This window comes from Muscardinus avellanarius, assembly GCF_963383645.1.
Source record: "Muscardinus avellanarius genome assembly, chromosome: 4".
Classification (NCBI taxonomy): domain Eukaryota; kingdom Metazoa; phylum Chordata; class Mammalia; order Rodentia; family Gliridae; genus Muscardinus; species Muscardinus avellanarius.
This window is the reverse complement of record NC_137789.1, coordinates 53452305-53521307: the sequence shown is the minus strand read 5'-3', so window position 1 is coordinate 53521307 and position 69003 is coordinate 53452305. Positions and strand designations below refer to the sequence as shown.

Sequence of the window (69003 nt, the reverse complement as noted above, 5' to 3'; positions counted from 1 at the left end):
ATTAGATTATTTTTACAAGACCAGAGTTATTCACAAGTATTGAAGCTAATAAGACAGATATAATTATGGTTTCTTGAGTGTGACATTATTAATATATATGCAGAAGACAAAGAAATAGATATAAAGGGATGACATTACAGTGTTAAACACTGTGGAATCTAGCTTTATTTTAAAATGGTGAAATAAAGATACATAGATCAAGGAAATAACATGGTTATTCAGACTATAGCAGAGGCAGTAGATCGAGTGAGGAGGCATGGTTTCTGTTTTACCTCTCCTACCAATCAACCCTATGACCTTGGAAAAGTTACCTCATTTCAGTGCCTCCTTTTCACATGTAGATAACCATTGAACTCACATCAAGGGACACTAACCATCTGCTCAGCATCCTTTGCGGCTGGCTAACCACTCTTCTCAAGTCTGGGTTGGACTAATAATTACAACCCTCTTAGGATTTTCCAACTAGAGCTAGTGGGATATTGTCTCTTGTATTTGGTGGTGGTGGGCCAGGATACAGGAGATGAGGTTGCCTGTGGCCATCTGCTCCAGCAGCCCTGAGGAGGCCTATCTACCGTGGGAGAAAAAAAGATCAACAGAAAACACATCTGAACAACAGAACAGAGGACTCTGATGATATCATGTGAGTCTTTGGTTTCAGCCATTGATGGAAGAAAGATCCCTCCCTCCATTTCTCAATTACCTGAGCTGAAATGTTACTTTTGAGAGAAAGCGGTTAAACTACCATGGGCTATTTAAAAAATCTGTCTTGAACCTGAAAGAGTCTTGACTTTATCCCCGTCCTACTTACTTCACAGGATTATTGTGCAAAGTTAATTAAATACAAAACAGGAATCAAGGTGTGGTGGCACACACCCTTAATCCCAATACTTGGGAGGCTGAGTCAAGAGGATCCCAGTTTAGAGTGCCCTAACTTAGTGAGACCCCTGTTTCAAAATAAAACGAATATAAGTAAGTAAAATAAAGTTGGGTTATAGCTCAGAGGCAGAATGCCCCTTGGTTCAATTTCCAGTACTGTAATACATATGCATACATACATACATGCATACATAGAAGCATAAGGTATTACTAAGATACAAGGAGCATGTTAACTTTTGAGAACCTTATTTTCTATGAACCAAATGAACCATACTTTTAGAAAGAAACAGTTTCTTAAAGGATTTTGTTTTAAAAAGCAGTCTTTACATGTAAAGATAATATTTCAATTTTGCTAACAATCTTAAAAATGAATAAAATCATTGAACAAAAAGTCTTTCAAAAGCACTAGTTTTCCTGCTGAAACTCAGCAACGCAGAGCTCTTTATACAGACTTGGTCCTAAAAGAACTGCCTTGGAAGCAATCCCAGATTTAACAAAGGTAATTAGGGAGAAGAAAATGAGAGTACTCATAAATAATTACAAACTACCTAGAACAAAACTCACAGTCCTCTGCCCAAACCAAGCAGCCTTGTATAGATGATACTGCATACCAAGCTTGTTTAATCTATTCAGTCTTATTCTCCCCACTACCCAGTTTCATTCAATCAAAATAATTTGAGCACATAGGCTCCGTGGGAGCTGAAAGGAAGCAAATGACACATTTCTTATTCTTAAAGGGCTCAATCGCCTGGATTGTGAATGCTTTCAAAATGATGATTCTTTGCAGAAAGGGGTAGGTAAGGGCCATGATCACTGCAAAACCATATGCTATTAATGGAAGAAAATAATTCTGAATTCTAGAAACATTCCTGTTACAGTTCTTGTCTAATTATTTTCAAGCAGAAATCAGCCCACTCCAGCCCAAACACCAGATCTGGCCCACTGCTTATTTTTATCCAGCCCACAAACTAAAAACAATGTTACATTTTTATATGGGGGGGGGTAAAAATAAAGCCAATATGTTGTGGGCACAGGAGCATTCTCTTAAATTTATATTTTAATATCCATAAATAAAATTTAATTGTTGCATAGACCTGCCTGTTGTCTATGTAATACCATGCCAACCTTCATGCTACAACATTAGAATTGAGTAGCTGTGACAGAAACCACATAGCGCCTACAAAGCTTTAGCTACTTACTTCTTGGCTCTATACCAACTTTAAAACTTTTATAAACTTTATTGACCCTTAGAGAATGAGCAGCATGGTGGAATTATTGGTTAAAATATTGGTTTTTTTTTAATACTCAAAGCAACAGAAGGTTTAAAAGAATAAAAATAATTTCCCCCTCACCCCCTAGCAATCCCAGAAAGTAGATAAACCTCTACATCACAAGTTTGGGTTCTTTTACTTCCGATGCTTATCAGTGATGCTCATGATTCTGGGCTGAAAGCAAAAGATTTCAGAAATGCAGACAGTACTCTGATCTGAATTTTTCTTAGGGAGTTGAAAAGGGAAGTAACTCAAAACCAGTGGAGAAGGTGAGCTTCCTGGCAGGCAGAGGAAATGTTTTGGGAAAGAGTGTGGCTAGGACTCTCTGTAAGTGCTTGAGATGTACGTCTCTGTGGCCCACACCACTGCTGCCTGAGGAGCATAGCATAGTACCTCTGCACCAACCAGTGTCACAGAGGGATGGTACGTTCTGCCTTCAGATGCACCTGAACTTTGCATTAATTGCTATGATATCAAATTGTCATTTTTTATTTCCATTGCCCATCATCCTTGTGCAGTCAACAGTTGACATTCCATTACAAATAAAAGCTTTCTTCCCTATCTGCTCATTTATTTTTCATTTACTTATTTATAGCAGTATGGGCTCATGGGTTGCTGTCTTACAACCCATAACTTGTTTTGATATTTACATTGCTCAATTTGGGCCAATAAGTTCTGCTTCAAGGACTTGCCTGTCCCTTTGATTTTGACCTATTCTTGCCATCCTTTGACCAATTTTTACTTATTTGCATGACCAAACATTCCAGGCTCGTCTTGGACCTATACTTACCCAGTCCTACAGTCCTGGCTTCTTTTAGTGAAGAATAATACTTAGAAACCAAGATCCAGGAATATTGATGCTTCCAGATCTTAGTGAACAGAGCTAGGTAACATACGTATGCATGTATATACCATTTGTCTCTACTTATCTGTAAGTCTTCACAGTCCTCACCAACTGTATTTATTCTATAGATATAAACCATGAGTTCATGCTAATATCTTCAATTCCAATGAAATATCATAGGGTTTATTTTAGTTTTCTAACCATCTTATTTGTAATTTCCTTTCCCAGACATGAGAAACCTGACTTCTTTTTGTTGTTGTTGTTGTTGTTGTTGTTGTTGTTGTGTGTGTGTGTGTGTGTGTGTGTGTGTGTGTGTGTGTGCAGGCATGTGTGTGGTGCTGGGGATTAAACAAGGGCGCATTCTACCTTTGAGCTACACCTCCAACCCTTTTTATTTTTGTGTGTTGAAACAAGGTCTCGCTAGGTTACTGAGAGTCTCTCTACATTGCTGAGGCTGTCTTTGAAATTTTGATCCTCCTGTCTGAGCCTCCTATATACTGAGATTACAGGTATATGCCACCACACCCCCACTTCTCCATTATTCTAATATACTCATGAGGTTTGTCTTCCTTCACTGCTGCCACCTACCTCCCCACCCCACCCAATGGAGGTTCCCTCTTCTCCTCCGCTGGGCTCCCACCAGCCACCTGGGCAGCTGCCACCCACATAGCTGCCCCTTGCAGAGATGGTTTTCCCATGCTATTCAGGCTCTGCCATCTTTCTTCTCATTCTGAGATCTAATGTTTTCAAACTGAATTAGAAAGAAAAGAAGAAAGAAAGGGGAGGAAAGAAAGAAAAAGAAACCAGAATTTGAGCTCCTATTATATAGACAGTGAAGAACTTCTCCCCACTACACCCAAGTACCACATGTATACACATGCATGAGATGCTAGCTGTGGGGAATAATTCTGGTGACCACACACAAGTAGCTTAGAGGATGGACTGGTTGCAGACAAGAAGGCAGTGGCTCAGGAAATGACTGATGCTGCCCAGGGGTGGCGTGGCAAGGCTTGGATGCCTGCACTTACTGTGGCTGCTTTAAGTATCCTGAATATACACCAGTCAATACAAATTATATGCATTCCACATTCCGGTCTAGTTTTTTTTTTTTTTTTTTTTTTTTTGTAGACCAAATACATCATAAAGCGATTCTTCCTCGAAATCTGCATTTTTTGTGAGAAGTCAATTATATTCTACAATTTTCATGGCTGATTGTGGAAATGGGAAGTCCTTTTTGTCATATTAAGATTGAACCCAGGGGCTTTCTACCTCTCAGATACACCGCTAATCCTATTTTATGTTATTTTTGCAGTACTGAGGATGGTACCCAGGAGTGTTCTACCTCTGAGCTACACTCCCAGTCCTAATTTTTATTCTTTATTTTGAAACAGGGTCTCACTGAGTTGCAGAGGGCTTCACTAAGGCTGTTCGTGAAGCGTGATCCTCCTGTCTCAGCCTCCCAAATGCTGAGATTACAAGCGTGCAGTACCACACCTGGCCCCTATTTTATTTTTTATCTGGAAACAGGATCTCACAAAATTGCTGAGGCTAACCTCAAACCTGCAACACTCCTGTCTCAGTCTCCAAGTACTGGGATTACAGGCATAAACCTGTAGACTCCATGCCTGGCTAGGAGTCTATTTTTTAACCTCTCTGTGACAGAAGCATTTATTTGTAGATTATGAATGAACATTTAGAACATAGTTTATATAAGAAAATATAGCAGAACAAACAGAATCCTTCACCTTTCTATCTAGGTCAAGTTCCAGAAATATCAGGAGGCTAAGAACTAGTTAATGAAAAAATACAGTGAAGCTGGGTGTGGTGGCACTACTCACTGTAATCCCAGAATTTGGGAGGCTGAGACCAAAGGATTGCAGGTTTGCTGCCAATTGAGCAAGGCCTTTCGCAACTTAGAGCGTTTCAAAATAAAATAAAATAAAATAAAATAAAATAAAATAAAATAAGATTGGAATGTAGCTCAGAGGTAGAATGCCCCTGAGTTCAATTCCCAGTAAAACACACACACACACACACACACACACACACACACACACACACACACACACACACACTAACACACACATGTGCATGCACATGCACACACACACATACATGAAAGAAATAGAAAAAAATGAATTCTTTTTAGTGAGGAAAAGAAGAAAAAAACTACTTGCTTGGGCAGGTTTGTTTGAAGCTGTAGGAAGTCACAGGCTTTTGCTTTTCCCTGTGTCTTTTCTATAATCATATTACTTGTGTGCAGGCTTGTCTCTCATGTACTCTTCAGAACCTAGGTCCATGACACAATCACCTTTGGATTTCCACCCAGAATTATATATTTCCCTCACATGGGGATATGGCATAAGCATTTGTGAATGAAATAAAATTTCCCAAAGTCTAAAAATCAAAAGAGATTAGAGCCAGTGCATTATTAAATGTTTTAATGCACTATCATCAGCATGACTAAGATTAGCATAACACTGTAATAGGTGCTCTACAAATATGTTTTTAATTTAATTATACAAATTTTATCTAGAACAATCTCTTGGCCAAATGCCTAGAAATCTTGAACCTGAACTAATTGCAGTCTCAAAGAAGGACTTGCCTATTTGAAGGTTAAGAATGGCCAAATAGAAATCACAAAGACTATAAAAATATCCAAAGGGTACATGAAGTCCTTTTACATTTTTATGATGCTTGATTAAAACGAAAGCAATGGTTAAAAATTAGAAGAATTGCGAAATATTTATCAGGTCTATGCTTCAAATGGAAAACTGGCAAAAGCAAATAAGGCAGTGTGCTGTTATGTTTGACGTGCTGAATTTTAGCAACATTGGAAAACCAAGGGAAAAAAGGAAGAAATAGAAAAAGAATGTAATTATGAAGTTCAGTCCATATTGTAAACTCTCAAGCTATCTAAAACTCAATAATGATTTTGTTTTTCATTGAAAAAATTGTTATTTTTTTTCAGAGCACACACAGACTAAAGCATACTTTGCATGTATGTTTGTGACGGGGGGGGGGTGTCCTGGGGATTGAACCAGGGACATTCTACCTCTGAGCTTCACTCCAGGCCCCCCCCCCCCTTTTTTTTTTTTTGAAATAGGATCTCATTAGGTTGCTGAGAGCTGGTCTTAAACCTTCCATCTTCTTGTCTCAGTCTCCCAGGTACCAGTATTACAAGCATGTGCCACCACTGTGCCTGGCCTTGCAGCCAGTTTTTGACTGTTTTGTATCGCTGAGGTGCTACTACAAGTGACCGGAACATCTAATGTATGATAAAACAAAAACATTTTTGAGGTCAATAAAGTATTTTACAAACATTTGATTCTTGAAATTTTATTTTTTCCTTTTTTTTTTTTTGGGTGGTACTAGGAGTGGAACCCAGAGGCTTTCTACCTCCGGGCTATACTCCCAGACCTTTTTATATATATATTATTTGGAAACAGGGTCTCACTAAGTTGCTGAAAGCCTCACTAAGTAGCTGAGGCTGGCTTTGAACCCATGTGATCCTCCTGCCTCAGCCTCCCAAGCGCGGGGATTACAAGCGTGTGTCACCACACCCGGCTTATTTTTTTCCTTTTGAATTAGAAAAGTCATGAAGAATCACTGTAGAAACTGGGAAAATTCAGAAAAAGATGAACAGCCAGTGATTAGCACATTCTTTTTTTTTTTTTTTTGGTAGTACTGGGGTTCCTGGAAGCCCTTTTACCTCCGGGATACACTCCCAGACCTATTTTTCTACTTTTATTTGGAAACAGGGTCTCTTAAGCCAGCGTGGCTGGCTTTGAACCTGCGCCATCCTCCTGTCTCCGCCTCCCAAGCATGGGGATTACAAGCCTGCGCCACCACGCCCGGCACGATAGCACATTCTGATTTAACTTCCTATCATCTGTCTCTCATTTGGACTCTTGCAATCACTTTCTAACTTGTCCCTGGCTTTAATCTCTACCCAACCTAGCAGCCACTGCTAAAATGATAATTAGATCAAGTCATTTCTTATCTCAAAACCCTCAGATGTTCTCTCATCACTAAGAATAAGAGCAAGATATTAACAATGTCCAGAGATGCTCTCTGTGACTTGACCTTGGTCACTTCCTCATTGGTCTGCAGCCACCCCAGGTGTGCCCTTGCTCTCTGACCTTCTTGCCTGGAGATCTCTCCCCTTCAATAGCTTACTCCCCACTTCTTTTGGGTATTCTCTCAAGTGTTATCTTTCTAGTGAGGACTTTCCTAACTGCTTCTAAAATTGCAACTCCATTAACATCCCATGCTCCTCTCTACTGTCTCATTATCACTTTATATAGTTAGTTTCTATCTAGCTCCTTCTGCTAGAATATAAGCCCCACAACCCAGGTCTTTTTAACTGGTTTTCTTTGTTGGTAGCTATGTTTCTTTTCTTTTTTCTTTCTTTCCTTTTTTTTTTTTGTTTTTTTTTTGGTGATACTGGGGGTTGAACCCAGGAACATTCCACTCTGAGCCACATCCCCAGCCCTATTTTATTTTTTTATTTGAAAAAGGGTCTCATTACGTTGCTGAGGGCCTTGTTAAATTGTTGAGGCTGGCTTTGAACCTGTGATTCTCCTGTCTCAGCCTTCCAAGTACTGAGATTACAGGTGCATACTACCAGGCCCGGCTTGTATTAGCTTTCTATTGTTGCAAAAAAAAAAAAAAAAAAAGACTGGTCTCAAAACAAAGTGGCCATGACAACAATCCTCATTTGTTATGCCATGATTTCAGTGGCCTGGGCTGGATGGTTCTAGCTTAGGGTTTTCTATGAAGTTTCAGGCATATGACCTCAGCTGGGGCCACAGTCAGCACCGGGCTTGTTCAGGGTGAAGTAGCTGCTTCCAAAGCAGCTATAGAACTATGATAGCATTCTCGTGACAGGGACATAAGCTTTTCTTCCTTCTTATCATTAGCATTTCTGTTGTTTCTTGATTTTTTTTTTCTGTTATAAATACCTTGTGATAGCCAGGTGTGGTGGTGCACGCTTGTAACCTTAGCATTTGGGAGGCTGAGACTGGAGGATCACACTTCGCAGGCAGCCTCAGCTACTTAGCAATGTCCTTTGCAACTTAGTGAGACCCTGTTTCAAAAATTAAAAAAAGCTATAATATAAGGCTGGTTGTGTAGCTCGGAGGTGCAGTGCCCCCAAGTTCCATCCTCAGTACTGGAAAAAAAAAAAAACCCGTGATGAACATCCTTGTACATACAACTTTGACAGACTCTCTTAGCATTTTCTTGGGAAGCATGATTAGGAATAGGATTAACAGTTATAGACATTTTAAAAAAAATTTTGTGGTACTTGCTATTTTTCCTAAGTTTTGAATGAAAATACCTCCAACAGCTTTCCTAGATTTCAAACCTCCAACTTGCTTCCATAATGAGGTGAGCCAATTTCCTAAAATTGTTTTCTTTCTTTTTTCTTTCTTTCTTTCTTTCTTTCTTTCTTTCTTTCTTTCTTTCTTGCTTTCTTGCTTTCTTGCTTTCTTGCTTTCTTGCTTTCTTGCTTTCTTGCTTTCTTGCTTTCTTGCTTTCTTTCTATCAATCTGCCATCTAATTTCTCTGGAGAACCCTAATAAAATTGTACAATGGAATAAAGAAGGAAGAACCTGGGAAGCATATGAGAGATGTATGTTCAGAGAGATTTCCCATGTGTAGAGAAAACCATTTAGAACATGTTAACATGTGGATGGCAGTGATGAGGACTAGGGATGCAGCTGGCAGTACAGGCTATGTGAGGAGTGACCGCATGCTTGGTAGGAATGGGAGTTTCTCTGGATGTGTAGGGCTGGCATGGCCAGCCTTCAATGATGGGATGGTAGGATCCAGATGGGAGGTTTCTTGGAGTGAGGGCAAATCTGGCCTTTCTTGAGGTGAGATGGGGTTAAGGGCATTGCTTTTGATAGAGTTCCCTGTCCTTTCCTACAGGACAGAAAGGGATGGATAGGCTCATATGAGTTGATGACAGAATGCCTGCAGCACTCTCAATTCTCCTTGTTGAAATATTTCCAGGAGTTGATAGCAACAGAGTGACCCTGCCTTATTCAATCCGAGTCAAGACAATCTTAACTAAATTTTGACAAATGAATTATTTGGGCTAAATTATCTAGACTTTTCAAATTTGATCCGACACATAAAAATTTCTTTTGACAAGCTTTGCTTTCTTTTTTTCTCATTCATTCTGTACCTACTTTTGTAACATGCTTAAATAAGATATGAAACATTACCAAGTAAGATATGGATATGTTTCTGTTAGAACACTATGTAAGATTTAAACAAATGCAGAATGTAGGGTATTAGTGTGTTTTTATCTGGCAATATAGGACAAAAGGGATGGTTGGCTCTCACTTCTGAAAGCTATAATCTGAGAAGAGACTTGAGAGTGATTCCTTGAAGTTACCCTTTCAGTTTTGTTCTGCGAATCCTCATCTTGGCGTGAAATCTAGGTCACTTGGGCAAGTCTTTTAAGTTTTTTGGGACACAGATTCTTCCTCGGAAAATTGCATTATGCAATTACAAACATTTAATGAGTAGGGCATTTAAGAAATCAAAATTCTGTATAATGTCAACACCATAGAGTCAACACTTGTCAGGATAATGAAAGTCATTTCTATAGTTAGTAAGGCCCAGCTGCACAAATCACAGGATTGATATAAGTCAAGGACACAGCACACAAACTGAGGAGCACCTTGGGCTTGGGACTAGGCAGACTGGGGCTATGTCTTTAACGGCGCAGCTTGGTTCTCTAGGTGACTGGGGAATCTTGTTCCTATTTGGTACAAGTCAGAAAAATAATAGCAATTAAGTTCACGTTTGAGGTTTCTAAAAAGAATACCCAGAAAAAATGTGCATCTCAAAGAAAACCTGTTACTTGTCGTAAAGACAATTTTAACTCAAAATTTGGTATTTCCTTCCTATGTGACTATAGAAGGAACAGATGAATGGGCAATGGAGCCTTCCGGGTAGGGCCGGACCCGGTCCTCTTCGGAAGAACCCTCCTGCCCCTATTAGCTGTGGGGACCAGGGCGGGTTACTTAGCATCTGCTAAGCTTCATTTGCTTGTGTCCTAATTAGAGGGCACGGATAGTATCTTCTCAAGGGGATGCCCAAAGAATCTCATGGAAAAACAAAAAATATACGAGTAACCTTCTTAGCTAAGCTCCTGCCCTCTGCTAAGCCCTTAATAAACAGTAGTTGTTATTTTTAAGCGGTAGCTATTACCATGGTCATTACTGTTTGGTGTGTACTTGTAATCACCACCGCCACCCATCGCCGCCGACCTCTTCCCATTTCCACCAGCATCCCCGCCTCCCAGCCCAGCAGCTCGGGCTGGTAACTCATTTCCAGGCAACTTTCCAGGGTGACTGCCTCCTTCCCAGAAGAAAGGAAATCCCCTCTGGTGAGTGAGTGAGTGAGTGAGTGAGTGAGTGAGTGTGTGTGTGTGTGTGTGTGTGTGTGTGTGTGTGTCGCTCTCTAACCATCTTCTATCCTTGAGTCCAAGCTGAGGCTCGCGCCCAGCGCTCTGCTCCGCTCCGCTCCGCTCCTCCGGCCCGCGCTCGCCACCGCCCCCTGGAGGCCGCCGGCGGGAGCGGCTGGCCCGGCCGGGTCCCTCCTCTGCCCTCCCGCCCGCGCGGTCCTTCCCTCCTCTGGCTGCCCCGCCACATCCTCCCGCCGTCACCCGAGGGACCATGTCGAGGCTCAGCTGGGGATACGGAGAGCACAACGGTGAGCGCCTGCTGCCGATCGAGGGGGGCTCCGCGCGGGACGGCGAGGCGCTGGCCCCGACCCCGGGCTGCTGAGCTCGCACTTGCAGGAAACTTCTGGGTTCCTCTTTAAACCGAGCGGCACTCCCTCTAGGCGCCTGCTCGGGCTTCCTGCAGTGTAGACCCGGGAAGCGCCTCCGGCAGGCAGAGGGGGGTGGGCTGAGCTGGACGCGTGAGCTCGTCTGGGGTCCCCGGATCCCGGATCTCCCTAGGTGGTCCTCCACCTCCACTTGAGAAGCCCGGGACTTTTCTTACTAACCACCACTTACGGACTAAAGGCTCGGAGGTTAGGAGTCAGATGACACCCTTTCAGGAAACAGGACCGGTCCGCGCGCGGTCCTTCATGCTCACGGTTCACTTGGGAGAAACAACTCGTGAACAATCTTTGACACGCTGTTTAAGAAATCTTAATAATTTGCATATTGACGCCGAAGATTAAGTTAGCTCCCTGGCAGCCAAAATACTGAAAGTTTCTTCATCGCTGTTCCTATAGAATATCCCCACAGCAATTTGCACTTGTTTTTACTGGTACTTTGGGCTTTGGTAATAAGGCTTTAGGTTCTTCCTGGAAATGGAGGTATATGTTGGGCTGCTTCCTCAACCTTCCTCTCCTTCCACACTCATCTCTGCAGAGCCTGAGGATCAGCAAAGGAGTTTTGAAATTATAAGACAGCGATAAAAATCTACTTGATGCTTATTGATAATCAGACATGTGCTTTCCTTCTTGTATGCCCTAAATTATCAGAAGGGAAGCATTTTTTCTTGTAAATATGTTACATTGAACTGATTGTTTCAAGTAATGATAATTCATCATAATTACAAAATGGCACTAAGAAAGCCTTCCAGTGGAGGAATGTCAAGATGACTGTAAATAATACAAATAATAATACATTTTGATCTGCATGTACATTATGGAACAGTGCTGTATAGCAAAAGTTTATATAAAGTTGACTTTCACAAAGAGACAAGTTTCATTTCCAATCATAGCTCTTTGAGGTTATGAATATTAACATGTTAGCTCAAAAATGGCAACAGGCAAGATTTAGATTAGATTTTTTTTTGGGGGGGTAGTACTGGGGTTCCTGGAAGCTCTTCTACCTCCGGGCTACACTCCCAGACCTATTTTATACTTTTTTTTTTATTTTTGGAAACAGGGTTTCTTAAGCCAGAACAGCTGGCTTCGAACCTGTGCGATCCTCCCGTCTCCGCCTCCCAAGCGCAGGGATTACAAGCGTGTGCCACCACGCCCGGCTAGATTAGAATTTTAATAGTGAAAACTAGCTGGCTGTGGTGGTGCATGCTTGTAATCCCAGCATTCGGGAGGCTGAGACAAGAGGATTTTGGTGTGGACAGCCTCAACTACTTAGTGACACCCTCAGCAAATTAGTAAGACCCTGTTTCAAAATAAAATATAAAAAATAGGGCAGGGGGTGTAGCTCGGAAGTCGAATGCCCCCGGGTTCCATCCCAGACCAGCAAAAAAAAAAAAAAAAAAAAAAAAAAAAAAGTTAAAGATATAATTTAGGTGGATTTCTTTTAGGAGGAGGCTACAACTGCGTTTTTACATTTTGCTAATTTCTAATTTATGTTTTGGAAAAATTCAGCTCATAAAAATTACTTTCCATCTTGTTCTCTGCAGGAATCAGCATCATTATTAGGAATAGGTTCTAAGTTCCAAAAATGACCTCACTGTGGTTAGGGAGAAGAAGGGTTATTTTAATCAATGGCTATACTTTACTAGGTTAGAAAATATTGGCCCCAATGGTTATACTTTACCAGGTTAGAAAATATTGGCCCCAATAAAACTCATCTCCAGAAAAAAAAAATCCCCTTGGAAAAGGTATTAACAAGGATTCTGTATTTTAGCTAGGAATTGTGGGGCCATTCCCATCTTTCGGATGCAATAGGTTTTTTTTTTTTTTTTTTTTTTTTTTTTTTTTTTGGCACTGGGGATTGAGCCCAAGGAGGATTCTACCTCTGAGCTATACCCCAGCCCTGTTTTTTAATTCTTTTATTTTGAAACAGGGTCTCACTAAGTTGTGGAGGGCCTCACTAAGAGCTGAGATTGGCCGCGAACCACGATCTCAGCGGCCAGGTACTGGAGGTCCTCTCAGCCTCCCACGTACTGGGATTAGGAGCATGCGCTACCACGCTCAGCCGCAGATGCAATAATTTTTTGAAGTTCACACCTTTAAGTAGATTAATGTTGGCAAGACCCTATGGGAAATGTTTCGTACCCTGAAGAGGCAAGTTTTGTTGCTTTTCATTTCATTTCATTTTTTAAAATTTCTATTTAAACATTGTCAAAACCAGTGACTGAGCAGATTAAAGGGTACTGAGACCAGAGATAGTAGTACTGACTTCAGCTTACCTAAGAAGACCTGATTTGGGAACCTGATGCAAACTTTTGACGGTTTGAATAGAGGATCAGGATGACAGTTGTCTCTGTGTTGGAATTCAAATACAGTATTGGCAATTAACTGCTGAGAGACCTCTGGAAGGCGGGTGGAGAGAGAGAAAGAGAGAGAGAGTGGTAGTTTACTTGTAGCCTGAAGTGTCAGCGTTCGTGACATGGTGCGACCATTTTAGTGGGATTTTCCTATGTTAAAGATTTGTGTATGTTCTTGGTATGCCGACTGCACATCACATGTAACTGAGCTGAGGCTTTTGTGATTTCAGAAGATGCCAGTGTGTGGTAAACAAGAAGAAAGGGATTGGGAGACAGGACCTCGAGGACACCCTTTCTTGGCTATTTAGTTTTCTGGGTTCCTTTGGCTCTTTCGACCCTGTACACTCTTGGGCCTTTGTAGAAATCAGAGCATGTTCTTGGATCTGAGACTGAATCCCTTTGTTTTCAAGTATGAATTGTACTGTTGTTTTCAGTTTGGTAAATGGGTACCTTTGGAAAGTGCTTTATAACATTTATACGCTCATAGCTAGGCACATGCCTGTAATCCTGTTACTTGGGGATCTGAAACAGGAGGATTCAGGTTCTAGGCTAGCCTCAGCAATGTACGGAGAGCCTGTTCAAAGATAAAAAGGGCTGGGGTGTAGCTCAACCCTCAGTACCAAAAAAAAAAAAAAAAGTTTTACAAACTCTTTTGTTTATAAGGATTATTTTGGCTCTGAAAAATGACTTTAGGAAAACCAGACATTTTCTTTAACCATAATAAAGTCATTTAATCTTGTTTTAAAAAATGTTAGATGCTAAGATCCTGAGAATGAGGATCTTGGTAACCATTCAGTCTTAGAAACAGTGCTTAACTTAGTCCTTCTCTTTTGCCCTATTTACTTAAGGTCCTATTCATTGGAATGAGTTGTTTCCAATCGCCAATGGTGATCAGCAATCTCCAATAGAGATTAAAACCAAAGAAGTGAAATACGACTCCTCACTCCGACCTCTCAGTATCAAGTATGACCCCAGCTCAGCTAAAATCATCAGCAATAGCGGCCATTCCTTCAATGTTGACTTTGACGACACGGAAGACAAATCAGGTTGGCATATATATTTTTTGGGTGGTGGGTGAAGGATATAAACAATTTTAGGCTCTTATCTTTCATGTTTTGTTTAGACCTGGAATTTACCAAAATGAAACACATTTTGTTTCTTTATGGGAATTGAGATGTCCTATTGATTAAATGATACAGAGGATTGTGTAGAAAAGGTTGTGCTGAATGATACTTTAAAACTGATCATAGCTCTCGATGTCTTCACTCAGCATTTATTACTAAAAAATATGGAAGTTTAGCTAGGCACGTTAGTGCATGCCTGTAATCCCAGTACTTAGGAGAATGAGACAGGAGGACAGCCTTGGCAATCAGCAATTTAGTGAGGGTTTATTAAAAAATAAGAAGGGCTGTGGATGTAGCTCAGAAGTAGAATGCCCCTCACTAACCCGCCCCAATTCTTAATTTATTATTGGAAAGTTTTTAGTCATAAATATTTTAATGATTATTTAAAAAACCCATATTGCTAGTTAGACATGGCTTAATAGGAAAAGGTTTGTTTTTAAATAAAATATATCTTATTTTAATTGTAAGAATAAGATATACTTGCAGTAAATAAACAATACAGAATTGTCTTTTTCCACATTCTTTCCCCACCTAATCTTTCATAATATTTAAATTTGTTGCTGCATATACAGATATGTATATCATATGGTTTTGCATTTTCTTTTTAAGAATAAATTTGGACTAATACTATATAACTCTGTGAAGTTTTTTCCTTGTTGGAAATACAGACATGGACAACTTTCCAAGTTAGAATAAATATATCAAATACATTTATTTACAAAGATGAATTGTAGCCAGTCATGGTGATGCATATCTGTAATCCCAGTACTTGGGAGGCTGAGACAGGAGGATTGCTGGTTTGAGGCCAGCTTCAGCATCTTAGTGAGATCCTTAGCATCTTAACAAGATCCTGTTTAAAAATAAAATGATAATTATAATGATAAATAAAGATCTTTGGGTATAGCTGTGAGGTTAGAATGCCATTCTCATTCAAAATTAACTCTGAATCCTATCAGTCAACAAACCTGGGTCATGAAATCTTCCTCATCGTCTTTGGAGGGTTGGAAGATTTGCTGGGCAGGCTTAGCCTCAGACAACCACCCTTTAAAAGGGGGACAGGTAGATATGAAATTATTTAGGAATAATTCCTACTGGATATAGAGCACTATAGTCTGGTGAAGAAATAGTGATCTGATGAGAAAAGATGAGGCTATTCTTGTCCTGCTACTGGTCTATCTAGACTCGGGATCTCTCCTCTCTGGGAACTTCACCCAACTGGCCTTGCCACTCCTGTGTGGCTCCTGGGGCTTCCTGGGCTCGTCCAACCACAGAACTTTTCCACACCATGTGACCACTGTCAGGTTGGCTTCTCTGTCTTTCCACGGAGCCAAAGGCTCCCTGTGGGTAATAGGTAATCTGGATTTCTTATGGCATTTAACATTGGTTTCTTAATCTCTATAGATCTCATATGAGTGTATTACTCGCAGTAGACTTAAACAATTCTAATTGAAAGAGTAAATGGGCCATATATGCAAGTGGAACTTTTGAGAATTTTTTTGAGAGATTATTTAATTTTAAGCATAAAATGGAGACAATAGTATTTATTTAGTTATCAGATTGGAAGGTAGGCTGAGTAATTACCACTTGAAAACACGAAATCATTCTTACTAAAATAATCTTTCTAGCCATTATTAATTTTGTACCATAGTTTAGCTGTTTCATCAGAGACCACCTCAAACTCAGTATTCAATAAACCCTGATATTTTGTCTCCCTTTTTTCTTCTCTGTGTTTCTTTGGAAGAGCACTGCTCTGAGTGAACAGTCTTCTACACAATCAGGCATTTGCTAATCACAATCCCAGGTTGGATAGTTAATCGAAACACGCAAATGTGGAGTGTAAATATGTAACATGCAAGGCAATCTTTGTTGCTTAAAAAAAGCAGCTCTGTGTTAATCTGATTTTAAGTCCTGGACTCAGAACAGGCTTTCCAGAGATCAACCATTATTCTTGGATGTCTCCCGCACAGCCTGTGTTTTTGTATCACTTTCTGGCTCCGGAGCCAGCTTGCTTGCATCTTCTCCCAAAGTCAATTCCACCTTGATTATTCAAGCTCTCTAATCTGCTTTTTATCTGTGAAGGAATGATTTTATCAGTCAGCTCAGGTTTTCTTACGCAACAGCAAGGGAAAAAATGAACAATAGAGCTGTTGATTTTTTTCTTCTTTCTTTCTCTTTTTTCTTTTTTTGGTATTGAAGGTGGAACTCAGGGGCATTCTACCTCTGAGCTACACCCCAGCCGTAATTTTTTGTTCTTTATTTTGAAACAGGGTCTCAGTAAGTTGCAGAGAGCCTCACTATGTAGCTGAGGCTGACCACAAACCTGGCAACCCTCCTGTGTCAGCCTCCCAAGTACTGAGATTACAAGTTGCTCCACCACGCCTGGCTTGATTTTTTTTCCCCCCCTTTGGAATGTCATTCCATTCTCAATCAATATAGACTACGTAGACAGACTAAGGAATTTCCCAGGGAAATGTGCACTTCGAATTAACTTTGCAAATCACATCGAAACTGTTGAAAGATAAATCAAACATCTTATTTATTCATTCATCAGGTATTAATTGTGCATTTTTTTCTGTGACAGCTACTCTGCCAGGTGACAGGATTAGCAGGGAATCAGACAGTGATGTGAAGAGCATTGCCCAGTGGGAGAAGAAACAATAAAATTACTCTGTTTTTGATGGAGGAACAGAAAAGTGAGCCCTTAAATCTGATCTAACTGGCTATCTCTTTTTCATTTTTCAGAGTACTTTGAACATACACACCCTTATGTATTGTGTACAAACATGGATCCATATGCTTTTTATGTAAGATGGCTCATTCTTGAGAAATTTTGTGACAGCATGTACACAGCCTCCCTGGAGAGGAGGGTAATTTAAATCAACCTATTGTTGGGACCGCACCTCACCATCTAACAGTTCTACTGGGTGTTGATGGAGGTTTAGTGCTGTGGATGGTGTACTGAGCACACACAGTACTCCCTTTCCTAACACTTGCTTTAAGCATGCCTGGTGAAGATTAGAACAAAACAAATACATGAAACAAATATAGGAAAGCTTTTTAAGACAGGCTTCTATTGTCACAGTTTTAGAGATAATATTTGTGAGGGGAAATTACTAAAATGTGCTTTTCCAGAGTGACAGAAACATAATGGATTTTTTTTAAAAAAAAAAGAGTTAATTTTATCCTGTATTTTCCATTTCCCCAAGAACCTAGAATTTAAGTATAGAGGATGCCATTTTTTGTAATAGTAATAACAATCATAAGATAGTAATACAAGGTAACACAACCACCATGCTGAATGCACCAGGCAAGGGTAAATTCCTGGACTCAATTCTTCATGACAGTGTTGGAGTTTTTACTATTTTCAGTTATTAGATGTGGAAGGTGAAGCTTGGAAGTTAGAGCGTGTGTAAGATCATTTGATTAGTACACAGAGCGTGTGCCTTGGCCTTTTAACTGCTGATGCTGAGCCCTCCTCATCAAGCTGCACTGCTCTACCTAGCTCCAGCTGGATCTTCTTGCATCTCAGATCTGGATTCAAAAAGGCTGGCTTAGTCGGGCGTGGTGGCACATGCTTGTAATCCCAGCATTCGGGAGGCTGAGACAGGAGGATCGGGTTTGCGGCCAGCCTCAGCTACTTAGTGAGGCCCTTTGCAACTCAGTGGGACCCTGTTTCAAAATAAGGAATAAAAAATAGGACTGGAGGTCTCACTTGAAGGTAGAACGCCCCTGGATTCCATTCCCAGTAATGAAAGAAAAAAATATAAAAAAGGCTGGCTTGCCTTTGCCTAATTCAGTCATTTTTCATTTTTCTTATCTTTCAGAATTCCTTATCTCCTCTACTTTCTAACTAGTATGTCTGCTGTGATTTCCTATGTGTCCCATAAAAATTCTGCATCATGTTTTCACTCCACATACACCTCAATTTGTATTCCCATCAGCAAACCGAGTGTCACATTTGTAAAACATTCATTGAGAACTTGAACATCTTTAGTAATTTAGGGAGCTGTGGTGTTGTGTGTGGGATGTGGGAATATTGTTCTCTTGCTAACTATTTAAACTGTGTTGGTGTTTAGTTCTGCATGGGGGTCCTCTCACTGGAAACTACAGGCTGCGACAGTTCCACCTGCACTGGGGGTCCGCGGATGACCATGGCTCTGAGCACATGGTGGACGGGGTGAGGTACGCCGCAGAGGTAAGCCAGCACACACGCCTTGGAGATGTGTGGTTTTCCTAAGTGGTGCAATTGGAGGGACACCGGGGATAATTCTCTTGACCTGAAATATATCCTGAGACAATTAGGCATCTCAGTGTTTGAAATTGCTTTATTTACTCAAAATAAGAGTTTGTTGATAGGACAGCTTCCATTGTAGCCCTTCTAAGCTTTAAACCGACCCTGAGAATTTTCCCATTTTACAAATAAGTAACCTGGAGACTTGCAGAAATTAAGTGACTTACCCAGCTGGGAAGCAGAAAGATGACTTTAAAGCCAGGCCTGTTTGATATTAAATTACAAATTATTTTATATGTTATATTTTTTGCAAGGTCAGTGAGAATCAAGAGAAAGAAATATTTTTTCTTAGGTCCCAATGTGTACCTATTTGATTCAAGCACAAATATATACAAATATGTTAAGCCCACATTATACAGGTGATAGTAAATGGCAAAAATCCTCTTAGAAAAAAATATAGAGGACTGCGCGTAGCACGCCAGACCCCTGGAGAAACCGGGCCCAGTAAGACGCTGGGTTCCGGGCGGGGGTGGCGCGGGGCACGCCAGCTGGGGCCCGGGCCAGAACACGCATAGCACGCCAGACCCCTGGAGAAACCGGGCCCAGTACCCTGGGCCCCGGGCGGGGGTCAGGCGGGGCACGCCAGCCAGGGCCCGGGTCACAAGACTCTGGGCCCCGGGCTGAACTGCGCGTAACACGCCAGACCCCTGGAGAAACCGGACTCAGTACCCTGGGTTCCGGGCAGGGGTTGCGCGGAGCACGCCAGCCGGCGCCCGGGTCGTGGGACCCTGGGCCCCAGGTGGAGTAGTGTGGATCACTCTGGACCCATGGGGAAACTAACCGGGTTACAGTGCTACTGAGTGAGTGCCTGATTCCACTACCTCCTCAAACACATATACTGTCTTCTCTTATTTAAAAAAAAAAAAAAAAGGAACAGAAAAAGAAAAAGAAAAATATCGGAGAGAAGGTAAGAAAGCCGTTATGGATGCCAGGACACTGGAGATGCAGACAAAACTTATCTAAATGCACTGGAACTTATGGAAAAATGCCCCGTGAAGGAGGACTGCTATTTCTCTATATTGTTAAGAATCTTGGACATCACCTGTAAGGAGAGAGTTTAGCGGAGACCAAGGAGAAAGGCGGTGTTGAAAGAGGTCTCCGCGATGGTGGTGGAGACTTGTATTCAGGAGAACCAGAAACCAGATCCTACCAACCTTATTTTTTTTTGGAGAAATTACACCAAATGTCAAATGCTACCATCACGCATGCTTAGGAGCACTGGACAACATTCAGAGTGGAAAAAGAGCCTGGGAAGGATTTGAAATGGTGGAGGCAGTGGCAATGGCAGTGGCCAATATTCGGGGGAGGCAGAGATCTGATACATTACAACTGGAACCTTTGAAATAATAACCACAGAGACAGTGATCGGAACCTGCTGAGGGGTTAGGCGAGAGCCAGGGCCAATGGCCGACATCGGAGCTTACTGTGAGGAAAGGTCACTACTGAGGCCTCCATGGCTGGGATTGGAGCCTGCCGAGGGGTAAGACTGATGCTGGGGCCAGCAAGGCCGGCATCGGAGCCTGCCATGAGGCAAGGCCAGTACTGGGGCCTCCGAGGCCAGGATAAGAGCCTGCCGAGGGGTTAGGCCGGTGCTGGGGTCAGCGAGGCAGGCATCGGAGCCTGCCGTGAGGCATGGCCGGTGCTGGGGCCTCTGAGGCCAGGATCGGAGCCTGCTGAGGGGTTAGGCCGGTGCTGGGGCCAGCGAGGCCGGCATCAGAGCCTGCCATGAGGCATGGCCAGTGCTGGGGCCTCCGAGGCCGGGATCGGAGCCTGCCGAGGGTTTAGGCCAGTGCTGGGGCCAGCGAGGCCGGCATCGGAGCCTGCTGTGAGGCAAGGCCGGTACTGGGGCCTCCAAGGCCAGGATAAGAGCTTGCCGAGGGGTTAGGCTGGTGCTGGGGCCAGCGAGGCCGGCACCGGAGCCTGCCTTGAGGCAAGGCCGGTACCTGGGCCTCCGAGGCCGGGATTGGAGCCTGCCGAGGGGTTAGGCCAGAGCTGGGGCCAGTGAAGCCAGCATCGGAGCCTGCCGTGAGGCAAGGCTGGTGCTGAGGCCTCTGAGGCCGGGATCGGAGCCTACCTTGAGGCAAGGCCGGTACTGGGGCCTCCGAGGTCAGGATAAGAGCCTGCCGAGGGGTTAGGCCGGTGCTGGGGCCAGCGAGGCCGTCATCGGAGCCTGCTGTGAGGCAAGTCCGGTACTGGGGCCTCCGAGGCCAGGATAAGAGCTTGCCGAGGGGTTAGGCCGGTGCTGGGGCCAGCGAGGCCGCCACCGGAGCCTGCCGTGAGGCATGGCCGGTGCTGGGGCCTCCGAGGCCAGGAAAAGAGCCTGCCGAGGGGTTAGGCCGGTGCTGGGGTCAGCGAGGCTGGCATCGGAGCCTGCCGTGAGGCATGGCCGGTGCTGGGGCCTCCGAGGCCAGGATCGGAGCCTGCTGAGGGGTTAGGCCGGTGCTGGGGCCAGCGAGGCCGGCACCGGAGCCTGCCTTGAGGCAAGGCTGGTACCTGGGCCTCCGAGGCTGGGATTGGAGCCTGCCGAGGGGTTAGGCCGGAGCTGTGGCCAGTGAAGTCAGCATCGGAGCCTGCCATGAGGCAAGGCCGGTGCTGAGGCCTTTGAGGCTGGGATCGGAGCCTACCTTGAGGCAAAGCCAGTACTGGGGCCTCCGAGGCCAGGATAAGAGCCTGCCGAGGGGTTAGGCCAGTGCTGGGGCCAGCGAGGCCGGCATCGGAGCCTGCCGTGAGGCAAGGCCGGTACTGGGACCTCCGAGGCTGGGATAAGAGCCTGCCGAGGGGTTAGGCCGGTGCTGGGGCCAGCGAGGCTGACATCAGATTCCGCCGTGAGGCTAGGCTGGTGCTGGGGCCTCCGAGGCTGGGATTGGAATCCTGCCAAGGGGTTAGGCCGGTGCAGGGGCTAATGGCCAGCATCGGAGCCTGCCGTGAGGCAAGGCCACTCCTGCAGCCTCCAAGGCTGGGACCGAAGCCAGCTGAGGGGTTAGGCCGGTGTAGGGGCCAGCGAGACCAGAACCGGGGCCTCCCATGAGGCAAGGCTGCTGCTTGAGCCAGCGAGGTCTGGATCAGTCCACTGAGTAGCCAGGCTACTACTGGGGCCATCAAGAGTGGGATCGGTACTTGCAACGCAGCATGCACAGGGAAATATCGCAGAAAATATAAATCAGATGCTTCTCTTCAGCAGCAATAACTAGGAGGAAAGTGGCCACAGGAAGAGGTTGAGCTATACAAAGGGCCCTATAGTGAAGCAACTAATGTGACCAATCAGAGGGTATGTAATAGTGGAGGACAGAGCCTCTTTAAAACGCAGGAGGTACATAAACAAATGTATCAAAGTTAATCACCAAAGAAGCGTGAAATGGAGGAAGGGGGAGGGAATGGGATGGGGGCTGGAGGAGGGCTAATTGGATGATGTGTGCTTGTATATCCTCTCAAGTCTTGCACTCCAATGTGATTGATATATGACTACAGTGCACCAATTTAAAAAATAAATAAATTAATAAAAAAATCTGGAGAATAAAAACGAAAAAAAAGAAAAAATATAGAGGTGTAAACTTAATCCTCTTAGAAAAAAAAATAGAGGCGTCAACCTTCTGAAACTCTAAATTACCTCTAAATTTACAGTTATAAAATGGAGTCCCTAGTATTCAGGTCATTGGTAAAGCATAACACAAAATAAAACATCCAGAGACTTGTTTCTTTTTTACTGGCAAGTTACTTCTTTGTGTTATAATAATATTCATTAACAATACTCTACTTAATCCTCTGGTTAAAAGAGAGGGTATTATGTCTCTAGTTTTAATCCGATCAAATATTGCTAACACCTACCTTTACCATGAGATGAAAGTGAATTATTGCATGACTCAACCAGAACTATTCAGGTAAAACTAATTTGGCTAGTGATTCATCCAGGCAAGACAGAACAGTGTTAGCAGGCAAGTACAGATTTTCTATATATTTTCATGGTTTCTGAACCATGGAGCTTAGACTCCCTTCTCTAGCCCTGCTGTTTAGAAAAATCCATCAGACAAGAACTTCTTTCCAGTTTCATTCTTCCATTAGCATGTATTCCTGCCTTTTGAGGCTGTCGTCCAACAAGTCCATTTTGCTACCTTTTGTTTGAGGTGAAGTACCTGCTCTGTCCTCAGGGCAAAGGAATCAAGTGTGCGCAGGGAGTATTCTATAATAGTGACGGAAAGATGGCATGAACGTAGAGAGTGGGACTCCTGAATCTGTCTGGTGTCTCAGTTTAGACCATTTACTTAGTAATTTTTAATGTTTGCTTTTGTAAGCTTTGTGTTCTAAACTTAGTTGTTGTTCCAAGTCTCAAAAGCTCTGAGGAGATGAAGAGCTATTGCTTCGGGTCACTGGTCTCCAACTTCACATAGCATCTTAGGATAATTGGTCACATTGCTTATAGTTATGTCTTGTACTTTCATGAACTCAAAAGTATATTCACAGAGAGATTCTATCTCTGCCAGATAGCAAAGAGATTTCAAAAAAAAAAAAAAAGACTTTATGGCCTGAAAGTTGTTAGATGCAGGAATCCTGACCTGTACTTTATTTTATAGACTAAGCTTTGTAGATAAAACTTTGACTAGCATTTCATAGTGCTCCTTTTATTTTATTTTTTTACAATTTGGTATTGGAGATTGAACCCAGAAGCATCCTACCTTTTAGTTACAGCCTCAGACCTATTTTTTATTTTGAAACAGGGACTCACTAAGCTGTGGAGAGCCTCACTAAGTACACACCTGTCTCAACCTCCCAAGTACTGGGTAGAAACATGCCACCACACCCGGCTCTTTAACATATGCTTAAGCTATTTCTTATTTCATTTGCTCATTCATTCATTCATTAATTCACTGCTCCATTCTTTATTCACTCTATAAAATTCACTGAAAACCAACACATCCTCAGTCTTTACATAACTTACTTGCACTTGTTCCCAGGGGAGTGTGCAAAGATGTAGGAGTGTCACAAACCTCCTAACTATGCAGCCAGACTTGTGGGTAAGAGGATTTTTCACTGTGGAGGAGGCATTTGAACCCGAAACCGGGAAGATGTACAGGAGTGAGCAAGGAAAGAGGGAGAGACCGCAGTGGCCCTGCATAGAATCGTGTGTGAAGACTGGGGTGGGAAGGAACATCACACACCTGAAGTACACAACGGGCCCTGTGGTCAGAGCAGGCGGGATTTGGGGAGAAATGTCAGAGGCAGGCTGGAGAGCCCAGGACGGGCCTGATCTTGAGTCTTGGTGAGGATTATGAGCCTACTCTGTGCAATGGGAACCTGAATGGCTTTGAATTAGGAAACAATCATATTTACATTTCAAAAATATCACTCAAGCTACATCTGTGTCTTAGACTGAAGCAGGAACAGCTAAGAGGGGCCTTGAGGAGGCTTCTGGAGAAGTTGCAAGTCACAGACGATAGTGCAGGTGGAAGGCTGGCTGGCTGGCTGGCTGGAAGCAAGTAGCAGCTCTCATGGGGTTTGTTGATTGGCTGGGTTTCAGGGTGAGGGAGTGGGGAGCCCATGTTTCCGGTTTTAGATAGAAATTACAGAGAAAGAGGAAATCTGGGCAAGGCCTCTGGATTGGTGGGTGGCAGAGGTAGACAAGAAGCAAGCAAACCAGTGATGTGTGGTAAATTCTTAGGCAGCCACCATACCATGGGATCTGATAGAAGACTGGAAGGTTAGGAGAGGCCTCTGAGATAATGTGTGACTTGAGACTGAATGATAAGAAGGAAGGACTATGAGAAAACCTAGAAAGCTTTCCAGAAAGTAGGACTTAGCACGGGCAAGTGCTCTAAGGAGGAAAGGAGGTTGGTATGTTCAGGAAGAGACAAATATTGACCTCTAGGATTAGAATCAGTAAGAGAGGGAAAGATATAGGTCATGCCCAAAGAGACAGACAGGCAGAGGCCACCTCAGGTAGGTGCTGTGCTGCATGGTGAGCATTGTGGAGTTTATCCTTCATATAGGAAGGAGAAGAAAATGGAAGGCTTTGAACAGGGCAGTGGTGTGTTCTGCTTTATATTTCACAAAATGTCGCTGACTGCCATGGGGAGAAGTGGTTGTTGTGGGGTCAATGTTGGAGCAAGGAGACCAATTAGAAGGCTGTGTAAGTAGTTCAACTGGGTAATGATGGTAATTCGGACTACAGGGTGATGGAGATGAGAGCGGGACAGATCCATGACGTGTGGGGCTTGCCCCTGAAGAGGACTATAGGAAGGGAAATAAAGGAGTCTAGAAATATTCCTGGGGTTTTGGCTTGAGCAGCCTGGAGGATGTTTGCGCCATTTCCAGAGATGGTTGATTCCAGGGAGGAGCAGATTACATGGAGGAGTTAATTGTCTCTTTTGGACATGATAAGTTTGAGATACCTATTAGGTATTCTAGACTCATATTTAAGTAGGCTGTAGTTACCAACCTGAAGTTTAAAGAAGAGGTCAGGGCAGTAAATGGTGGAATTAGAAGTCATTTGCATTTGGTTTGAGGTTCAAAAGAATCCCTTTGTGCTGGGTGTGGTGGTGGATGCCTGTAATCCCAGCACTTTGGAAGCTGAGACATGAGTATCTGGGTTTGTGGCCAGCCTCAGGTACTTAGTGAGGCCCTCTGGAACTTAGTGAGACCCTGTTTTAAAGAATAAAAAATCAGGCTGTGAGTGTAGCTTGGAGGTAGAATGTCCCTGATTTTATGCCCCAGCACCACAAAAAAAAAAAAAAAGAGAAAGAAAAAAAATTTCTTTGTGCACAGCTCTAGTAATGATTCCAAGGTTTTACCAGGCACTTTTACTTAATTTTGTGATTATCATCAAATTATTTCTCCATGCAAAAATAAGAGAAATGAGAAATGAAAGGAAGAGAAGAACCATTTAAAGTTGCAATACATTAAAGAGTCAATTTGGGACCTAATATGATTTTTGACATCATAGTATGAGAGTAAAATCACCTAAATCATTAAAAACCTTATTCTGAGAGATGTATCTATGAAAATGAGGCTAATAGTCCACTCTAAGTTTAGAAATTTATCTGATTACAGTTTATCCATAATTGCTATAGTTTGGATTTTTTTTTTTTTTGTACTGGGAATTGAAACCAAGGTCATTCTACCTCTGAGCTATATACCTCCATCCCTATTTTATTTTTTATTTTGAACTAAAGTCTCACTAAGTTGCAGAGGGCCTCACTAAGTTGCAGGGGCTGGCCTTGAACCTGCAATCCTACTGTGTGAGCCTCTCAAGTACTGGGATTACAAGTATGCACCACCACATCTGACTTAGTTTGGATTTTGAATGTCTCCAAGGCCCAGGTGTTAAAGGCCTGGCCTCAGGCTGGTGCTGTTGGGAGGGTGTGGTGCCTTTGAGAGGTGGGACCTTGCAGAAGGTATTTAGGTCACTGGGAGTGTGCACTTGAAGGGATGAGTGGGCTCCTCTTCCTCTTCCTTCCTGGCCAATGAGGTGACTAGTTTTGGTCCATCTCCTGCATTCGCTATTTTGAGCTGTCTCTCCATAGACCCCAAAGCAAGGGGGACTGGAACTTCCAAAACAGTAAACTGAAAAAAACCTTTTTGCTGTATAAGTTGATTATCTCAGGTCAGATGGAATTCCAATTAACACAATAATATATAATAAGTATATTTAGTATGTAAATCATGGTGAAACTATGGTTCACATATCTAAGGCAGATTTTTGCAAAGGAGTGTCAGAGCATTTCACATATTTCTAATAGGCAGCTTTAAAAAATAAAGTTGAATATTATCATTTAGAAATTATTTTCCATAGGAAGAATCCGATTTCCCTTTTTGCAGTGGTTGCAACACTTTCTTGTCATGCAGCAAAATCACTGCTACTGTCACTGTAAAACAGGAAGTATGAGTTTGCTCTTTGATTGTTTTGAGTTTTAGTTCAAATAAAAATGTAATAAAAGTGATGTCAGTTTCTCTGTGACATGATTGCTGCTAGTTAAGCAAGGTGTGTGGGAGCAAGAAGGACTTGTTTTATTTATTTTTAAAATATATTATTGGTGCATTGTAGTCATACATCTTAATGGGATAACAGATGATAGAGACATACATGCACACATCATCCAATTAGGCTTTATCCAATTCCCGACCCATTCCCTCCCCCTCCCTCCTCCCCATGGTTGGCTTAGTGATTGACTTTGATATGTTTGTTTAAATATACCATGTGCTTTAAAGAGTTTCCGTCTTCCCTCCTCCCATCCCCTCAGTTAGGTAGCCTTATTTGCTCATTTATAGAATCTCCTTCTTCATCTAGAGTTCCTCCTCTTACCCATTTCTCCCTAGCTTTTGCATATTAGGGAAAGCATCCAATTTCTTATTTTTTTGTGACTGACTAATCTCACTTAGCATAATATCCTCCAGTTCCATCCATTTCCCTGTAAATGATGTAATTGTGTTCTTCTTTATGGCTGAGTAAAATTCCACTGTGTACATATCCCATAGTTTTGTAATCCATTCATCTGTTGATGGACATCTTGGCTGGTTCTATAGTTTGGCAATGGTGAATTGTGCAGCTTTGAACATAGATACGCAGGCATTATTTGGTAGTTTGGTTTTATTTTTTAAAGATAGTCTTGTTCTGTTTTCCGAGTCACATATCAGATACACATTAATTTTCTCTCTCTCTCTCTCTCTCTCTCTCTCTCTCTCTCTCTCTCTCTCTCTCTCTCTCTCTCTCCCCCTCCCTCCCTCCCTCCCTCCCTTCCTCCTCCTTCTCTCCCTTTCTTTCTCTCTTCTTTCTTTCTTTCTTTCTTTCTTTCTTTCTTTCTTTCTTTCTTTCTTTCTTTCTTTCTTTCTTTCTTTCTTTTTGGTGGTATTGGGGTTCCTGGAAGCCCTTCTACCTCCGGCTATACTCCCAAACCTATTTTATATTTTTATTTGGAAACAGGGTCTCTTAAGCCAGCACAGCTGGCTTCGAAACAGCACGATCCTCCCAAGCGTGGGGATTACAGGAGTGCGTCACCACGCCCAGCAGACATACTAATTTTCTAATCAGTTCTAGTTGTGTCCCTTTGGTGTCATTTCTTACTAAATGAGCTGATGTGTTGGTAGGAAGCCAGTTGAAACAACATGGTGCCCTTGTCGGCCCCTCCCCGATGATGCTCCTTCTCTGTCACCCGAGCTGTCAGCACTTGGTTTCATCCTACAGTGTTGTTGAAGTTTCTTTCCTCCCCGACCTGTCTCACACCAACTTGGAACATGGTGTGACAGAAATCCAATTTTATATTTTCTGTCTGGAAATCTCACATTCACCTTTGATTTGAGTGTATAATTTTATAGTTGACTGTTTATGATAATTCTTATCTACCCACAAATCCCTTTGTATTAGTTGCAGATAAGATGTAGAGTTATAGTTGAAGGGGATTAAAAAGATATATTTGTACTAAAACAGTCAGCCAAAGGGCAGTTTGGGTGTGAAAGCTCACACAAGCCTTTCCTCCCAGAGGTGAAGGACCCATTATGAGTTCTTATCTGAAGGCAGCTCCTCATATCTGGTCCGTGGATGGCAAGGCCTGGCCTTTGGCATTTATGACTCCAGTTAAATCTTTTGGGTGTGTCTTATTACCCTTTGGCCTCTTTCTCAATTTGTCCTTCTTTTAACTAGAACTGATGACTTCTAAAAATAGTTTTCTGCTTTATTGTTATTCTGCCGTCTTTCACACTTGGGATATTGCATTGCTTGCACATAGTAAAACATTATGTCTCTTTTGGATTTTGAATAAGCGTGAGAGTAGAATTGTGAGGTAGGGAAAATCTGCTTTCTAGAGCTCCAGGTCTCCTGAGTTTCTTCTCTTTTTGCTCCTTCCCACCACCCATTATACCAGTTGCCTCTCATCTTCCATACCTTTTGTTCTTAGACTCAAAGCCTCTTTTTTCCTATTAAAATTTGTTCTCAGCAAAGAATCTCAACATATTTATATAAGACAGCAAATGCATAAGAATAAATAAATGAGGTAGTGTTTATGTCAGTTACCTCGATTTAGTCATTGGTATCTACATTGTATACTGACATCAAAACATTGTGTTATGCCCTGTAAATATATGTAATTATTATTTATCCATTACAATAATCTAAAAATAAAATACATGACTACTTCTTAAAATAGGTTCACATAAGGAGAATTTGTATCTTCCAGCCCTCAAACGTGTTAAATTACAGTGATAAAAATCTGAAAGGTGGTGTCAGGAGCAACCTTGCCTCCTTGACAGCAGGACTGAAGGAAGTTAACTTCTCTACCTGCCTGTGTAGCCCTGGCTTCCTCAGTGGACTCTGCTGGCAGCTAGAATCTGATCTAAGGCTGCCCCATTTCTGTCCCATCAGTGGAAGGCACAGAGGCACTCCAAATACCTTGAGAGCAATGGCTGAAATTTGCTAGGGCTAGAGAGACCGGACAGGAGCTCAGGCCATTGTAAATAGATAGTAAACCATGTACAAGGTGAGGTGCCACACACTTGTAATCTCAGCTACGCTGGAAGATGCAGCAGGAGGATCCATCTTAAGTTCAAGGCCAGTCTGAGCAGCTGAGTGACACCTTGTCTTAAATAAATAAATGAGCCCAGGAATAAAGTTCACTAGAAAATTGCTTGCTTAGCATGTGCAGCACCCTGGGTTCAATCTTCAGTATCTCAGATAAATAAATTTTAATTTTTTTTTGTGATACTGAGGGTGGAACCCAGAGGCTTTCTACCTCCAGGCTATACTCCCAGTCCTAGTTTATATTTTATTTGGAAACAGGGTCTCACTAAGTTACTGAGAGCCTCACTAAGTAGCTGAGGCTGGCTTCGAACCTGAACAATCCTCCTGTCTCAGCCTCCCAAGCACAGGGGTTACAAATGTGTGCTACCACACCCAGCAATAAAGACATTTTAAAAAGAACTGGGCATGTAGCTTAATATGTTTAAGGCTCTGAATTCAATAATTCCCAGTACTGAGGGGGGGAAAAAAGGTATGCCACAAACTACCTAAGTGATCATGGTCTTCACTGCTTGACTTCAAGTTTTTGGATAAAAGTAAAAAAGAATTATATATCGAAGTCAACCTAAGCCAAGCATGGGAAGGAGGGATGGGAGGGAATGGGGTGGGAATTGGGTAGGGGCCAAATGGGCGATGTGTACAAGTATGTCCACACAAGGTTTTTGCCCCATTATGATGTATGAATACAATGCACCAATAAAAACAATTAAAAAAATAAAATTTCATCCAAGATGTGCATGAAGAATATATTATACACACGAGTACGTAGTGCCGGAGCATCTATGCCGATGTTCATTTCATTTGTATTTTTCAGGATGTTTAAGGTAGTGTTTGAACTATGTTGCATACCTCCCTTTCAGCTCCATGTTGTTCATTGGAATTCAGACAAATACCCCAGCTTTGTTGAAGCAGCTCATGAGCCAGATGGACTGGCTGTCCTGGGAGTGTTTTTACAGGTGAGAATTCATTCATTTCCTTTTAAAAAATCAGCCATGTTGGAGAAAAGAGGTTTAGTAGTAGAGTATACATTCAGCTACTTTTTAATAGTAAACTAGTTCTGGGTTTAAAAAATTTTGAAGTGAACATTTTAAGAAATACAAGTTAATGTTAGGAGCATTGTTTTATAATTCCTCTAATTCATTGATAATTTTTGCACAAATAGCAACAAAAGCATTCACGGGAAGAATAGCAGCAAAGATAATGACTGAGACCCTGAGCAGAAAACATTTATTTCAGGCTCAGACAGAGAAAAGTTCAGGCTCATGACTCTTGAAGCGCTTGTTTGACACAATGGCATGTTGTCTCAAACATACTGACCAGTGTTTTAAAAGGTGGTGTTGTATTTCCTGTTGTCTAATATTTACAGGTGGACAGACAGGCATTGTCATCATACCTGGGGGTGGGTTGGGCCTCCCGTTGCCACCACATCCTGTGTGGCCTGCAGTGGTGCCAGGCCACGCTGTCTGTGCGTGATGTCGCAACTCTTGCAACTGGGGCTGGGTGGGGCACAGGGCAGAGGCGGGAGTGCCAGGGAGAGCAGCAGGCCCTTATCTTTTGGTCACCAAGACTGGGTGTTGGCAGCAGAATCCAGGTGGGGAAAGATAATACACTTCAATTCTGGAAGGGTTTAAAACCCTTCTGTAGATACATATCACCTCTAAAGATCACACACACACACACACACACACACACACACACACACACACATTTACATTATAGATAATGTGATGTATTTGCTCGAGGGAATATTCCCTAGACTTGGGACTTCAGATAATTTTAGGCTACAAGTGGAAGATGTTTTCATTTAATATTTTGATACCATCATAGTTCATTTGGATCTAGGGCCTGAAGTCACATCTGGCTTAATAGTGTTGATATTTAAAGAGTTTTCTAAGCAAGATTTTGCTCAAGTTAACCTCTATGGTAAAAATTGATGAGGATAAAAAAAAAAAAAGATACAGGCCATGCGTGGTGGTGCATGCTTGTAATCCCCGCACTTGGGAGGCTGAGACAGGAGGATCGTGCAGGTTCGAAGCCAGCCTCAGATACTTAGTGAGGTTCTCAGCTACTTAGTGAGACCCTGTTTCCAAATAAAATATAAAATGGGTCTGAGAGTATAGCCTGGAGGTAGAAAGCCTCTGGGTTCCACCCCCAGTACCACCAAAAGAAAAAAAAAAAAAAGATACAAAGCTGTTACTTCCAGTTTGGAAACCAAAATGAAAGTTCAGCATAGGCATCTCCTGTAGAATAATCTTGTTGTTCTAATTCTTCTGGTATGATAAGCTGTCAGGTAGAACAGAACCTTTGTTCTGACAACAATCAGTGTATGTCTTGTGCCGGCATACAGTGATTGTTTAAAAAAAATTTACAAGCCAGGCAACCCTGTTTCCAAATAAAATTATAAAATAGGTCTGGGAGTGTAGCCTGGAGGTAGAAGGGTTTCCAGGAACCCCAGTACAAAAAAAATTAGAAAAATAAAAATTTTAGAAATTATTTTAGAAAACAATTTAAAAATAGTGATTGAGATGGAATGATTCAGACTTGATTTGCTATTGTAACCATTTCTTTTAAAATTTCATGTTTTAGATTGGTGAACACAATTCCCAGCTGCAAAAGATTACTGACATTTTGGATTCCATTAAAGAAAAGGTATAATTACTCTGTGAAATACCTCTGAGCTACACCTCCAGCCATATATATATATATATTTTTTTTTTTTTTTGAAACAGGAGCTCACTGAATTGCAAAGGGCCTTACTAAGTAGTAGCTAAAGCTGTCCACGAACTGTGATTCTCCTGTCTTAGCCTTCCAAATGCTGGAATTACAAGCGTGTGCCATCATGCCCGGCTTCTATTTTATTTTATTTTTTACTTGGAAACAGGGTCTCGCTGAGTTGATGCAAGCCTCACTAAGTTGCTGGAGCTGACTTCAAAACTGTGGTCCTCCTGTTTCAGTCTCCCAAGTACTGGGATTATAGGTGGGTACCACCACACCTGGCTTATGGTGTATTTTATTTTATTTTATTTTATTTTATTTTATTTTATTTTATTTTATTTTATTTTATTTTATTTTGGTGGTACTGTGAATGGAACCCTTCTGCCTCTGGGCTACACTCCCAGACCTATTTTATATTTTTATTTGGAAACAGGGTCTCTTAAGCCAGCGAGGCTGGCTTCCAACCTGCGCGATCCTCCTGTCTCTGCCTCCCAAGCGCTGGGATTAAAAGCGTGCGCCACCATGCCCAGCATATGGTGTATTTTAAATGAAGGTACTTTTAAAAATTTAAGTTACTGCTGGACATGGTGGCGCACACTTTTAATCCCTGCGCTTGGGAGGCGGAGACAGGAGGATCGTGCAGGTTGGAAGCCAGCCTCACTGGCTTAAGAGACCCTGTTTCCAAATAAAAATATAAACTAGGTCTGGGAGTGTAGCTCAGAGACAGAAGGGTTCCATCCCCAGTACCACCTAAATAAATAAATAAATAAATAAAATAAAAATTAAGATACTGGAGATAGATACTAATTTCATAGTAGTTCATTTAATGCATTTTCTTCTGGCTGGGTAAAGCTATCCCATTGTAATTTCTGAGGATTCTCTTTTTTCTTCCAGGGTAAACAAACTCGATTCACGAATTTTGACCCGCTGTCTTTGCTTCCACCATCCTGGGAGTACTGGACATACCCTGGTTCTTTAACGGTGCCACCTCTTCTTGAGAGTGTCACCTGGATTGTTTTAAAACAACCTATAAATATCAGCTCTCAGCAGGTATGGAACTTCTTCCAGGCTGACTCTGATCTACTCAGGGGAAACTGGGCTGAATCCATTTGTTGAACCCTGTATAAGTTTTCCACATTATGAAGCCTGTGTTTTCCCATCATTAATCAAATGGATGGCATAAGGTGAAATATGGGTTTTTATTTGCCCTTCTATGATTCAATAATTCCTATATCTTAGAAATGTAATGTTTTAAAGACACCACGAGAACAAAGTATTTTATTTATTTATTTATTTATTTATTTATTTATTTATTTATGGTAGTAGGTATGGAACCCAGGGGCATTCTACCTCCGAGCTACATCCCCAGCTCTATTTTTTATTTTTTATTTTGAAATAGGGTCTCACTGAGTTGCAAAGAGCCTCACTAAGTAGCTGAGGCTGGCTTCGAACCTGCGCGATCCTCCTGTCTCAGCCTCCCAAATGCTGGGATTACAAGCATGGGTCACCACGCCCAGGGCATTCTCCCTCTAAACGATACCCACAGCCTCCTTCTTCCTCATTTTCTTCTTCCTTTTTCTCCTCCTCCTCTTCTTTTTCTCCTTCTTTTCTTTTTCCTCCTTGTTATGATTACTATTTGCTTTGGTTTTCTTTTGTCTGTTTTAAGATATAAACAAGCTGGGATACACACAAGAAAATCAGGAGAAAGGTCATTCATAGAAGGTGACATTTTTTTTTTTTTTTTTTGATGTTAGTTGCTAGACTGCTTCTCCCATAGATTTCTGAGTGAACTCTGAGAACAGTAATAGGCAGAGTGCCCGGGGAAACATGTGGGCCTGCTAAGTTTAATAAGAAAGTGTATTTTGCACTTAAGAATTCAAGAAGGCAGGGACTGTAGCTCACAGGTAGACAGCTTGTGTGGCAAGCATAAGACACTGGGTTCGATCACCAGTCAGGGTGGGGAGGAATTCAAGAGGGTAGAGCTCATGTCCAGGGTTTTTACTGCAGTTAAAAGCAATTAATAAAAAGAAGCTGCCGGGCGTGGTGGTGCACGCTTGTAATTCCCGCGCTTGGGAGGTGGAGACGGGAGGATCGCACAGGTCCGAAGCCAGCCATGCTGGCCTAAGAGACCCTGTTTCCAAATAAAAATAAATAAATAAATAAATAAATAAATAAATAAATAAATAAATAAAAAAAATAGGTCTGGGAGTGTAGCCTGAAAGTAGAAGGGTTTCCAGGAACCCCAATACCACCAAAAAAAAAAAAAAAAAAAAGAAGTTGATTTTTGGCTTTTATAAACAAGACTGATAGGGCTGCCTGAGGGGCTTCCATGCATTTGCCAAGCGGCGGTGGAGTGGCCAACGGTGCCCTTCTGGTGAAGACATTTATTCACTTTTTTTTTTTTTTTTGCGGTACTGTGGATGAAACCCAGGGACATTCTGTCTCTGAGCTACACCCAGCCCTATTTTTTTATCCTTTATTTTTTGTTCTTGTTTTATTTATTCTGTGCCGTGCTGGGGATTGAAGCCAGGGCACGCACCTGCTAGGTAAGGCCCCCATCTCCATCACTGAGTCACACTACAGCCCTACACTTTCCTGTTACATCATGTGTATTGAGCTCCCACAGGAGAACAGCTGGTCTGCACACTCATAATTGTTTTTTTATTTTTAAACAGGGCACAGTTTTCTTCCAAGCAACACATTAGCCTTTATTTATTTATTTATTTTTTATGTACTGAGGAAGGAACGCAGGGGCATTCTACCTCTGAGTCACACCTCCAGTTCTATTTTTTATTTTTTAATTTGAAGCAGGGTATCGCTAAGTTGCAGAGGGCCTTACTAAGTAGTTAAGGCTGGTTGTGAACCTGCGATCCTCCTGTCTCAGCCTCCCAAATGCTGGGAGTACAGGTGTGTGCCTGCCGCCACGCCAGGCTTTTTTTTTTTTATTTTTTATGTTGCAACAGGGTCTTGCTAAGTTGCTGGGCATCTCAATAAGTTGCTGAGGCTTGATTCTAATCTGTAATTCTCCTGTCTCAGGAGAACGGAATTGGGATTACAGACCATGCCTGACTTTCTTGGAGCTCTGAACTGTATGACTTGGGGATACAGGGCTTCTTAGTGGGTTATATTTTCAATCCTGTTGTCCTTTTTGAATTAGGTGTTGTATCGTCCTAGCAAGAACACAGTTTAGTTATTTTTTGTAGCTAATTAAGCACCCCTTCTTATTGCAGGCTTGCCTGCTATCCCGCTGCTGGTGCCCCCACCCACCCCACGCCAATCAGGCGAGGATGGCGTCACTTGCCCATGATTCTTACAGGGGACAATTTTCCTTGGTGTGAGCATGTTCAACTCTCTGTTGGGTGGTTCTCCTTATTGACCACATCTTTAGAATTGCAGACAATAGCTCGGTGTATACTTGTGAAAGCTTTTTATAAAAGTCTGGATAGAATCAAGAGTTTGACAAGAAAACTGTGATTTTTTCCCCTTATTATATCATCAGAAAAATAACCTGCTGCTGATTCAGTGGCCTTAGTAATGGAGTTTATTTCTCCTCTTTCACATGCTGAACTGTGTACTGTTACATTCCTTTATTACATTTAAACAGCTTAATAATAAGTGTTCATTATAACATCAGGGAAGTTAGTAGTAAAGGGATCATGTTCTTCCTTGTATTTCAGGGATGTCTCTATTCCTGAAAGCCACTTGGAAAATAACTTTTTTTGTTGTTGCTGTTGTTTATATTCATCAATGATTTAGAAGTAATTACATCAAAACACATAATTTAATTCTTTAACAAGAGTAGAGTTCATCTCATTAAAAGTAATTCCCCAACCCTCTGTAAATTTAGAAATAATGAACACCTAGCTGTAGATTCTCTATAGTATCTTATTTGAAACCCACTGAATTAATATTATTAATGTGGTTTTGTATGCAGGAGAGTATGTAAAAATAGTTTTAGAGTTCTAGTGTGATTGGTAATTCAAAGAAGCGTTAAATTGACTGCAGCAGGAACACTTAGATTTTGATTTTTAACCAAATTGAGAAAGTTACTTGGCAATAATTCAATTTATCATATAATATTGTATTATGTTGGTTTTGAGAGTGAAAGAATGAAGCAAAAGAAAATTAAAAAATTTCAGTCAGGTGTGGCGGCACACACTTGTAATCTCAGTACTTGGGAGGCTGAGCCAGAGGATTGCAGGTTCGAGGACAGCCTCAGCAAGTAGTGAGACTTTCATTCACCTAGTGAGACCCTGTTTCAAAAAAAAAAATAGGGCTGAGGGTGTAGCTTAGAGGTAAAATGACCCTGGGTTTACTTTCCAGTAACACACACACACACACACACACACACACACACACTCACTCACACACACACACTATAAAATATTTTATATTTTTATGAAGTATTTAGTCAGGACTCCTCAAAACTGGCAAGGTCAGCCAGGTATGGTGGTACATGCTTAGTAATCCCAGTATTTGGAGGCTGAAACAAGAGGATTGCAAGTTTGGGGTAGCCTCAGAAACTTAGTGAGACTCTATTTTAAAAATAGGGCTGGGGATATTTTAAAAACTGGACTCAGTGATAGAGTGCCCTGGGTTCCATCTCCAGTACCAGAAAAACCCAAACCATACCAAACCCAAACAAAAAACTGTTAAGGTCATCAAAAACAAGCTAAGTCTGACAACCGCACGATCAAGAAATGCCTCAGGAGGCATGGCTATTAAGAATAATGTTATTTTCTCCATAGGATTCTAAAACAGAAAGACATCAGGTTAGAAAAAAAGATCTAAATAAAGAACTTTAAATAATGATAATATAATTCTGGCTCCATTAATTATGGAGAATGAGTGTGGGCTATGGGAACTATGTGAGATTTATGGAAAATATTTGTAGTATCTTGCATCAATTTTGTAAATATAAAATTGTGCTAAAATAAAAAGGTTATCTTTAAAACTACTAAGTCTGCAGGTTGGTAAAATTATTTAGTTTCTTAGCTCTTTCATATAAATTAAAATGTCTTATATGACTGATTTAAGGAGTTACTTTCCAAAGGTAATTTTTAATCTGAACTTTGACAGCACTTTCTTTCTGAAATCACCGAGAAATATTGTTTTCATTCATTTTCCAATTCTGTAATATAATGTTACTAGCTGTTAAGAATAAATCCTCTTAAGTTGATGCCAATTTTTTTCTAGGATTTTCTATTGTTATTTCTTGTCAAGTCTCTGTCCTAGAAGGAAAATTAGACTTTTTCTTTCTCTTGATTCACATCCATTTTTCTCCCTCAGAGTCACTCAGTGAGTACTAAATTCTTTATTTAACTTCCATGCCAGTGAGCAGATATATTGCTCTCTGATGCTTTTAATACTATATATATGTCATCTTCTTAGGAAAGCTTACTTTTCTGGCTGAGTCTCTTTGGGTTTCCCTAAATCATCTGAATTGATTTACTCAGCTGCTCAAATTCAACGTGAAAAGTATTTGTCTTTGATTCTACTCTTCTTTAAACATTTTGTCTATTCAGACATTATTTTTATGCTATAAAATTAACTAATTTTAAGTGTGGATGCTGGTTTTGTGACTGTATACAAGCATGTAATGGCAATGACAGTCAAATGTAGAATAGAGCCAGGCGTGGTGGTACATGCGTGTAATCTCAGAACTTGGGAGGCTGAGACAAGAGGATCACAGGTTTGTAGCCAGCCTCAGCTACTTAGTAAGCCTCCACAACTTAGTGAGACCGTTTCAAAATAAAAAATAGGACTGGGGGTGTAGCTCAGAGGTAGAATGTTCTTGGGTTTGATCCCTAGTACTGCCAAAAAAACCCCCACAACCCCCCACCAAAAAAAAACCATAGACTAGTGCTGAGGTGTGTAGTGGCACACACCTATAATCTCAGTACTCAGGAGGCCGAGACAGGACGATTGCAGGTCCAAGGCCAGTCTTGGCAACGTAGAATACTCCTGAGTTCAATCTCTAGTAACCCCCCCCCCCAAATAAAACATAGAATAGATCTCTTGGCCAAAAACGTTTTATGTGTGCCCATGGGTTCAATCCCCAGTACAAACAAATAATAAGATTTCTTGGCCAAAAAAAGCTTTTTTTTTTTTTTTTTTTTTTTTTTTACTCCATTTCTTTCTTTCATAGCCCCAAGCAGTTACAGGCATGCTGTCACTAGAATTTTGCCTTTTCTAGAATTTTATATAAATGAATCATACAGTAAAAAGATTTTTGTGTTTGATTTCTTTTACTTAGCACAAAGTTTTAAAGCCTCACCCTCTTCATTTATTTTTTTATTACTGATTTATAATCCATGGTATGATTATGCCACATTAAGAAACCATCTGTAATTGGTGGGCAATTGGGTTGTTCCAGCTTGGGGCTCTTATGAGTAACAGTGATCCATATTTGGATATGGAGAGTACTTCACATATCCACTTGTGTGGGCACATTTTCATGTAGCCTGAGTCAGGAGCCAGGCTGGGAATCGCTAGATCATGTGTGTTTAATTATATAACATACTCTAGTATTGCTTTCTAACATGACTATACCACCTTGCATTCCCATCATCCATTTGTGAGATTTCTACTTTCTCCATATCTGGTTTGGTCTAAGTTAGTATTCTAGTGGGTATGTGTGATTTTAATTTGCGCTTCTCTTACTAGTGGTTTTGAATACTTTTTCATAGGCTTGTTGACTATGCATGACCATTCATATTTTTCTTTGTGAGGTATCAGTTCAATTAACTTGCCCATTTAAAAATCAGACTGTCTTCTCACTACATGAAGAGAACATAGAGAGTTCTTCACGTAGTCTGGATAAAAATTCTTTCTCAAATACATGTTTTGCCGAGTTTTCTCCCAGTGGATGGATTGCCTTTTTGTTGCTGTTGTTGTTAACCATGTCTTTTGAAGAGCAAAAGTTTTTAATCTTGGTGAAGTATATTTTATCAGTTTACCTTTTAAAGTTTGATTTTTTTGTACTACTTAAGAAATTTTTGTCTAATAGTAAGCCACATTTTTTTTTTTTTTACTACTTAAAGTAATAGTTTTAGCCTTTACATTGGTCTTTGGTTACTTTTGAGTTAATTTTATGTATGGTATAACCCATTCATTCTCTTCTTGCCTTCTGATATTTTAATTACACATATATTAAACCATTTAAAATCATCTAATGGGAATCTCTAGGGCTCTGTTTTTTTAAAAATTAAAATCTCTGCTATTCACCATAGCTATCTTCTAACTGATATTGTTTATTTGTTCTTTCTTTTGTTGTATCACTTCAGCTGTTAAGGCCATCTAGTGAAGTTTTTACTTTAGATGCTGTACTTTTTAGTTCTAAATTTTCTATTTGGCTGTATGTGGTCAAACATGCCTGTACTCTTATCATGTGAGAGATGGAGGTAGGAGAATCTTGAGCTCACAAGCTTGAGACTATCTTGGGCAGCATAGTAAGATTTTCTAAAAAATAACATTAAAGAAATAGTTTTTATTTATTTATTTATTTATTTTTGCGGTACTGGGGATGGAACCCAGGGGCATTCTACCTCCGAACTTTACCCCCAGCCCAATTTTTTATTCTTTATTTTGAAACAGGGTCTCACTGAGTTGCAAAGGGCCTCACTAAGTAGCTGAGGCTGTCTGTGAACTGTGATCCTCCTGTCTCAGCCTCTCAAATGCTGGGATTATAAGCATGTGCCACCATTCCTGGCAGAAATATATATATTTTTTTATCTGATTCACCTTTATTATTTTTTGTTCATTTGCTGAGACTTTCATTACCCTACTGAAATTTCTCATGCATTAAAAGGATGCTTTTATAACTTCATATAACCCCCAGGTACATATAATAGCCATTTAAAAATCCTCCTAAGTTCCAACGTTTGATTGATCTTGGATTGGATCTTGTTGATTTTTTTCCACTGGGAATATGCTCCATTTTCCTGGGTCTTCATATGTTGAGTTTTTTTTTTATTGTATTCTAGATGCTATGAACATGAATTTGCCAAGAGTCTGGGTTTTGTTATTCTTCTCTGATGAGTATTGTTTGTTTGGTTTTAGCAGGTAATTTTCTTGGCTGAGCCAGAAGTGCACATTCTTTCTTGTGTTATAGCTCTGGTCTCAGTTCACCATGTTTGCTAGGAGCCTGTTCCATGTATGCATGGTTCACGCTTCATCAGAGACATGGGTAGAGATTTGGGGAATCATCTTTGGCTCTTTCCCTGCAAGGGAGTTGCTCCCCACGGTGGCTGTGTGCGCCTCGCAGACATGCTCGCCTCCAGGCTAAACGCTGGGGAGCAAGGACTTGCTTTAGAGTCCCCACCTGCGTCCCTTGCTATTATTGTTCACTGTCCCAGACCTGCAGCTAATTGCTTTTATATGATGTCTGAGTTTACAGTCGTTTTCTACAAGGAGACTGTCCGTGGGATCTTAGTCTGAAATAGGCTGAAACACACCCGAGTGTCCTTTTTTAATAGTAAAATTTTGTGTTTTGTGATTAATGATAATACATGTTCTAAGAATTTTTTTTTTACTTTTCATTGCTATGATATATAGGAGATATAGAAAGAATTTACTCACTTTACCATTACTTTCAACTTAACATATAAAAGTTTATATCATTAGCTTTGAAATTAAAGTTCTAAGTTGTAGAGGACTATATAAGAGAATCATAGATTTGTTCATTAATTGCCTATTCTTATTAAAATTGTTATTGAACACAGGGGCATTCTACCTCCAACTTACATGCCCACCCCTATTTTTATTTATATTTTTTGAAACAGGATCTCACTAGGTTGATGAGAGTCTCACTACTTTCTGAGGCTGTCCTCAAACCTGTGGTCTTCCTCTCTCAGCCTCCCAAGTACTGGGATTACAAGTGTGTACCACCACACCCTGCCAGTAATTGCTAATTCTATGCAAGGCATGGAGCAAGAGATACAGTGATGTATAAAAGTGGCTCTTGCCCTAGGGAATTTGTAATCAAATAGATATGATAAAGAATGCACACAAAAACTCTAACACAGCAGGCCATGCCTGGCACCATAAAATAAACATGAGGGTAATGGATGTTTAGAATATTAGAGACTGTTTTTCAGTATAGAAATCAGGGAAAGACTTCCTGACAGGCATTCAGATATTTCTGTTGGCAGCATTGTACCTATAGTGCTTGAAAATTTAGTGTGTCCAGTGTCCATTTGGGGAAGCTTATCAAAATTTGGATCCTTGGGTATTATTAAGAATTCTGGTTCAGAGGTCTACGGTAAGATCCAGGGATCTGAATTTTTAAGAATCACCCCAAAGTCTTTTCATTCAGATGCTCTGGGATTGCCCTTCACAGGACTGGCATGTGAGAGGGACAGGTGGATTTATTTATTTATTTATTTATTTATTTATTTATTTATTTATTTATTTTTATTTTTTTACGGGTCTGGAGATGGAATCCAGGGGCATTCTACCTCCGAGCTACGACCCCTGCCCTATTTTTTATTCTTTATTTTGAAACAGGGTCTCACTAAGTTGCGGAGGGCCTCACTAAGTAGCTGAGGCTGTCAGTGAACCGTGATTCTCCAGTCTCAGCCTCCCAAATGCTGGGATTACAAGCGTGCGCCACCACGCCTGGTTGACAGGTGGATTTAGAAAAGTTAGTTGAAGCTGGGTGTGGTGGCGCACACTTGTAATCCCAGCATTCGGGAGGTTGAGACTGGAGGATCGCAGTTCGCGGACAGCCTCAGCTACTTAGTGAGGCCCTCCGCAATATGGTGAGACCCTGTTTCAATATAAAGAATAAAAAATAAGGCAGGGGGTGTAGCTCAGAGGTCAAATGCCCCTGGGTTCCGTCTCCAGACCGGTTTAAAAAAAAAAGTTAGTTGGAACTAGGAGTTCTAAGGCTCAGAAAACTATGCTGACAAGTTTATTTTGGATGTCTGTTCAACTATTAGAAATGTTACATACTTTAGAGATACATTTTGATATGCTTTTCCTGAAATAACATGCTGTTTGAAATTTGCTCCAAAATAATCTTGTTTGGGCAGGACAGGGCAGAGAGCAAGGGTGAGAGTGTGGATGTAAAACGTGGGTGTGTGTTGACTGTTGAGGCTGGTGATGCGTTCATGGTGCTTTATAGTACTGCTCTTTCTATCTTTGTTTATGTTGGACAGTTTCCATAATAAAAATCAAATAAGAAGAGACTTGAGGGAAATGGGGGAAAATGGATGGAAATAAAATATGCTTCAGTGGTCACAGACAGACAACTTATTTATTGCCTCTCAAGCTCCTCATCTGTAAAATGGGATAATAGCCTATTATTGATAGGGTTATTTTGGAGACTAGGTGACATAGTATAAAGCAGTTGGCACAGTCTCTGGATCACCATGTTCTATAAAGAGCTCATTTTTTATGATTACTCAGCTTTGGCAGGCAGTGCGGTACTGTTAAAGATGACTGAGCAGGAGAGTGACATCAAATTATTTGCTGAATCTTTGGAAAAGACTATTTCATCTTGCTGGGGTTGCTACACAAGGAAACTAGAATTTCAGTATTAGAGCCAAAGAAACCAGCAGAACAGGTCACACCTCCCTCAGCCTCAAGGCTGAACTGGGTGGCTCGGGCCAGGACCCAGCACACATCTACTCAGCCTTGGTGACAGAGGGGCAGGTTTTCTGCCTGAACGAGCTGGTGGCTACCCGAGGGGATAAGACTGGTAGGGTCCAGCCAGGGGCCAATGAGGAGCCAGAAGAAGCAGCAGATCTGAGCAGGTGGGCAGGTACAGGCCAACCAGCCAAGTCAAGTGAGTGGGAAGAGTCATAAAGGGAAAAGGTTCGATGAGACATCAGGACAGGTCTAGAGACTCGTGATCAAATGAGCAGGCTGGTCAGAGCAAGAGCTGAATGAAGTAAGATTCAGCTCTAAACCAATGAGACTAAAGTGGTTCAGAGGCAGAGGAGGGAGCCAGAGGAGGTGAACACGTGTGTGTGTGTGTGTGTGTGTGTGTGTGTGTGTGTGTGTGTGTGTGTGTGTGCAAGGAACATGAAGCCAAGGTGTCAAGGTGTTCAGGGGAGTTGATCGTATCTCTGGAGAGGCAGGTTTTGTTTGGTAAGGCCCTGAAACCAGTGCTCTGATGTAGACAACCCTCTAAAACGGCCCTCCACCCAGACCTAGCTTATCATGATCCACAGAAGGTTGGGTGTCTCCCCATGGATTAGATTTTATTTCCTCTGCTACTTGACTTCACTAGGGCTTTTTCATAAGTCTCATCTGGCTTTAGCTAAAATGATCTGGCTCAATGAAACAGGAGTAGTAAGTTGTCACTGTTTGTCTCATTTTCCCCATAAATAGATGCCACATAATATCACTTGTGGAAACAGAGTTGCTTGTATATGATGGGTAATCCTATGCTCTATGGGGCATAGTTATGAACCATGGTCATTTATTAAGAAGAAACCGTCCTCTCTGCTTCCCATTCTGTACAAGAACTATTTTAAGCCTCCGGCAAATGATGGTGATGGAAACCTAATTGATGTCAGTCCAAATCTGCTTTACTTAGATTAGATGACTAAGTTTAGAGAATGGAGGCTCTTGTTCCTAATAATGTACTAATTTATCTTCATCAAAGCATAACAAAACCCCCAAAGAACCATCAAAAACTTGTATTTACTGGTGGGAGTTTTGATTAAACTTTTTTTTTTTTTTGGTATTGGGGATGAAATCCAGGGGCTTTCTACCTCTGGGCTATACTCCCAGACCTAATTTATATTTTATTTGGAAACAGAGTCTCACTAAGTTGCTGAAACCCTCACTAAGTAGCTGAGGCTGGCCTCGAACCTGTGTGATCCTTTTCCCTCAGCCTTCCAAGCGTGGGGATTACAAGCATGCGCCACCACACCCGGCTTGAGTAAATATATATATATATATATATTTTTTTTTTGGTACTGGGGTTCATGGAAGCCCTTCTACCTCCGGACTACACTCCCAGACCTATTTTTTTTGTATTTTTTTATTTGGAAACAGGATCTCTTAAGCCAGTGAGGCTGGCTCCGAACCAGTGCGATCCTCCTGTCTTCGCCTCCCAAGAGCGGAGATTACAAGCGTGTGCCACCATGCCCGGCTGAGTAAACATTTTTAAGAAGGTAGAATTAATTATGTAATTTGTCCAATATTTATTTTACAACTGTAGATCTGTGCTGAATCTTAACAGTGTTAAACCACCAAGGAATTCTTAGAATTTTATAAAACATTCTTATAATAGAGCAAAAATCTTATAATTGAGCTTACCAGCAATTAAAAAGTCATGTGAATTTGTTAACAGATATGAAAAAATCCCAAGACCATATATTAACTGGAAAAATCAGGTTTCAGAATAGCACACACACACACACACCCATATATATATATTTATATATATAGCCTATTTTTTATAACAAAACAAGTTGGGTGTGTCTGTGAGCGTGTGTGTGTGTGTGTGTGTGTGTGTGTGTGTGTGTGTAGACATAGAAAATCATTCATTAATTTCTAGGTGTTTATTTCTTATATTACATTCAAAATTGTTTCATCTTATTACTTTGATCTTGAAATAAAGAATACTTATATACTTAGTTTCAGGACATGGGTATTTGTACAATGAAGACAACTGGACAGAAGAAATCTTTAGGCTGTATCAGCTACAACCTAGAAAGTTTTCATTGCAGTGTTTTTGGTTGCTGGTACAGGAAGGGTTATACATTTCTTCATCTTTGTATGTCATTCATTTCATCAGCATAACTTTCCGTGTTGAAGCCAACTCCTCTCTTTTCTTCACCAGCTGGCCAAGTTCCGCAGCCTCCTGTGTACTTCAGAGGGAGAAGCAGCAGCCTTTCTGTTGAGCAATCACCGTCCGCCCCAGCCGCTGAAGGGCCGCAAAGTGAGAGCCTCCTTCCTTTAAGTTGCCCACGCAGACACTATTGCGGAGAGACCACAAACAAGACAAAAACGTGAAAGTTCTTACTAACAGATCTTTTCTAGAGTTCTAATCTAGGGGTACCACTTCTCTGTTGGCTTCAGTACTGCAAAGAAAACCAGCTCTCTTGAATTGGACTAAGTTAGCTCATCTGTCCCAGATTTGTACTTATGGATATTCAAGCAATAAACATTGCTTGATGTATATTAAAACCTATGAAATACATCTGCTTTGGCATTCCTGGAAGCAGGGCTGGCCTCACAAATCTCAGAATGTACTAAAAATTCTAGCTGCCGTAGACTGGCACATTCACACCTCTCAGTGATGTTTGATGACAAACAAATTTGTTTCCAGAATAATAGGATTGTGATATCTTTTTCTAAACGAGTATTTTTTTTAATATTTTGATATCGTTTGAAGTTGTCCAAAACAAGTATTTTTTATTATGATGCTGATTTTCAGTGTGTATAAATTGGACCATAGAAGTTGGACCATAGAAGAGTTATAGGGAGTGGGATATAGTGACTTAATCTGTCTGTTCCACAGAGGAAATTTTACTCATACAATTTTGGCGAGGAATCCCTTAGTACATAAACAACAATTTACATTTTAGTGAATGATGTCATATATCATATTCACTTCATAACGTTAATGATGAACTGGCCAATAACTGACAAAATACAATACTTGCCAATTTGTGGCTTTGACCTGGTTTGAAACTAACAGGTCACAAAGTACCTGTGCAGGTGGAGTTGCCAATGAGTGTGATAAATGGCTTGCCTACCTTTGCCCTGTGTTTTGACAGCAGAGCAGGGAGGAATCCTTTGTGGTCCATTTTTCTGTCCATTGGTAAAAAACGGACTTGATTTACGGCTCCATAAACCCGTCAGCCCATTTCCATGGCAAAGGCCTTTTCCTCTTTTATACAGGTCTCTCATTCTCTTAAGTAATTTTGTAAGATGCTAAGATGGTACTTACTATTAGTTTTAGCTTTTATCTCTTGTTTTTTTCTTTTGGTAGAGGAGGATAGGGCAGTATTCCTTTGACCATTCCATTATAGAGTGACACCAAGCATTAACTTACTAAGTGTTTAATACTTGAACACCCTCTATAGTTGTCTTTTGAGAGAAATTTATGTAGATTTGTTTGATTTTTGATAATTTGTTTTTGACTTTTCTCTTCCTATGAATGTAGATATTAATAATTGAAATTATTCTGTAATAACCTTTTTACTAGACTGAGTATCTGTAAGTTGGGTCTCAACCATGTCTACTGTTGCATAAGAAAAGCTCCCAAAGATGAAAACTGATACCTTGGTCACTGTTCCCCCCACACTGTGCCTGGCTTATGGCTTTGCAGAACAGTGATAAACAGCAAGTATTAATGAATTCAATATATTTTTTAAATTTTTATCTTTATGATTATCTCTCTGCTTGAGATTAAATGCACTACAAGTCAATCTAGCAAGTAAAAAATGTTATCTCTTGATAATATTTTTCTGAAAGGAATATTTATTCATCTTAATTTGTATATCTAGAAGTTCCAATGGTTTTAGAAACATCGCTGTTGGATGGGAAAATATTTCTTTAGTTTGGAGAGACATGTTGTGAAGCATTCTAGTAAGGAAAATATGCCTGTCATCTCAGAGAATGGAAGTGGCTAAACACCTGGAGGTGTTTAGGATGGGGATTCACCACTTTGTAACATAAAGGTTTCCACAGCAGCATTGCACTGATTCTGTGCTGCCGTTGTACCTTATTAGACTCAGAAGTCTCCACAGCACTGATTTCTTTGAATATTGTCTGCTTATTTATATATCTCTTAGGGGCAAATGGTCTAAGTGTGTTCTGAAATCATTGTATCCTTTTGAAAAATTAGAAGTATAAATGTTAGTCTGGATCTCTTTTGTTTCCCACAACATATACTGGATTTATGTTCATTAAGCATTTTGTATTACAATTTAAATTGGATTGGACCACAATAAAGAAAATAAGAAAAATTTTCTACTGTATCATATCTCCAACTTCAATTTACATTCCAGGATCCATTCAACATTTCTCCATTTCTTTATTTGTAACTCTCTTCCCCAGCACTGAGAAATGTGACCTCCATTATCTTCAACACACTTGTTGGCCTGTTCTTCAGTATGCTGCCACCATTCCATCCCCACCTCTGGCCTCTCACCCACACAGCACGGATACCCCTTCCACTCAGCTTGGGCTCTGATGTCCAGTGCTGAGCTGCCTTGTTCCCTGACACCACAGTGCATATGGGAGTGGCTGATGGATTTTTGGACCAAATTGTTCAGGAACAGAATGGAAGGGAAAGGAAGATAAAGGATGAGGAAGAGCAAGATTGCATTTTGAGTCAGGCGTGGTGGCACACACTTGTAATTCCCGCGTTTGGGAGGCAGAGACAGGAGGATCGCGCAGGTTCGGAGCCAGCTTTACTGGCTTAAGAGACCCTGTTTCTAAATAAAAATATAAAAATAGGTCTGGGAGTGTAGCCCGGAGATAGAAGGGTTTCCAGGAACCCCAGTATCACCAAAAACAACAACAACAACAAAAAAGGTTGCATTTTGAAATGTTTGCTGAGCTGTTTCCTTTTTCTTCACACAAGGTTACTGAAAAAATAGTTTTATTTATACATAATTTATCATCAGTGGCAATGGGATGGAATATTTTTTAAAAGGCATTTAGGGTTATTTATTTATTTATTTTTGTGGTACTGAGGATTGAACCTAGAAGTGTTCTATCTCTGAGCTACACTACCAGTCATGTATTTTAATTATTTATTTTGAAACAGGGTCTCACTAAGTTTTGGAGGGCCTCGCTAAGTACCTGTGGCTGGCCACAAACCTGTGATTCTCCTGTCTCTGCCTCCCAAGTACTGGGATTACAAACGTGAGCCACCATGCCCGGCTTCTTTTAGGGTTTTCTGGGTAGGGCTATAGGAAATATAGTTTAAGAAACGGTGGTCTCATTTCAGGGTCTGGGGAGGCAGCAGATAACTAAAATTGGTTTTTGTTTTAAATTTTACTGAAGAATATTGTATTCTTTATGTTAATTAAAGTATCACTACCCAATGAAATAAAATTCCATTCTGAAGATGATTTTTAAGTTACCACCAGACTTTATACTTTTTTTTTTTTTGGTATTGGGAATTGAACCCAGGAACATTTTACCTTTGAGGTACACCCCCAGACCTTTTTAATTTTTTTATTCTTTCTTTCTTTATTTTTTGGTGGTACTGGGGATGGAACCCAGGGACCTTCTACCTCTGGGCTATACTCTCAGACCTATTTTATATTTTTATTTGGAAACAGGGTCTCTTAAGCCAGCTGAGGCTGGCTTCAAATCTGCACGATCCTCCTGTCTCAGCCTCCCAAGCGGGGATTACAAGTATGCGCCACCAGGCCCGGTGACCTTTTTAATTTTTACTTTGAAATAGGGTCTGGTTCAGTTGCTGAAGCTGTCCTTGAACCTGCACTCTTCCTCTCTCCATCTCCCAGAGTACTGGGATTGCAAGCATGCACCACCACCCATCTCTAGTCTTTATACATTAATGTAACTGGTTTTTGTGTGACAGGTTTTGGTGGGAATAAACACTTTGACAGAAAGAATATTTTCATGGTACAAAAGAGGCAGTCATCTGAGTGTTTGGACAATTACAATGAACTTAAACCACCTTATAATTTAACCTAAATGCTTACCTGTACCCTACTATTTTGTGTGACATAACTAGAAAACTCAGCATTAGTGAATGAAAAATATTTCTTTTGTTGTTGTTGTGTTGGAGATCAAACCTGGATCCTTCACATGCTAAGCAAGTGCTCTACTACCAAATTAAATCTTCAGCTCAGAAAATACTTTTATTTGGGGATGTTTGTGCTAAGGAGTGAATCCAGGGTATTCTACCTCTGAGCTACACCCCTAGCCCTTTTTTTTATTTCGAAACAGGGTCTTGCTAAGTTTTGCTGAGGCTGGCTTCAAACCTGTGATCTTGTCTCAGCCTCTCAAGTACTGGGATATTACAGGCATGCCCCACCACACCAGTCAGAAAATATGCTGTTGAGTTGAAATAGTCTGTTCTGGTATGGCTGGAAATTCACCTTTTCCTTCCTGAAGGGGAATTAAACTATCAGGAATCCTGCACCTTTGTCCTGACCTGAGAGAAGTCTTCCTGCCAGAAGACCCTCCCCAGAATCCTCTTGCTTTCTCCCTCCTCCCAGAACAAGTCACCTAGCTGAAGGAAGTGAGCTCATTAAACTTCCTTGTTTCAGGTGAGTTTGTACACAGCACAAGTTCTTCTGGGTGAAGAGGGCGGTCCGTTTATCTTACCTGTGTTCACAGGGTGAGAGTTGCAGAAACTCTGTGTGGGTTTGTGTCTCAGTGAGATCAGATGAACCGTATCTCAGCCCTCAGTTCCTCCCTTTGGAAAGTATGACTTAGAAAAACAGATCACACAAAGGTTTGGTATTTTAACAAGGCCTTCTGGAAATAGTCATCCATGGGTGGTTGGTTCCGGAAGGAGTTGGAGGTAGAGGGAGCTTCCCTCAAGGCCCCAGACACAAACATGTAATTAAAGGGTGTTGCCATTTAAAAATGTATATGTCACAGTGTCAGATTCCCAGAGAAAGAGAGAAATCACAGAGGGTGTAAATGTTTGGAATTAATTACAGAAGTGATGGAAGATGCTGGAAAACCAAAGGACAAAGAGACACCAAGAGATTAGCAAGAGCGGGAACCTCCCGCCTTCTTTGGGGGAGGCAGTGCTCCTGGAGCCCAGGAGCCATGACCCATAGCCCAGCATGAAACAAACATAGTCCTGACTAGCAGGATTTGGTTATGTTTTGGAGAGACTCAGCAACTGCCTAAGACTGCTGGAAGCAGAGAGACAGGGAGGGATGGTTCTCCTTCCATTTCATCCTCCAAACTCCCACTATGGTATTCTGTGTTGGAACTTAGCAGAAGCTGGACAACATGGAAACATGTGAGGTCACCCCTTTTGCTCTACAGAACAAATCAGTGGGAAAGTTTAGGAACGTGTCTGGGGGCAAATGAACTTAGGACCAGCCAATTCCAGAGCTGGGAGTCTCCATTAGACGGCCAGGAAAATGGCTGCGAGGCTGGGCTGCAAGTGTCCTTCAGCAACTTAGAGACATCCTCAGCAACTTAACGAGGCCCTCCACAACTAAAACATAGTGAGACCATGTTTTTAAGAAAAAATAGGGCTAGGCATGTAGCTCAGAGGTAGAATGCCCTGGGTTCAATCCCCAGTAACACACACACACACACACACACACACACACACACACACACACACACACACACACACTCACTCACATGATAACTGAGAGGTGATTCCTGCTCCCAACTCTCACACATCTTCTAAGGAGAGTATAAAAACACACTTCATCAATGCAAGACATTAAATATCTTAATGTGAGGTGTTTGTAATGTATCATGGGAGCACAGACGATGAGAAATCCTGAAGAAATTAACAGAGGAATGAAGGGTTTTCTTTTCTTTTTCTTTTTTCTTTTTTGTACTGGGGATGGAACCCAGGGGCATTCTACATCTGGGCTACACCCTCCAGCCATGTTTTTTATTCTCTATTTTGAAACAGGGTCTGAGTTGCAAAGGGCCTCACTAAGTAGCTGAGGCTGGCCATGAACCGTGATCCTCCTGTCCCAGCCTTCCAGATGCTGAGATTACAAGCATGCACCACTACACCCAGCTAGGCATAAAGATTTCTTAGTGTGATATATTTGAAAATTGGGTTTTATATTCTCTATATGATTTTTTTGGTGGTGGTACTAGGGTTCCTGGAAACCCTTTTTACCTTTGGACTACACTCCCAGACCCATACTTTTTTTTTTTTTTTTTTTGAAACAGGGTCTCTTAAGCCAGCATGGCGGGCTTCGAACCTGCGCGATCCTCCTGTCTCCACCTCCCAAGCGCGAGGATTACAAGCCTGCGCCACCATGCCCGGCTCTCTATATGCTTTTTGCATCTGATGCTTAGGGGGCAGGGAGCTATGTCAGTGAGGACTCCTTTGTTTGAGAATGATAGAAATCTATTTCAAAATAGCTAAGGCAAATAACAGAACTTATTGGTTCCTACAATTGAAAAACTCAGAGGTAAAGCTGGCTTTCACCTTGGAAAAGCGAGGCCTCAGTCTTTCTCTTTCTGGCTGCCTCCACCTCTGTGGGCTCCCCTGGCAGGATGGAAGCTCCCACTACCTTCTGTAAGTCGTGCCAGTGCTCACGGGAGAGCGCCAAAGGACAAAGATGTCCAAACATGTCCGGCTTGAGTTCTCACTGGTCTGGCTTGAGCCACTTCCTTTCTTTAGCCAATGACCAATAACGAAGCACTGTCTCGGAAAGCAGATGAGTCAGCCCCTGTCCAAGCCCCACCAGACTAACAGTAGCCGAGGGGTGGCCACAGCCAAGGAAAACAGGGGTCTAGAACCTAAAGAAGAGAAAGATTCTGGGTAGTAAAACCACAGATGTCCACCCATATCTGAAGGAGTGGCTGGAGTTAAGCCTGAAGCAAATAGAACACAGAAGATACTTTAGCCCTTCTGGGAAATAACCCTTATCCAGGAAGTTCCTTGAGCCAGAGGCCGAGCCACATTTTAATAAATACACAGATTTATTTTTAAAAGCCTTGCCATGCTTTGAGAAAGTGATACATGGGATGAGGAAGGTTGGGTTTTTCGGGCTTCAGTACCCAGGCTGGAATTGGCAGAGCTACTTGTGACCCAGTTTGGATGGGGTTCTCCTGTAGGGCTGGAGATAGATGCTGGATTCTGATCTTTGCAGTCTGTCTCTTAAGTCCTAAGGAGGCAGGGAGGTATCTGCTAGACCACATCTTAGCTTTCTTTGACCTTATCCAGACATCTGCATGGATCAATTATGCCTGCTATTCACAGCGGCATGTTCTTACATGGGATTCAAGACGTTTTTGTTGAAAGAATTTTCGGATGAACAAACTCATGGATGAATAAGTGTTCTGATTACTCATGGATGAATAAGTGTTCTGATTATCTATAAAATTAGCTGGGCCAGTAATCCATTCATCCTCAATGAAATAGCAAGTGCTCATAGGTTATTCCTCTAAAATCTTAATTTGTCCCCTAAAGAAATGCTAGTCTAAGCCTGGCGTGGTGGCGCACGCTTGTAATCCTCGTGCTTGGGAGGCGGAGACAGGAGGATCGCGCAGATTCAAAGTCAGCAATGCTGGCTTAAGAGATCCCGTTTCCAAATAAAAAGTATAAAATCGGTCTGGGAGTGTAGCCCGGAGCTAGAAGGGCTTCCAGGAACCCAAGTACCACACACACACACACACACACACACACACACACACACACACACACACAGCTAGTCTAAAAATTAAGAAAAGACTCCAAGATAAATGGGAGTGGAGTTTGTAGATTGTGTTTTGATAGGACGGGCACACCTCCCCAGGATGGTTTCCAAATAAGCACCTTCCCTCCTTGTTTTGGTCACACTGTACCAATCTTTCTTTGGAGAAAAACCTTCTACGGCCATCATCTGGGCAGTCAGGGAAGTTTCCACAGAAAACCGTGGCTTTTTTTTTTTTTTTCAACACTGAATCAGGAGGCACTCTTCCTCTGAGCTACAACCCCAGCTCTATTTCTTATTCTTTACTTTAAAACAGGGTCTTACTAAGTTGTGTGAGGCTGGCTGCAAACCTGCAATCCTCCTGTCTCAGCCTCCCAGGCGCGGGGATTACAAGCGTGGGCCACCATGCCTGGCTGGAGTATCATTTTTGACAGAGCTATTCACAAACTATGGAATTTCAGGCTTGGGAAATTGGCAAATATTTTCTTGAAAATGAACAAAGTGAGATTGTGCCTTCAAGAGAAAAAAAAAACCAACTAAAAGTATTTGATGGTAATAATGAAATTAGAACTTTAAAGAGAAAATTATGATTTGGGAAAGTTTGTGTCTGCCTATGAGAGCTTAGCAGCTTCTTAATGCTTAAAGGAGTTTCGGAAGAGGCCAGTAATAATTTAGCAGTAATAATAATTTATTTATTTTTGATATTTTATAACAAATTTTGTCAATATTTTGAAGACTTGCATAAATCAGAGAAGGAATACTTTCCAAATAAACAGTGCATTATGTTATAAAGTAATGCACAAACAAAATATCTGTACAAAATTTAAGATAGGCAAATATATTTTAATAAAACAATGTGAAAATTTTATCCATACTGTCTCCCCCCCACCCCCCCAGTGGTACTGGGGACTGAACCCAGAGGCATTCCACTTCTGAGCTACACTCCCAGCCCTACTTTATGTTTTATTTTGAAACAGGTCTCAGTAGGTTGCTGAGGTTGTCTTTGAGCTTGTGATTCTCCTGGCTTAGCCTCCCAAGTACTAGGGTTATAGGAGTATACCACCATGCCCCGCTTCTTCTTTTTTCTTTCTTTTGTATTGTGGATAGAACCCAAGGGAATTCTACCTCTGAGCTACACCTCATGCCCTTTTTATTTTGAAAAAAGTTTTCATAAAGTTACAAAGGAGAGGCTAGCCTTAATCCTGCCACCCTCCAGTTTTAGCCTCTCATGTATTGGGATTACATAGGAGTGTATCACTGCTGTGTAGTGCATGGGATACAAAATGACCTCAGGGACTCATAAGCACCTGTTTGGACTTGCCGATCGTATAGAGCATGGGACATAACCTCAGGATCTCACAGAGTAACTTGGTTTGAACTGCCAGTATGTGGTCCAGACCAAAACACCCGGCTGCTGTTGACAACAGGCCCTTGGATCATAAATCTCTTTCTGTATCTGATGAACTTACATCATCAATACGTTTGTGGAAATGAAGAATATCTGGTGAGGTTCAATAAGCCTGCCGAGAACACTTGAAGACACCTACAGGAATCCTCTAAAACAAGCGGCCTTTTCCTACACAGTGAGTTGAGCTGTAGCTTGTGCTATGATGAGTCTACCCCATGGGTGATTCCCATCCAGAGATTTTGCTTTGGCCCAGCTCTTCGCTGACCAATTAATGTGACTCTTCAGACTTCTCTGTGCCCAGACCAACTTTAGAATATCCATTTTCGTTTCTGGACTTGATCGTTTATGTTCCTCCTCCCCTGCTTGTTTGTGGCTTTTTATTTGCTAATTATTTCAAGTGCTTAAATGATTGAATCTGTATGTTGTCTAGAATACTTGTTCAACCTAAATTGTTAGAATCATTAGCGTGAAGTGTATTCTTTGATGCTCATTTATAGCTAATTGGCTTTGGCAAAGCAGTCGACCAGCATCTGAAACTAGCTTAACCTTACTTGTTGAATTTACTAATAATTTTCTGTGTGGTATAACCTTCGAGTATTGAATAAATCTTGTAAAATTATAGAAAGATACAAATCACACCTTGTAAAATTATAGAAAGATGCAAATTACGTGCAATGTGACTTATTGGTCTTAGGACCTTGCAGCCTGTTGCTTAGGTACCGCTTTTGGCAAGTGGTTCTTTCTTAAGTCAGTTACATATCAGTAAACAGTATGATGCTGGGCATGGTGGTGTACACCTGTGATCCCAGAACTTGGACAGGCTGAGACAGGAGATTACAGGTTTCAAGCTAGTTTCAGAAATTTAGGGAGATCATGTCTCAAAAAAAATAAATAAATAAATAAAAGGTCTGGAGGTCTATTTTGGAGCTAGAAAACCCCTGGGTTAAATCTCTAGTACAAAAAAAAAAAAAAAAAAAAAAAAAAAAGAAACCAAGAACAACAACAACAAAGAAATCACCACACGTTAAATTTTGGTGTAGAACTGAAAAAGAATGTCCACAATCCTCTATAGGGCGATTAACTTACTCTGTTTTCTAGCTACATATGTGTGTGGGTCTGGGTTTCTTTCAAATGGTTCAAATAAAGCAGCCTATCACAACAGACTTAATGCAGAAGCAGCTATAGAATCCAACTGTCTATTTAGCCAGACACTGAGCGATTTACAAAGCACACAAATGTCACTTTTCTCATATTTTTAATAACATATTATTTTCACCAAAATTATTTACACAAATGTATTATGTATTACATGGATTATTTTATGAATCTATTATTATTATTATTATTATCATTATTATTATTATTTTGGTGGTACTGGGGTTCCTGGAAGCCCTTCTACCCCCGGGCTACACTCCCAGACCTATTTTTTTGCATTTTCATTTTGGAAACGGGGTCTCTTAAGCCAGCGAGGCTGGCTTCGAACCAGCGTGATCCTCCTGTCTCCGCCTCCCAAGCGAAGGGATTGCAAGCGTGCGCCACCATGCCCGACTGAATCTATTACCTTTAAATGAATTAATAAAAATTTTGAGCCGGGCGTGGTGGCACACGCTTGTAATCTCCGCGCTTGGGAGGCAGAAACAGGAGGATCGCGCAGGTTCGAAGCCAGCCGCGCGCGCTGGTTTAGGAGACCCTGTTTCCAAAATGAAAATGTAAAAAATAGGTCTGGGTGTGTAGCCCGGAGGTAGAAGGGCTTCCAGGAACCCCAGTACCACCAAAAAAAAAAAAAAAAAAAAAAAAAAAAAAAAAAAAAAAAAAATTTTGAAACTTCTGGTTTAATTCTACTAACGCAAATATCAGCAGATATAATCCACATAAGCAAGAGCTTTTGGGGATGATCATAACTTTTAAGAGTGTGAAGTAGCTGGGCGTGGTGGTGCACGCTTGTAATCCCAGCATTCAGGAGGCTGAGACAGGAGGATCCAGGTTCGAGGCCAGCCCTCAGATATTTAATGAGGCCCTCTGAAACTTCGTGAGACCCTGTTTCAAAATAAAGAATAAAAAATAGGGCTTGGAGTGTAGCTCGAAGGTAGACCGCTCCTGGGTTCCATCATTCCCAATACAAAAAAAAAAAAAAAAAAAAAAAAAAAAATTTTGAAGCGTCTCCAGACAAAAAGGATTGGGAAGTGTCCCCATGGACCATGGGAGGACTCAGCCTTCCAGCCTTTTTCTCCTCAGCACTCCACTGCTCTAGAATTTGTGCTCAGTTCTAGTGCACAGTCTGGCTTATGCTGGAATGAACTCACGTATTGTTTTACATATACATTACCCAGCTATGGAAGGGCATATTGCATTCTCTTAGTCTAACATGATTAGACAGAATTAATTCTTCTATTCCAGGCACTTCCTGGTTCAGTGTGCTGTTACCTCTGTTTTTGCCATTTTCTTCACAAGATCAAGTCGAAGGCTAAGCAATTTGCATCATTTCCTCTTTCGGTGCTGAAGGGGCAAAGCATTTTTCTCTATGTTTGGATTAATTCCATAAGTTCAAATTCAAACTACATATCCTATCAGTGGAGGCCCTGGCTTAGCAGTTCCCTGGATTCTGCCAAGAGAAATTCCCCACCTATATTTGTTCCTAACAAATCACCACCCATCCTGTTCAAAGCATTGTGTTTTTTCAGTACTTCTCCCCAGAATAGAATTTTGTTGACTATACCGCCCAACATTATTTCCAAAATATGAATTATTTTCTCAAGAGGACTAAGATACTGGGTTTGTTAGCTAATATTTTCTCAACACCAGGTCATATTTGGATAAATTCTACCTATATCTACTTCTGTGGTTTTTATTTTTATGTCCTTTGACAAATGAACTTTTTTCCTAGTCGGCAATTATTTCTTTGGACACATTAATACATTCATTCATGAAAGGCTTTCAAATCTGAAGACCATTCTGTCTTTTAAGGAGAATGTTTATATTTCTTCTCTTAGTCGTAAGATGTATATTATAAGGCATAACTCTTAGAACCATTAAGCTGACATATAAAACTTTAATCTTTCTTATTCTGCAGTTTTTGGTGCAATTTCAGTATAATTCCTGGGGATTGAAAGTGGTATTATTTAAATGTATTATAATTGAATAGATAAAGAAAACTGTTGTAATTCAAGAAAGTGAGTTAGCACAGGTACAAGGATTCAGCTTCTTTCATCATTTCATCTTGATTTATTTTCATGAAGATCTTCTAGAGAAATACAGCTTTGGATGCAGGGAGACACAGCCTGTTCTGGCCTGCTGGAATACAGATGAGACACATTGTCTATGAAAAATGTAAGCCAGCTGGGCGTGGTGGCGCACGCTTGTAATCCCCGCACTTGGGAGGCTGAGACAGGAGGACCGCACAGGTTCAAAGCCAGCCTCAGCTACTTAGTGAGGCTCTCAGCAACTTAGTGAGACCCTGTTTCCAAATAAAATATAAAATAGGTCTGGGAGTATAGCCTGGAGGTAGATGCCCCTGGGTTCCACCATAAAAAAAGAAAGAAAGAAAGAAAGAAACCAGTACCACAAAAAATAAATAAATAAATAAATAAAAAGAAAGAAAGAAAAAAGAAAAACGTAAGCCAGACGAATCACATTCTGTAACTACGGAGATGTTTCACATATATAAAGATTTTGAGAGACAAATTTTAGGGTTGTAATGTAGTAAAACCTTTGGGAGCTATGAAACTCCAGCAGCTCTGGCCCCAAGGCGTCTCCCAAATATGATGGACCTAACAGTGCCCCTTTCTCTGGGCACAGGGACTCTACCATGGAGAGTTTCTCCATCTGTCCCTCAGAAATCCTGAGATCCAGCAGTGAAATAATTCCTACACTCCTCCCAGCCCCACCCTGAGCACTCGCTCCTTTTATTTGCCGTACACTGGAGATACTTTCGTGTTTTTCCTTTGGAAATCAGAGTCTGGACAAACAGCAGCTTAAGTGCTCCTTCCTCAAACAATCAAAGCTTCTGTTGTGCTTCATAGCTTCCCAGAGGCGCGCACTTAGCTGAGTTTGTTCACTCAACACAAGAGTTTGAAATCTGAGCCCGGGTTATTTTATTTAACTGATTTTAAGGAAGAAAGGAAGCAGAAAGCTCTATTGATTTTCTTTATTATGAGGATACACTTAATTCCTATTCAAACAAAAACTCCTTGTCATTTATGATGTAAATAAGAATAACCTTGTTAAAGATTAGTCAAATTGAAATGTTATGAGGACATATCCCATTTTTTATTTTTTATTTTTTATTTTTTGCAGTACTGGGGATGGAACCCAGGGGCATTCTACCTCCGTGCTACACCCCCTGCCCTATTTTTTATTCTTTATTTTGAAACAGGGTTTCACTGAGTTGCAGAGGGCCTCACTAAGTAGCTGATGCTGATTGTGAACCGTGATCCTCCCGTCTCAGCCTCCTGAATGCTGGGATTGCGAGTGTGCGACACCACGCCTGGCTCTCGGTTTTTTTTTTTTTTAAACAAAAGATATCAGAGATATTTATTTTTTAATTGAATTAGGCCCTCTGGTTAATATTTACTGTCAATTTATTATGAAGTCTTTCAAATGACTTGATGAAACAGAACTATTTACTCTTGTTCTGTGATAATTTCATTTAGATATGCTTATCTATCAAATATTCTGAAACCAAGTCATAATATTGAGGGTTAGCGTTGAGCTCTGTAAAGGAATAGCTAAAGAATTAAAATTGCTTATCTGATTTGATATTATATTGAGTGCACAGCATTACTTAAAATTCATGAAAGATATTGCAGTTTTTAAGATATTGGTGTGACAAAGCACATGTGTAGGGTTAAAAACTATTTTCAAATAGTATTTTAGTACTTTGAAATGCTCCTATAAAATTTTCAGTGTTTAAATGCATACAATGTGTGTGTGTGTGTGTGTGTGTGTGTGTGTGTGTGTGTGTGTGTGTGTATGGTGCTGGGGACTGAACCCAGAAGAATTATATCTCTAGACTCCATCCCAACACTATTTTATCTTTTACTTGGAAACAGGATCTCACTAAGTTGCTGAGGGCCTCACTAAATGCAGAGGCTGGCCTTAAACCGGTGATCCTCATGTGTCAGCCTGCCTTCCAAGTATTAGGATTACAGATGTGTGTCACCACGCCCAGTGAAATGTCCAAATCTCACATAATGCCCCTCACTCACAAGATAACAGAAGTCATATTTTATCTGAAGGCTGTTTCTTCCAGAACAATACTGTTTAAGATGAGAGACATCAGTAAATGAAAACTAAAACTATTGAAATGAGTCTTTTAGCAGGATTTAAAAAAGTTCTAAGAGGTAAACATTATGAACACAATTTCTCTAAAGGGGAAAAAGGGGAGCGTAGACAAAGGTGACTTGTTTCTCATATTAACCACGAGATGGCGCTGTGGGACCATAAAAGCAGACGGACTGGGCAATGTGGACCAGTCACAGGGAGAACTGACGCTATAGGCAGCGGGACTCCCATCTGCTAGGGCAGGATCTCAGCCTCTTCCAGAGGCTCTCTCTCCTCATTATTTCTAAATATTCCCAGTTGGCATCTCATTTGTGCTCGTAATTTAAATCAGCTCACACTTTTCTCCTAATCCCTTCCGTTCTCCCTCCCCCTGCCACCCCCAGATGTGCGAGCAGCCTGGCCACCTGCGCTGGGTACCACTTACTCCTCCGGGCACCGTAATGATTCCACTGGGCTCTGTTTCTGCCTCTACAGGGGAAGAAAAGGCCAAGGAAGTATTCATTAACAGTAAACGTACAAGGCGCCCAGCCCTCTGTGATTAACTCTTCTAGGCACAAAATAAGGAGAAGTGGCTTCAGGTGAAAGCAAGTTTGGATTTATATTTCCTGTGTCAATTTTGGGTTACTCTTCACCTGTATTTCCATAAATGTGAAATCCTTTCCTAAATCTTCTACAAGTGAAAAATAGCATCTCATGTGAATAATGGTTTAGATCAGGGGTCCTCACACAGTTTTAATTTGCCATTGGACTCTGAAGACCCACCTGTCAAAGGCTTACTCACAAAGAGCCTCTCATTTCCACCACCCTATCCTGCTCTTTGGCTTGTCTCATTCTTGTTAAGACTCAGGGCAAGAAGCCCAGCTTGACATCTTTCTTCTCTACTTATTCAACTCCAGGTTTTCTTTTGGGTCAAGATCACATTCCCGTTGCCTGAGCTCAGAGGTCTCATTAAAAGCAATCTGTACATATATGAAATTATCAGTGCCCATCTTCATACCTGTATGGGGAAGGGGAGGGGGTGGGGGTACAGCTCACCAAGTGCTGTGGGCATGAATGTCACTGTCACTCTGAACTTCATTGTGATGTGAGATTACAACGCAACAATTAAAGTGTTTTTTTAAGACGGGCATGGTGGCACATGCTCGTAATCCCAGCACCTGGGAGGCTGAGACAGGAGGATCACACAGGTTGGAAGCCAGCCTCAGCTACTAAGTGGGGCTCTCAGCAACTTAGTGAGATCCTGTTTCCAAATAAAATATAAAATAGGTCTGGGAGTATAGCCTGGAGGTAGGAAAAAGTCCCTGGGTTCCAGCCCTAGTACCACAAAAAAGTAGATTTTAAGCAGAAGATGACTCAATAAACATTTTAAGGAATGTTCCCCCCCCTCAAAAAAGCAGTCTATTGCCTCAACCTGTCTAGCTGCTGCCCCTGAGCTTCCCTAGTTACACATCCACCCCCATATATGACTCTACTTCCTCCTTAAAGGGCATTTATGGAATGAGAAAAGCTATAGGAACACGCTTAGAATGTCTCAGCCTTGGGGTTCTGGGGAACTCAGGTTAGTGTTTTTTATCTAAAAGTTTTGAGAGGGTTTTGGGATTTCTGGCTTTACCTCCCCATAACTGAGGCCAAATACGAGCACTATTGTTTGTATATTATAAAATTTGACATTAAGGGCAATGGTGTTGAAGGAAGTACTGATCTAACCAGAAGGACTAAAGGTGAGGTGAATTTCTGCTGGGCAAGTAGGTTTTGTTTATCTATTTTTTTTTTTTTTTGGTACTGGGGTTCCTGGAAGCCCTTCTACCTCCGGGCTACACTCCCAGACCTATTTTTATACTTTTTTATTTGGAAACAGTGTCTCTTAAGCCAGTGCGGTTGGCTTTGAACCTGGGTGATCCTCCTGTTTCCCAAGCGCTGGGATTGCAAGTGTGCGCCACCATGCCCGGCTTATCTAATTCTTAAAAGGAGAATAATTTGCCGGGTGTGGTGGCACACACTTGTAATCCCAGCATTCAGGAGGCTGAGACTGGAGGATTGCAGTTCACGGACAGCCTCAGCTACTTAGTGCCCTCTGCAACTCAGTGAGACCTGGTTTCAAAATAAAGAATAAAAAATAGGGCAGGGGCTGTAGCTCAGAAGTAGAATGCCCCTGGGTTCCATCCCCAGACCCGCAAAAAAAAAAAAAAAAAAAAAGGAGAATAATTATGGACATCAATATAACACATTTGCTGTGAATTTTTTTTTGAAGATTTAAGAAGTTTATTAAAAAGATAGAAATACAGAAAATAGAAATACAGTCCTATGCCAAAATGGCATGGGGAGTGACTCAAAACGAATACACCTGCTGTGAATCCTAAAGTAAGACACTTAAAGGAATTATCACTGAGCCTCACACCGTGTGTGTGTGTGTGTGTGTGTGTGTGTGTGTGTGTGTGCGTGCGCGCGCTTGTGCTGTTGGGGATCAAACCCAGGGGCATTCTACATCTCCCAGCTTGATTTTTTATTCTTTATTTTTGAAACAAGGTCCCACTAAGTTGTGGAGGGCCTCACTAAGTAGCTGAGGTTGGCCACAAATCTGAATATTCCTCTCAGCCTCCCAAGTACTGGGATTACTAGCACATGCCACCACACTTGGCTTTTCACACACTAAATAAATGTTAGCTGGTTTTCTTTGAATGTGCACAATCTAGTAACAAGGAAGACAAAGATAAGAGCAACCGTGTAGCTCTGAATTTCTTTTTAGGTGCAAACACTAGATGTCACCATTGGTGCTTAGTACTTTTCAAACTGAGAGTAAAAATGTTATAGGAAAGAGGAGGGAGTGAGGCAGAAAATTGCTCTCTTAAGAGCATCATAAGCAGCCAGGCGTGGTGGCGCATGTTTGTAATCCCAGTACTTGGAAGGAGTGCAGGTTTGTGGCCAATCTCAGCTACTTAGTGATGCCCTCCGCAACTTAGACCCTGTCTCAAAAATAAAGAATAAAAAATAGGGCTGGGATGCAGCTCAGAGGTAGAATGCTCCTGGGTTCAGTCTCTAGTATCGCACACACACACACAAAAGTAAAATAAATAAATAAATAAATAAATAAATAAATAAATATCATAAGTGTTGAGCCGGGCGTGGTGGCACACGCTTGTAATCCCAGCATTCGGGAGGCTGAAACTGGAGGATCACAGTTCGTGGACAGCCTCAGCTACTAAGTGAGGCCCTCCGCAACTCAGTGAGATCCTGTTTCCAAATAAAGAATAAAAATAGGGCAGGGGGTGTGGCTCGGAGGTCAAATGCCCCTGGGTTCCATCCCAGACCCGCAAAAAAAAAAAAAAAAAAAAAAAATCATAAGTGTCAGTAAGCACTCCTATAGTTCCAGTATTAAAGGTGAGTTGGCCTTAGAAAAATTGTTATGGCTTTACTCAAAGTATTTAGGCATCAATGAAGCCAGTACCGTTTGCTGATTTAAGTGGCTGAAGCTGATACAAAGAAAGAAACAAAGAAACACTCTATTTAGGAGGCCGCTGCTTTGGATTCACTTTGGATCTCACTATGATGTATAATTACAATGATAATGCGCCAAAAAAGGATTTTAAAAATGAAAGTCTAGTGTATCCTGTTCTTATAACATTTTAATAATTTTTTACAAGTTGGATAATGCAAGGAGCAGTCAGGGAGCCATACAAACTGAGTATAGCTCTGTCCCTACAAATCCCAGATTTGAGGAATTTACAACACTCTATATAATAAAGAAGAGTCAAGTCAGCTTTCTGTCCCAAAGCACCAGGTTACTTCTCTAAGTCAAAGACATAAACCGTCCAGCTGGCGTTTCTGCTGCAAGCTCAGCAGAGGACAAGAGGCAGTCGCACCATTCCCTCACCTCCAGGTGACATCAGCCATGGGGCAGGCTGGTGGTAAGTGGTTGTCACATGCTGCCCTGAAGGTGCTAATCTCTCTTCTCACGAAACAGAGACATTCAGTCTAGTGCCACATAGATGCCAACCTTCAGGTTGGAATAAACAAGGACAGATTCAGCTCCTGTTCAAGAACCCTGGATTTTAACTGTCAAAGTCTTATATTTGTCTGTTTGCATAGAAAGGTTGGCTTAAGTTAGCGTCTCTATGGGATGCAATGGAGATTGTATTAATGAGGCCATACGGTACCCTGACCTCTCTTGTTCACTCAGAGTCTGTGGATGAATCTGGAAATTGTGCTTGCAGCAATCATCTCTGTTCTTTGGAAACAGAAACCCCTTTTCATCTCTTTGACCTGTGCTAGGGTTGGCTCTGGAGAGTCCTCCAAAAGCTCATGTGTTGGAAGTTTGGTCTCCAAGAGTCGTCCAAAAGCTCATGTGTTGAAAGTTTGGTCTCCAAGGCAGAAAGGTTCAGAAGTGGGGTTTTGGTTGATACTTGGGTGGTGAGGGCTCTGACTGCATCAGTGGATTAGTTCATTAACCCATTTGATGAGTCAGCGTCTTTGCAGCTGGATGGACTATTGGAAGTTGGGACCTAGTTGGAGGAAAGGGGTCACTGGGGCATGCTCTGGAAGGGCTTAAGGGCTTATCTTTTCCCAGGCACCCTCCTCTCTCTATAGGTTTTTATTTTTATTGTATGTATGTATATATGTATGTATGTATGTATGTATGTATGTATTTTTGTGGTACTGGGGATTGAACCCAGGGGCATTCTCCCTTTGAGCTACACCCCAGCCTTTTCTTTTCTTTTTTTTTTTTTGTGGTACTGGGGGTGAAACCCAGGGACCTTTCTACCTCCAGCCTACACTCCCAGACCTATTTTATACTTTATTTGGAAACAGAGTCTTAGTAAGTTGCTGAGAGCCTCACTAAGTAGCTGAGGCTGACTTGGAATCTGTGCAATCCTCCTGTCTCAGCCTCCCAAGGGCTGGGATTACAAGCATGTGCCACCATGCCGGGCTCTTTCTTCCTTCCTTCCTTCCTTCCTTCCTTCCTTCCTTCCTTTATTCCTTCCTTCCTTTCTCTTTTCCCCTTTCTTTTCCCTTCCTTGTTTCCTTTCTTCCTCCCTCTCTTTCTTTCTCTCTCCTTTTCACATTTGCACATGCCTTTTTTATAATCATAATGATTGAGATGAAGATGGGAAGAATTTTTGTAAATAGATTAAAAACATCTTTATCAGGATATAGTAATACACATGACACAACTCACTCATTCAGTGACTTTTGCTGCATCACATTATTGATTAATTTAAATCATGATAAATTAATATAACAAAAGATTAGCCATTTTAATGTGTGTGTGTGTGTGTGTGTGTGTGTGTGTGTGTGTGTGTGTGTGTGGTTGCTAGAGATTGAACCCAGGACTATTCTACCTCTGGCTTATAATACCCCCACCATTGTTTAATTTATTTAAAAAATTTGAAGCATTATTTTATTTAATTTATTTTAAAATTTTGCTCTGTTACTGAAACTGGACTTAAATTTGCAATTCTTCTGTCTCAGCCTCCCAAGCGCTGGACCTCCAGGTGTGTACCATCGCACTTTGAGCCATCTTAAATGTACAGGACCAAGACATTAGTCATACTCCCATTGTTGCAAAGCTCTCACTCTCACCACTATCTATTTCCAAAACATTTTCATCATCCCAAATTCTAATCACAAAGCAATGAATACCCCACTACTTTTTCTCAGCTTCTGGTAACCTACTTTCTATTTATTCTATTATTTATTATTATTAAATATTATTTATTTCTATTCTGTCTATTCTGATCTACTTTCTATTTCTGTGAATTTGTCTATTTTAGATATTCCATATAAATGGAATCATAGAAAAATGTTCTTTTGTGCTTGGCTTGTTTACTTGGTACAACAGTTCTAAGTTTCATCCATGTTGTAGCATGTATGAGAACTCCACTCATTTTTATGGAGGGATAATTGTCCTCTCAATGTAAATATCCCGTTTTGTTTATCCACACATCTGTTGTCCATTCAGGTTGTTTCCACCATTGTGCTATTACAAACACTGCTGCGTTCTGTTCTTTGGATAGATACCTAGGGCCCAAGTAGTCCTCAGTCTCCTTCGGGTTTGTGTGTATTAAACCACCTTCAGGTGCTTATCTCTCCCCATGTTACCCCCGACCACTAGCACTCCATCTTTTGCCCTTTCCAAGGAAGAGCTGGGCACTAGGGAGGAGGCTTAGGGACGGGGAAGAAACTCTGGTCAGGAATCTTGTGCAATAGGGAAATGTGTGGGTGTATAAAGGAGGGCAAGCGAGGAGTGTGCATTGGCTTTATATGTCTTAAAATGACAAAGTTCATGTAAGGCAGTGGAAACATGAGTGATGAGTGTATTTATGGACCTGTAATAGAGTAAATGACAGGAACAAAGCAGGGCACTCCCTGGAGGTAAGACACGACCACGAGTGGCAGGGTCCAAAGTCGTCATGTGGCTTCAATATGGAGAGGGTGAAGCCCGTTGTGGTGCTATATGCCTGTAATCCCAGCACGTGGGAGGCTGAGACAGGAGGATCGCAGGTTCAAGACCCTGTTAAAAATTGGAGGATAAAAAGGGTTAGGGGATGCAGCTCAGAGGTAAAATGCCCTGGGTTCAATCCCCAGTGCAATAACAAGAAAACCAAACAATCAAACAAAACCCAGAAAGAATGAATTTGGATTCCATATATCCTGTTTAAGAGGGGATGACCATGCCCCTTATTTTTTTTCTGAGAGTGTGGGGACTTAGCTTCTGAAACCCTGTGTTATGGTTTGGATTTTGAATGTCCTCTTGAATTTCATGGAGACCAGGTAGCCATGCTGGTGGAAGAGCTTGGTTGCTGCCGAGAGGTTCCTAAGGGTGTGACTTGGGGATTATATGAGGTCCCTCCTCCCCTTTCTAGCTCTTTCTTGCTTCTGGCCTCCTCTGCTCCCTGCACCATGCCCTGATCTCTGCTGATTTCACTTGGCCTGACATGAGCTGAACCCCTGAAATCTCCAGAATGGTGACCAAACAAATTTTCTTTCCCCTAAATTGTGGTGGTCAAGGTTTTGGATTACAACAGTGAGAATACTGACAGAAAAGCCAGGCATGGTGGCACACGCTTAGTACTTACCTGGGAGGCTGAGACAGGAGGATCGCAGGTTCAAAGCCAGCCTCGGCAACTTAGTGAGGCTTTCAGCAACTTGGTGAGACCCTGTTTCCAAATACGAAATCAAGCTGGAGTGTAGCTTGAAGGTAGAATGCCTCTGGGTTCCATACCTAGTGAAAAAAAAATTGGTAATGCAAATGTCCCAAGGTAAGAGATTGGTTAAACAGATTAAGGTTCACATATTTACCAGAATACTATTTTTGCCACTAAAAATTAACTTACAGAAATTTATTATTTGACATGGAAGAATATTCATAAATTACTGACAAATGAAATGAATTACAAAAGAATAAGGTATCAACTGGTAACATCTATCTATCTACATCATATATCTCTAGCTCTTCCTAATGTCTATATGTCTATATATGAAATCTATCTATATCTTTAGATCTTTTTATACATATCTGGAAGATTACATACCAAAACTTAAATAGTGGTTTTTGGGTACCAGGGAATAAGTAATCTTTTTGCCATTAACATATACATATATTTTTTTTGGGGGGGGCTGGGGATGTAGCTCAATGGTGGAGAACTTGCCTACAGTGCACAAGGCCCTGGGTTCAATCCTTGGCAACAAACAAGCAAAGAAACACACACAATTAAAAAAAAATATATATATATGTATATATATATGTGGTACTGGGGTTTCCTGGAAGCCCTTCTACCTCGGGCTACACTCCCAGACCTATTTTTACATTTTTTATTTGGAAACAGGGTCTCCTAAGCCAGCACGTGCGGCTGGCTTCGAACCTGCGCGATCCTCCTGTCTCTGCCTCCCAAGCACGGGGATTACAAGCGTGCGCCACCACGCCCGGCTGAAAATTATATATTTTAACTGATACACAAAATTGTATATTCATGGGGAACCATGCGACGTTTTGATGCATGTGTACATTTTGTAACAGGATTAGGGTAGTTTTATTAATCTTTTAGGATTATTTGTATTTTATAATTTTTATACAGTGAGTTTGTAACAAAAGGTGCTTCTTCTCTTGTCTATATACAGCATTGTACCTTCCTTTCTCCACATGCTCAGAATAGTAGTGGGACATTCTGGGTCTCCTTAAAACAAAGATCCTGAATTCTTAGAGAGGACCAGCAAGAGCCGGGTGTGGTGGTGCATGCTTGTAATCCCAGCATTCTGGAGGCTGAGATTGGAGGATCGTGGTTCGTGGACAGCTTCAGCCAGTACCTAGTGAGGCCCTCTGCAACTCAGTGAGACCCTGTTTCAAAATAAAGACTAAAAAAATTGGGCAGGGGGTGTAGCTCGGAGGTCGAATGCCCCTGGGTTCCATCCCCAGACCCACCAAAAAATAAAAATAAAAATAAAAAATAAATAAAAAGAGAAGACCAGCAAGATAGGATTCCATGAGGCAGCAAGTGTGGATGGGGGGGCAGAGGGAGATGGGTGAGCAGTGACAAGTCCTACTGGTCAGGTCACAGAAGGGAGTGTTGCCAGTTCCCGCTGTCGGGATGCCTTTGGGGTTCTGCGTCTTTTTTTTAGCTCAAGGATTACCAGGGTAATGTTTCCATGCTAGAACATTTGACACGGCATGCCCACCCAAGTTCAGAGGCCAGTGTGATGACTGTCAGCTTTTACGGACTTGTTAGGGAAGGATTTTGCTCTTGCCAACAGATTCTGTTCTTATGGAAGGCTTATTCATCAGAAAGTAAGCATGCAGTGCCTTGCTGGCTTGAATGCACTGCAAAAGCATTCACTCAGAGTTAATTGCAGTAGGGAATAATCTTTCAGTTGCTTTGTTAATAAAACATCCAAACTGTCTTCCACGCTGACACTTACGTATTTGGCTCTCAAGGTCGATAGGCATCACAAGCTCACAGGACCAGCTGGTCTAAATAATACCATCTGCCAAGAATGAACAGTGGTATGGTTTGAGATCAATAATATTCCTAAGTTCATCCACACATTCACTTTTAAGATCTACATAAAATGTTAATGCTGCACTTTAAAAAATTTATGCCACAGAGTGACATTTAGAAATGTTTAAAGAGAATTTTTAAAATTACTTCTGAGACACCTCCTGAAGGAAGCTGGTAGAGCAGGCGTTTCATCCCTAAGCTTGTTTTTCCAGAGGTTCCCACAAACGAGCTCCTGAGACAATCAGAAGAGAACTAAAAACAACAGGTTGCAGACAAAAAAAAAAAAAAAAAAAAGCCCCCCAAAAAACAAAAACAAAAACAAAAACAAAAAAAACCCTTGAAATCAAAAGAGCATCTTCAACCCAATAAATCAAAAAACAAGAAAAGAGTATCTTCAATCCAGTAAACTGAAAAACTACTGAAGCACTTTTGTCAGATGGAGTGATTTGGGAAAACCCTTCATAAAATTATTTATTTATTTATCATTTTCTGTGCTACTGGGAATTGATCCCAGGGCCTAACACATGCTTAGGCAAGCTCTCTACCCACAGCACCGAAAAGGTCTTTTACTTAGTTACTTGAAGTTTTCTAAATAGAACCTTATTCTCATCTAAATCTTAAACAACTTTTCAGGTGTCAGGTTCTTTTTCTGCTAGACATTTATCCTCTAAAAGCAATTTCTTTACTTAATGGATTTAGCAAACATTTATAGATTGTGGATTCTACATTTGACTTTTTTTTATACATGGCACTCAGAATATTCTTAAAAACATCATGATTGTCTCAAAGTAGTCTAAAAACAAAATTATCACCGGTTTATATATAGGAAAATGAGGCCCAGTGGGCTATGCTAGTTTTGCTACTAACTGGTTTTCCATTTTCTCTTCTTCCCAATGATAATCTAAGCTCTTCCTTTTTCTGCTCATGATAATTAGTTGGATTTATTCCATACATGAAGTTTAGAATAACAAAAAATTTTGTAAGCTAATAAATGAAACCAGGGCGTTGTCTTTGCAAGCCTTGCCTCTCTTGTGTAATTTTGGCAGAAATTTTCTGAATATTTTTGCAACTATACTTTTTACCTTCCCCTGAGAACACCAAAATCGCACTCAGAATAAAATCAAAACAACAAGCCAAGCTTACCTTATCAACAAGTCATCTGTCTGTACCTATGAACAAATATTTA

The 69003-nt window shown here is 41.2% G+C and overlaps 1 protein-coding gene across 1 annotated transcript; it reads left to right on the top strand.

Annotated features, from left to right (window-relative positions):
• Positions 1-10685: 10685 nt before the first annotated feature.
• Positions 10686-44755, top strand: CA13 (carbonic anhydrase 13; the record flags this gene model as incomplete). Its single annotated transcript, XM_080695243.1, has 7 exons — positions 10686-10722; positions 14057-14254; positions 18409-18527; positions 29982-30077; positions 31708-31770; positions 32731-32886; positions 44636-44755. 7 exons carry the CDS (start codon positions 10686-10688, stop codon positions 44753-44755), a joined length of 789 nt encoding a protein of 262 aa, XP_080551369.1.
• Between the last annotated feature and the right edge of the window lie 24248 nt (positions 44756-69003).